Source organism: Schistocerca nitens, chromosome 1, assembly GCF_023898315.1.
Source record: "Schistocerca nitens isolate TAMUIC-IGC-003100 chromosome 1, iqSchNite1.1, whole genome shotgun sequence".
NCBI lineage: Eukaryota > Metazoa > Arthropoda > Insecta > Orthoptera > Acrididae > Schistocerca > Schistocerca nitens.
In genome coordinates, this window is record NC_064614.1 from 464,040,341 (window position 1) to 464,112,429 (window position 72,089).

Sequence of the window (72,089 nt, forward strand, 5' to 3'; positions counted from 1 at the left end):
CAGTAGGTACTGGGAGATGAAGAAGCTGGCACAGGATAGAGTAACATGGAGAGCTGCATCAAACCAGTCTCTGGACTGAAGACCACAACAACAACAACAACAACAACAAATTCACAACAAGCGTCTGATCTCGTTCCAACTGGGAAGGGAAAAACGAGAGATCTGTGGGAACTAGGCTCTCCTGTTGTACACCGTGACTCAAAAGACATTTTACAGCTTCAACTTATTATAGCGTAGGAAGCAAGTGACAGTTTCGAGTAAATGCATATTAGAAACCATTCCGAATACATTAAATACTTATAGAATGTCCATTTAAGTCTGGAGTTATCCTCAAGTGTACAGTTCTGTAATTATGTCAAGGTGCACGTCTTTTATGTGGACTGTGTTCAGGCAGACCCCTATTACAGTGATGTATGCTCTACATGTGGTCGAGTGTTGACGAAAATATATTTTTGATCCATTGGTGTAGACTGTGCGGCTGGTCCCGGCGGAGGTTCGAGTCCTCCCTCGGGCATGGGTGTGTGTTTTTGTCCTTAGGCTTAGGCTAATTTAGGTTAAGTAGTGTGTAAGCTTAGCGACTTATGACCTTAGCAGTTAACTCCCATAAGATTTTCACACACATTTGAACATTTCTTGGTGTACACTCTCTCCTGTTAAGATGGTTACAGTAACTGAAGATTGGAAAGTTGTGGTAAGGTGTTACGGGACCAAACAGGAGATGTCATCGGTACCTAAGCCTACACATTACTTAATCTAGCTTAAACCAACTTACACTATGGACAACACACACACCCGTGACGGAGGGTGTACAATAGCTGAAACCGGTTAAGATTACACATACACTGAGGGTGCAAAAGCGATAAGAATATGCCCAGATGGCAGTAGTATTGCATATACGAGTATAAAATGGCAGTGCTTTGGCGGAGCACTCATTTGTACTCAGATCATTCATGTGAAAAGGTTTCCGATTTCATTATGGGTGCATGACAGCAGTTAACAGATTTAAGAAGGGAGAAATAAGCTGAGACGTGAATTGAAAGTTGTAGTAAGGTAGGCAGTGCAGATCTGTTACTTCTGCTGCTACGGTGGTGTATTGGCTAGCACGCCTGCCAAGTAAGCAAAGAGACCTGGGTTTGAAGCCCCAGCCATAGCACAAATTTTAATTCGCTTTTCCGGCTTCTATCATTATCAGAATTAGCAGACTCTGAATGCGGAATTGTAGTTGGAGCTAGACTCATGGGTGCATTCCATTTCGGAAATCGTTAGTCAATTATGTATTCCGAGGTCCACAACGTTAAAATTTCAGGCACTGATAATGAAGTCGCCGGCGTCCTTCACTTAACGATCTAGAGCAGGCGCGTCAGAGTACAGTTGTCAGTGCTCACAGACAAGCAGCACAGCGTGAAACAACCGCAGAAAGCAAATGTGGGACGTGTGACGATCGTATCCTTAAGAACAGTGCGGCGAAATTTGGTGCTAATGGGCTCTGGCATCAGACGACGGATGTGAGTGCCTATCCTAAAAGCACGACATCGCCTTCAGCGCCGGTCCTAGGCTCGTGCCCACATCATTTGGACCCCACACGACCTGGAAACTGTGCTCTGGTCCTTCGAGGCCCGATTTCAGTTGGTAAGAGCTGATGGTAGGGTACGACAGTGGTGCAGACATCTCAAAGCAATGGACCAAAGTTGTTAACAAAGCATTGTGCAAGCTGATGGTGGCTCCATAATGGTGTGGGCTGCGTATGCATGGAATGGACTGCACCCTCTGGTGTAAGTGAAGCAACTGAGACCATTTGCAGCCATTCATGGACTTCATGTTCCCAGACAATGACAGAATGTGCCATCTCAATGGGTCACAGCTGTTCGCGACTGATTTGAAGAACATTATAGACAGTTAGAGCTAAAGATTTGGCCACCCTGATCGACCGACACGAATCCCATCGAAGATTTAGTGGACATAATCGAGGGGTCAGTTCGTGTACAACATCCTGCACCGGCAACACTTTCGCAATTACGGACGGCTGTAGAGGCAGCATGGCTCAACATTTCTGAAGAGGACTTCTAACAACTTGTTGAGCCCATGCCACGTCGAGTTACTGCATTACGCTGGGCTGAAAGGAGGTACAACACGACATTAGCAAGTTTTCCTTCTGAAATACCTTTCTCCATGTGATTAACTAACTCATAAAGGTTTTATTTTTAATTTTCCAATCTGTTTCAATGTGTTCGTTCAGTTACACGTACACCATGTGATCTCTATTCCAGCCCAAACTATACATGGTGCAGCATGCTTGCATAATCTGTACCGATGACAGTCTATATTCACGCAAGTGACGTCGCTCGCTGGCAACTGGAAAACTCCGATTAACTCCCACTAGTAAAAAGCTTAATGCCATAATTCCCAATGACTTGGAAGCAAAGGAATCGAGCAGTCTCTTCCAATTGAAACACCCCCGTTATGTCCTTTATTGGATTGTGTGTGATTTACCGAAGCCGCCAAACAGTTAATTATTATGATTATTACCGTGTGCTTAATGGATGAAAGGCTATCGGTTTTTCTGTGTGGTTTCGGGGGTATTTCACCCGAGTGAATCTGTTCTGAGACGGAATAGTTAATGATTGAAAGTTTGTCTATTATTAAAGACCACAAAGGCTGCAATTTGCAAAATGATACGTATTTTCTACTAACACACAAATTCTGAGGCAGTTGCTACCTTCGCCTTACACGTGTAATTTATTGGGTGCTCATTTTAAGTACTTCGTCACACGCAATGATGATGGTTAACATTCAAAACAATCCTCACTGCAATCCATGGTTGTTGCTGGCCGACGCGGTTGACGCGAAACACGTAATTCGGCACTTGTCACTTTAGGTTTCAAGTCACTCGCGAACCGGTATCGATGTGGGTCCACCCCACGACGATCAAGGGAACGCGCTCAGTTGTCACACTCAGGTGAATTTACCGTTTACTACTCACTCGACCTCCATTCTTGCCCGTATCTCCAGTACCACTTCTCACTCGCCACTAGTCTCACTGCCTCCTGCAGTGTCCGACAATCGACTACTGTCTGAAATCGACCTGGCTGTCGGATGCTAGCATCTATGTTCGTGGGACCACGGATCCCTTACACAATCCAACGTTGTGCAAAAGCATTGTCTACGAGTTTTCACGCAGTTTTTGGACAATGTCATGATGTCCCATCTTCTTGGAAAAGACTATTGGCCGACGTTGAGCTCATTTGGGATAAAACATGCAGATGTAACACTTTAAAATTAAAATAAACTGAAAATAAAGTGAATTTCCTGAATTAATGAACATTACAATCAACTATCAAACTTCAGTGAATATTCACTTTTGGCCTACAACGTACCACTTCCCTGACAGAAATCGAACGCCCCAGACGGGACAATGATGTTTTTCGTGATATAACGCGCATCAAATATGCATTCATCGAAAAGTACCGTGTCGGTTAGAAAAAACAGATTTTTTTAAAAAAAAAACAGCAAGAATGTCCACGGAAATTGCAATCGTTGTATCATCTAATAAGGTTTCAACTCTTGCAAGAATTGCAATCGGTAAGTTCACAACTGCACACTTTCTTGGATTGAGAACGCAGTCGTCCTAGGATTACGGGTACCGTCTGACAGTCTCCGAAAATACTCGTAAGATGAACGCTTGAAAGCTTCCCTTTTCTGTGCTGCGTCTGTTTCACTTGTCTCTAGTGGAGCGAATTAATACTCTACAGCACACTGCATATCTGCACGAGATTGCTGTAGAAATGACGTTTCGACTGCGATGTAGAATGCCAGACATACACCGTCTGAAACTGTACAAACGTACACTGAAGAGCCAAACAAACGGGTACACATGCTTAAATAGTGCAGGGTCCCCGCGAGCACGCAGCAGTGCCGGAGCACGACCTGGCATGGACTCGACTATTGTCTGAAGTAGTGCTGGAAGGAACCGACACCATGAATCGTGAAGAGTGCGAGGGGGTGGACATCTTTTCTGAACAGCACGTTCCAAGGCATCCCATATATGCTCAATAATTTTAATGTCTGGGGAATTTTGTAGCCAGCGGAGGTATTTAAACTTAAAAGAGCGTTCCTGGAGCCACTCTGTAGCAATTCTGGACGTGTGCGGTGTCGGATTGTCCTGATGGAGTTGCCCAAGTCCATCGGAATGCACAATTGACACGAATGGATGCAGGTGATCATACAGGTTGCTTACGTACATGTCACCTGTCACAGTCGTACCTAGACGCATCAGAGGTGCCGTATCAGTCCAATTGCACAGGTCGAACACCATTACAGAGACTCCTCCAGCTTGATCAATCCCATGAATTCATGAGGTTGTCTCCATATTCGTACACGTCCATCCGCTCGATACAATTTGAAACGAGATTCGTCCGACTAGGCAACATGTTTCCAGTCATCAACAGTCCCATGCCTGTGTTGACGGGCCCAGGCGAGGTGCAAGGCTTTGTGTCGTGCAGTCATCAAGGGTACACGAGTGGGCCTTCGGCTCCGAAAGCCCATATCGATTATGGTTCATCAACACTTGTTGATGGCCCAGCATTGAAAAATACAGCAATCTGGGGAAGGGTTGCACTTCTGTCACGTTGAACTATTCTCTTCAATCGCTGTTGATGCCGCTCTTGCAGGATCTTTTACTCGCTTCAGGTATGTCGGAGATTCCACGGATTCCTCATGTTCACGGAACACTCGTGAAATGGTGGTAAGGGAAAAATCCCCAGTTTATCGCTTCTCGGAGATGCTGTGTCCCATCGTTCGTGTGACGACTATAACACCACGTTCAAGCTCACTTAAATCTTGATAACCTGTCACTGTAGTAGCAGTAACCGATCTAACAACTGCGCCAGTCACGTGTTGTCATATTCAGGTGTAGCCGACAGCAGCGCCGTATTCTGCCTGTTAAATGTTTTACTTGAATAAGCACGCGTATACCAGTTTTTTTGGCGCTTCAGTGTTATTTAGATGTGACGGAGTGTTTCTTATACTTAATGTGCTTGATGTGACTATCAACATTACCTTCAATTCTGAACCTTTAATCTAACAAAACCGAGGTCAGATCTTTGTTGCACCATCCACATTTACTTTATCGTACGCTTCGTTAAAAACTTCAGTTGATTTTCAGTACATCTCAGTCGCCCAGTCCAGTCTACAATCCTACTATACACTCTCATCTGTAAATGATAAACAGAAGAAATACAGAAAGAGAGAGGATGGATTATTGTAGAGGAGGAGTTTCAGATAAAAAAAAGAACTAACCGAGAGAGAATAAGACGAAGAAAAGAAATAAAATAAATATGAAAAATCTTTCAGATGGCAGTATTGTTCGAGTCACAAGTTTTCCAGAGCTTTAGAAGGAGTCACACCTTTCCCTGATAAACAAGGCTATGTTATTCACATTCTTATGTTTGGTATTTTCTCTCGGTCTGTTCTATCATTCGAGGGGACTTGAAAGAGAAAATTATCGCCCCGATCCTAAGACGCTCGTGCAGCGAGAGTAGCGAGTGACAGAAACGAGCACATGTTCCAGGTTTCTGCAGACACAGTTCTACTACGGTACGAAGAACAGGCACATCATATTGTGGGACATGATGCGGCAAATGGAAAGGTACTCCGAGTTGAAGTACACGGGACAGTATGGTTCTCGTGGCAAAATGTCTAAGTTGCACACTGACTTACCTTGAAATTCTGGCGGTATGTAGACCAGATGCAGTGTCACGTCCGACCACAGTGAAATGGTGCCAATAATTTGACCAAGGCCACACGGGAGTGGGTGATGTTAATCGGGAAGAAAGGCCACCGACAATGATCACGAACGACAATCTCCAGGCAGTCGAGGATCTGATTTGCAGCAGTCTTAGGTTTTCCAGCGATGAAGATTTCTTTCTCCGCGTAACTGAACGATCGCCAGAACGTTCCGACTGTTCCTCGTAGAGACTTAATGACTATGTTGAAAAACAATTTGATGAATCTATCTCATTTCCCAATAAAAGTCACTTGGCTGTTCATAGTAATGTGTATAAAGTGCATCTTACTTTTTGAAATCCCCTCGTATTTAGTATGTACCGTCTCTTATGCGCCTACGATCTTCATATGCTAAGCGTACTTCGAATACTATACACTGAACAATCGGAATATAATGAAGCCCCGGTTAATGGGTTATTGATCCACCAATGGCACAAAAAATAAATGTATATCCTCGTGACAGGGATTCTGTGAGCTCCCGGAAAAGTCAACATAAAAAAATCCTCGATGTGCACAAACAGGCAAAAGCCTCTTTTTGGACTTTTGTTTCGGCTCAACTGTGTAATCATCAATGGATCGTTTGATTATGCATGTGGACTAGTAATTCAGATTTGCAGTAAAAAATAAGAACGCGCTTATGAAAGCAAGACATGATAAAATATGTATGAGCCAGAATAACGGTCTGTTATAATAATAATAATAATAATAATAATAATAATAACTGCATTAAATAAAGTTTATTCTGCGGAGTTCAGTTAGAGCAATAGCTGATAATAGTTCTCGGTACATGCATAGATAAGAAAAACACCGCACATGTGAAAATCTGGCTCAGTGTCTTGCAATTTTCCAAGAGTACTGCACCAGTGTTCCCTTTACAGAAAATACGTAAAGGTTGGGCAACATGTGAATAGTTTTCTTATTCATTCATTAAATACGAAACCAAGAAGTTCTCATCGCGACCACAACGAAACGAGTGCTTCTGAACGAAATTTTAGTGACACTGCGGTAACTACATGGGACAGATGGATTATTATCTACACACACAGCAACACGTGATCCACGGCGGCAGTTCATTACATACAGATATAACAAATCTATTCAACCTTTCTCATAACAACGTAAGCCACCAACTCTCGGCTTCTAAGAAACTTCCTGTCACTCCCTTTGATGCTCGGATTATTACAAGATGTCGGTTGAGAAACAAGATATGTTGAAAGTATTCCTAGTATCGAATATTATTACGTGAGAAACTTGCTGCAAGAAAGATCGCTAGACGCCCAAGTCTTTCGTGTTTTTTACCGGAACAACGAAGCGGAAGCACGTGCTTTGTACTCGCAGAACTTTTTTCATTTGGAAACTACTTCCGGTCAACTCATCCACATCGCACAATATCAAAGAGAGAAAGTGTAGCAAGTATAGTGTATACCCAGGGAAACGCATGCAGACATGCCCTCGTTAATAAGCAACGTATTAGCCCATAAACCGATTCTTCTATTACTCTTTCCTCGACGGCAGTGATAGTTCTGTAGATTCTGTTCATAACTCGGGCATTAGCATCATTCCGAAAATCATTATTTGCTGCTACGAAAGCTATGTTTCTTCTCCTAAACTGAAAATCACCAGAGTCACAGAAAAGATGCAAACTACACTGACAACATGCTAAAAGAATGAAAACTAATGTATTAGACGTGACGATTTAGTCAACTATAAACACAAATTCTATTGAAAATATCACAAACGTTCCTCTGCAGATTAGTTATTTGTTACTGGTAACAATTGTGGCTCACATCACAATGCTGACAGTAAGGAGATCGAAAGCTAGAGAACGTAATCGAAAACACCACTTCAGAACTGAAGAAATACTTTCTCTTCCTCGCGTAAAACAACCTAGATCTTCTTCATGGTGGCTGTTCTTGTTGCAACAGCGTCTTTCGAACTCGTAGACATAGCACTTGACTGCAATCAGCAAGCCGGGAACCAGAATTAACTTTCAAAAAAGCATAATCATTAACATAATCATAATGTAATGCTGAATAAGGGTCGCTACTAGATTTATGGTCGTCAGCATTACACATCAATGGTGCTGCTGCATTTTTATGATATCATCTACCTATACAGAATATTATTTTAGAGCAGGAGATAAAGGACGTGAGTTCTATTGATTTCGCATACACTAGCTGATCAAAAGGATGTGAACAGCGCTGTGTAATGCGGTACTAACCACTGGATGTTGTGAGAGATCACTCCATAAATAGAAAAACAAGCGGGGAGTGTTATGTAAGTCCGCAGCTCCTGGTCTTGTGGCTAGCGTTACTGCCTCTGGATCACGTGGTCCCGGGTTCGATTCCCAGCCGGGTTGAGGATTTTTCTCTGCCCAGGACTGGGTGTTTGTGCCGTCCTCATCATTTCGTCATCATCATCATCATTCGTGACATTGGCTAGATTGAACTGTGTAAAAAATTGGACTGTGTAAAAATTGGTACTTCGTACGTGCGCGGATTACCGCGCAGTTGAGGGCCCTACAAACCAAACATCATCATCTATATTCGATTCAGGAAAGGAGAAGAAACAGGAGACCCTATTGGATGGCTCAGGATGGTAGGTCAAAGAATACTACAAGTCGGCGGAGATACGTTGATCGGAAAAAAGGAGCTTGGAAAGGCCTTAACAGTTGTTGATATAAACGGAAAGGACAGAAAGTTACAAAAAACAGCAAGTGGTAGTAAGGATTGGGGATGAAGACCCGGATGAGACGGATATTGGAAATCGTGTTAGACGAAGGTGTGGGGTGTCACCGTGTCTCAGGTGTAATCCTAGAAGGAGAAACGGGTGAACAAAATTAATGACGGAGATATTTAGATAGTGTTGACTGAATCAGGGGAAGAACTAAAATACGACATGAGGAGCATAGTAAAAGTTGGAGAAGGGTATGGAATGACGAGAAACATACGGAAGATCAAAGTGATGAGAATCAGAAAATATGAAGGTTTCCACAAAATATCTTTTCGCCCCACAAACCAAACATCATCATCTTCTTCATCATCATCATCGTCAGAAGAGAAGCAGTAACAACAGAATGGGCGATCAGGAGAGATCAGTGACTTCGGACCTGGACTAGACATTGGATGTCACCTGAGTAAGAGATTCATAAAAGCTGCTCAAGTCGACACTTAGTGACGTGATACGCAAAGGTACAACCGCAACTAAACAAGACCAGCAAATTTCATATACTGACATCCACTGCCCGTTGACAATTGTGAAGAATAGTTGTAAAAAAATCTTAAATCGGCGAAATGAGTCACTCGTGTGCTCCAGAGCGCACCAGCAGTTCAACTATCGCAGTTACTGTGCACAGAGAGTTATAAAGAATAGGGTACAATGGTCGAGCAGCTCGTCATAAGCCACACATTTCTGTAGTACTGGCTATGCAACGGTGGGGGTGGTTTAAAAACGACACCATTGGACAGTGGATGATTCTGAACAAGTGTCTTGCAACGATGGATCGTGCTATATCCTGTGCTAAACCCCTGGCTGAGTTTGGGTGTGCCGAAGGCTTTGAGACCTTACCTGGCATTGCGTGTAGAGCCAACAGTGAAGTACAAAGGAGATGGTGGTACGATGTGGGTCTGTTGTTCGTAGTTTGTGTGTGGTCCACTTATTGCGTTTAAGAAAACGCTAAATGCGGAAATATATACTGCGTACAACAGAGGAACAGTTCAGAGACGATGACTGTATCAGCATGACAATGCACCCTGTCATTAAGCAGCGTCTATGAGAAAATGCTTTGTAGACTGTAACGTTCCCGAAGTGTACTGGCCCGTTCACAGTCTTTACCTGAACCCAGTGGAACACCTTTGGGATGAGACAGGTCAACTTAGTTCCAGAGCCCAGCGCCCAACATCGCTACCTTCTTTGGTTTCGGCTGCCATTTCTCCACAGACATTCCGACGCCTTACTAAAAGTGTCCACAGCAGAGTTGAAGCCGTCGTAAAGGCACCCCATACTAATGTCCACTAATAGATGTCCCGATTCTTTTGATCCAGATAATGCGTGTGACAAGTGCTTTTAGAGAATACGACGAGCTTATTCACTATGAACTGGATAGCAAACCATCCGAGAAATCAGGAACAACATCGGCACTGTCGCGTTAGAGCTAGTGAGCTACTGAGTTTAAGGAAGGTTTTTCCCATCCCCGTCGTGCGTTTAATTAACGGCACTCAGTTGCAAGGCGTGACAGTGTGAATTAAGAAAGTTACTCAGCAACAACCTGTTTACTTCAGCAGAAGCTGAATCATCTGCTTACAAGTGTGGAAGGCGTCAAAAGACTGTATGATGAAGTCTTTTGTTCCAAAGACTTTTTTTTTTTTTTTGGTCATAAGTCTACTGACTGGTTTGATGCGGCCCGCCACCAATTCCTTTCCTGTGCTAACCTCTTCATCTCAGAGTAGCACTTGCAACCTACGTCCCAATTATTTGCTTGACGTATTCCAATCTCTGTCTTCTTCTACAGTTTTTGCCCTCTACAGCTCCCTCTAGTACCATGGAAGTCATTCCCTCATGACTTAGCAGATGTCCTATGATCCTGTCCCTTCTCATTATCAGTGTTTTCCACATATTCCTTTCCTCTCCGATTCTGCGTAGAACCTCCTCATTCCTTACCTTATCAGTCCCCTAACTTTCAACATTCGTCTATAGCATCACATCTCAAATGCTTCGATTCTCTTCTGTTCCGGTTTTCCCACAGTCCATGTTTTACTACCATACAATGCTGTACTCCAGACGTACATCCTCAGAAATTTCTTCCTCAAATTAAGGCCGGTATTTGATATTAGTAGACTTCTCTTGGCCAGAAATGCCTTTTTTGCCATAGCGAGTCTGCTTTTGATGTCCTCCTTGCTCCGTCCGTCATTGGTTATTTTACTGCCTGGGTAGCAGAATTCCTTAACTTCATTGACTTCGTGACCATCAAACCTGATGTTAAGTTTCTCGCTGTTCTCATTTCTACTACTTCTCATTACCTTCGTCTTTCTCCGATTTACTCTCAAACCATACTGTGTACTCATTAGACCGTTCATTCCGTTCAACAGATCATTTAATTCTTCTTCACTTTCACTCAGGATAGCAATGTCATCAGCGAATCGTATCATTGATATCCTTTCACCTTGTATTTTAATTCCACTCCTGAACCTTTCTTTTATTTCCATCATTGCTTCCTCGATGTACAGATTGAAGAGTAGGGGCGAAAGGCTACAGCCTTGTCTTACACCCTTCTTAATACGAGCACTTCGTTCTTGATCGTCCACTCTTATTATTCCCTCTTGGTTGTTGTACATATTGTATATGACCCGTCTCTCCCTATAGCTTACCCCTACTTTTTTCATAATCTCGAACAGCTTGCACCATTTTATATTGTCGAACGCTTTTTCCAGGTCGACAAATCCTATGAAAGTGTCATGATTTTTCTTTAGCCTTGCTTCCATTATTGACCGTAACGTCAGAATTGCCTCTCTCGTCCCTTTACTTTTCCTAAAGTCAAACTGATCGTCACCTAGCGCATTCTCAATTTTCTTTTCCATTCTTCTGTATATTATTCTTGTAAGCAGCTTCGATGCATGAGCTGTTAAGCTGATTGTGCGATAATTCTCGCACTTGTCAGCTCTTGCCGTCTTCGGAATTGTGTGGATGATGCTTTTCCGAAAGTCAGATGGTATGTCGCCAGACTCATATATTCTACACACCAACGTGAATAGTTGTTTTGTTGCCACTTCCCCTAATGATTTTAGAAATTCTGATGGAATGTTATCTATCCCTTCTGCCTTATTTAACCGTAAGTCCTGCAAAGCTCTTTTAAATTCCGATTCTAATACTGGATCCCCTATCTCTTCTAAATCGACTCCTGTTTCTTCTTCTATCACATCAGACAAATCTTCACCCTCATAGAGGCTTTCAATGTATTCTTTCCACCTATCTGCTCTCTCCTTTGCATTTAACAGTGGAATACCCGTTGCACTCTTAATGTTACCACCGTTGCTTTTAATGTCACCAAAGGTTGTTTTGACTTTCCTGTATGCTGAGTCTGTCCTTCCGACAATCATATCTTTTTCGATGTCTTCACATTTTTCGTGCAGCCATTTCGTCTTAGCTTCCCTGCACTTCCTATTTATTTCATTCCTCATCGACTTTTATTTCTGTATTCTTGATTTTCCCGGAACATGTTTGTACTTCCTTCTTTCATCAATCAACTGAAGTATTTCTTCTGTTACCCATGGTTTCTTCGCAGCTACCTTCTTTGTACCTATGTTTTCCTTCCCAACTTCTGTGATGGCCCTTTTTAGAGATGTCCATTCCTCTTCAACTGTATTGCCTACTGCGCTATTCCTTATTGCTGTATCTATAGCGTTAGAGAACTTCAAACGTATCTCGTCATTCCTTAGTACTTCCATATCCCACTTCTTTGCGTATTGATTCTTCCGGACTAATGTCTTGAACTTCAGCCTACTCTTCATCACTACTATATTGTGATCTGAGTCTATATCTGCTCCTGGGTACGCCTTACAGTCCCGTATCTGATTTCGGAATCTCTCTCTGACCATGATGTAATCTAATTGAAATCTTCCCGTATCTCCCGACCTTTTCCAAGTATACCTCCTACTCTTGTGATTCTTGAACAGGGTATTCACTATTACTAGCTGAAACTAGTTACAGAACTCAATTAGTCTTTCTCCTCTTTCATTCCTTGTCCCAAGCCCATATTCTCCTGTAACCTGTTTTTCTACTCCTTCCCCTACAACTGCATTCCAGTCGCCCATGACTATTAGATTTTCGTCGCCCTTTACATACTGCATTACCCTTTCAATATCCTCATACACTTTCTCTATCTGTTCATCTTCAGCTTGCGACGTCGTCATGTATACCTGAACTATTGTTGTCGGAGTTGGTCTGCTGTCGATTCTGATTAGAACAACCCGGCCACTGAACTGTTCACAGTAACATACCCTCTGCCCTACCTTCCTATTCATAACGAATCCTACACCTGTTATACCATTTTCTGCTGCTGTTGATATTACCCGATACTCATCTGACCAGATATCCTTGTCTTCCTTCCACTTCACTTCACTGACCCCTACTATATCTAGATTGAGCCTTAGCATTTCCCTTTTCAGATTTTCTAGTTTCCCTACCACGTTCAAGCTTCTGACATTCCACGCCCCGACTCGTAGAACGTTATCCTTTCGTAAATTATTCAATCTTTTTCTCATGGTAACCTCCCCCTTGGCAGTCCCCTCCCGGAGATCCGAATGGGGGACTATTCCGGAATCTTTTGCCAATGGAGAGATCATCATGACACTTCTTCAATTACAGGCCACATGTCCTGTGGATACACGTTACGTGTCTTTAATGCAGTGGTTTCCATTGCCTTCTGCATCCTCATGTCGTTGATCACTGCTGATTCTTTCGCCTTTAGGGGCAATTTCCCACCCCTAGGACAAAAGAGTGCCCTGAACCTCTATCCGCTCCGCCGCCCTCTTTGACAAGGCCGTTGGCAGAATGAGGCTGACCTCTTATGCCGGAAGTCTTCGGCCGCCAATGCTGATTATTTATCAAAATTTTGGCAGTGGCGGGGATCGAACCCGGGACCGAAAACATGTCAGACTATGATTCAAAGACGCTACCCCTTTTTTTTTTTTTTTTTTTTTAATCTCATTTTGTTCGTTATTGTTCGTTTCAAATGTTCGTGGCGGACGTCACCTGACGCCCATTGAAGTTCGTTTTTGATCAATTCACTCAGTTTTTTTATTACAGAGGGCAGCTAACCCTCTCACCGAACACGCTGAGCTACCGTGCTGGCTAATACAATACTACAAAGTTATGTTCGAAAGACTACAATATGTTCGGCCTTCTCGTGATATTTACGGAACAATGTTCAACTTACCGCAGAATTCGAATTGTCTTCCCTCGGTTACATAAAGAACTTTTTCCTGAACGTAATACATCTGCTCATTCGCCCTGATGACAAAATTAAGAGGGAATGTTCGTGACAGCAAAGAAGTAGTTCTCTGTGGTGCCTATGAGAATGCTTACGTCACTTGGAGAAGAGTTAGTGTGAGTGACTTCGACAGATGATCAGGAGGTCCTGCTGCTGAGAGTGGGGATCAGCAAGGCTTTTCGATTTATTCACACCTTGCGTTCGTTGGTACCTCACAAATGCAAACTGTTAAATCATCAGAAAACGTAAAGGAATCAAATAGCGACGACTTGCTTGCTTGCTAGACCGTGTTCTGTGGTGTAAATAAGAGGTATATTAGAGTGGTTGTTTGGTTTGGAGAGAACGGGACCACACTGCAGGGTCATCAGCCACTTGGTATATTAAGAAATTCACATGTACACTGTAAGGAAAAAAAAAAAAGACGCACAACGAAGGAATTGTCCGAATCGAACAGAAATTGTTATGTACTTGTACAGAGACAAACAAATGATTACGATTTCAGAAAAATTTGATGATTTATTCAAGATAAAGATCTTTGCAAATTGAGCAAGTCGGTAAAGTGTTGGTCCACCTCTGGCTCTTATGCAGGCTGTTATTCGGCTTGGCATTCACTGATAGAGTTGTTGGGTGACTGCCTGAGGGATATCGTGCCAGATTTGGTCGAACTGGCACTTTAGATCGTCAAAATACCGAGCTTGTTGGACGGCCCTGCCCATAGTGATACAAACCTTCGACGACCTTGCTGGCCACGGTGAGGCTTGACAATCACGAAGATAGGCAGCAGAAACTCTCGCCGTATGCGGGCCAGCGTTATTGTGCTGTATACGAGGTGTGGCTAGAAAAATACCGGACTAGTACTGGTGAAACAATAAAACGAATGCAATAAGGCTGAAAGTCGCGTGGCCTGTCACGTGACTCTCGCTCCGCCTACTGCTCGAGTTTCATCTGCCTCCTGCACTCAGTCTGCCCGTGGCGTCTGTTTTAAGTAGTTGACGTTTTGTCTGTGCGTCGGAAAATGTTGAGTGTACAGAAAGAACAGCGTGTTAACATCAAATTTTGTTTCAAACTAGGAAAATCTGCAAGTGAAACGTTTGTAATGTTACAACAAGTGCACGGCGATGATTGTTTATTGCGAACACAAGTGTTTGAGTGGTTTAAACGATTTAAAGATGGCCGCGAAGACACCAGTGATGACACTCGCACTGGCAGACCATTGTCAGCAAAAACTGATGCAAACATTGAAAAAATCGGTAAACTTGTTCGACAAGATCGCCGTTTAACAATCAGAGCAGTGTCTGAGTTAACAGGAGTTGACAAGGAAAGTGTTAGGCAGATTCTTCATGAAAGTTTCAACATGAACAAAATGTGTTCAAAAATGGTTCCAAAGTGTCTCACAATTGAACAGAAGGAACGCCGTAGAATGATTTGTTCTGACATCCTGGAAAACATTGAAAGTGATCCCACCTTCTTACAAAATGTTATTACTTGCGATGAATCGTGGTTTTTTACTTACGATCCCGAAACTAAACGACAATCGATGCATTGGAAAACTCCTGGTTCTCCACGACAAAAAAAGCACGAATGTCAAAATCGAAATTCAAGGCAATGATGATTGTTTTTTTTTTGACATCAAAGGGATTGTGCACATTGATTGGGTACCAGAGGGACAAACACTAAATCAGCATTACTACATTAGCGTCCTGGCTACCCTACGTGAGCGAGTACGGAGAAAACGGAACGATTTGTGGAGAAAAGAGTCATGGATCCTTCACCAAGACAATGCCCCAGCTCGCAGTGCGTTGTCAGTGAAGACGTTCTTGGCAAAACACAACATTCCCATCTTAGATCATCCACCCTACTCACCTGATTTGGCCCCCTGTGACTTTTTTCTTTTCCCTAAAGTCAAGTCAGCTTTGAAAGGAACTAGATTTGAGACTGTTGAAGCAGTAAAAGAAAAAGCGGCGGAAGTAATGTATGGACTTACCGAAAATGATCTGCAGCATTGCTATGAACAGTGGAAAATTCGTATGGAGCGGTGTAGAGACCGAGGATGAGAGTACATTGAAGGATATAACATGAAATTGTAAATAATTGTAAATAAATGTTTTTTTCCAGCATCAGTCCGGTTTTTTTCTAGCCGCACCTCGTATACCCTCAGCATGGCTGCCATGAAAGGCAAAAAAATGGAGCCTAGAATGTTGCCGTCGTACCACTGTGCTCTAACGGTGTTACGTGTTACAACCAGAGGGGTCCTGCTCCAGACCCTCACTCCTGCTTGTCGGGCCTGGCAGGGCGACACTAAGATTGCTACCCCACCATTTTCCTGGTCGTATTCAGACACGTCTTCCCTGGTCATCGGAAGTCAGTTCGAAGCGGACTCATTACTGAAGAAAATCCTACTGCAGTCAATGAGACCCCAGAGCGTAGTAGTGTTGAATTATACGACAAGACACAAAAAAGAACCGCTTTCTATGTTCTTTGTTATTATCATGTTAATTACGCACGTGCCGGCCGTGTGGCCGAGCGGTTCTAGGCGCTTCAGTCTGGAACCGCGCGACCGCTACGGTCGCAGGTTTGAATCGTGCCTCGGGCAGGTTAGTTAGGTTTAAGTAGTTCTAAGTTCTAGGGGACTGATGACCTCAGACGTTAAGTCCCATAGTGCTCAGTGTCATTTGAACCATTTGAGCCAATTATGCACGTCAGTATTATAATGTAATGGTGGAAGTACCGTTGTGCATCGCTGTTTACTTAATACCGTTTTAACGTATTAATTCAGATATGTTGTGATGCAAATGATGACATTTCACACAGACTTATCATGATGCCATTTGCACGCGGCGTCAACTGGCAGTACGTGGCGGTTGAGTGCGAGCACGGCGCCGTGCCCAAAACCGCCAAGGCAGACCGCTCCAGGAATGTGCTGTCTACTACTGCGAAAAAGAAACAAGAATCAGCAGGCCAGCTCAGATTCAATGAAGTACCAGGCGAGAGTGGCAATTCCGACTGGCGAATGCCAGCACAGAGAAGCTACAATAATAACTGAAAGACGCAGGGATATCGTTATCCTGAAACTCTGGCGCTTGGATCCTGAAACTCTCACAAACTGAACTACACTGCTGCCACTCTCAGGGAAATGTAGCAGTTCCTCTGAAGGATGATGTCGTCATGTAATCGCCGTGACGCGTATAAGCACACTGAATTTCAACACAGCTTGTTTACTACAGCCTATTTGATAACTGATTATAGGACAACTTATTTATCTGTACTCCAAGCACTCAGTTTAATATGTAGTGGTGACAATGAGTCGAAACTACAGTATATTTCAAAATTCTCGTCAAAAGAAGTTTTCTTCAATTGCGAGGAAATTTAAAATTAAATGTAGACTACTTACAATGAATTATTCTAGAGTCACATATTACTGTCGAGGTGAGGCAATTGTTTAGTTTCTTTCGATGATACCTGTACAGATGCTAATAAAAACTGATCTCGAAAATAGGTTTTCGAAGGTACCGCAAATTCTGCCATTTATCGATATCCACAAATCGAAATTAACTTACTGTAATTGTTTGCCTGTATACTACCACAAAATTTCATAATTTTTCTTGTTACTATAGGCTAGTGGCGTATTTTACCCTCTTCGCCATTTGTAATACATTTTTGACACATTTTTAATGGTATTAAAACGACTGAAGAAAATTTACGAGGAGCAAAATGTGCTGTGTGAAGTTCTTACGCAAAGCTGAAGAAGGTTCTTCTCGCTAGCATGTCAAAAATGAAAGCAATAAATAAAACGTAGAAAGAGAAGACAAAAGAGGGTTTTCTTAGAATTTAATTTCCTCGGGAGAAGTTTTAGAATTTGTGTTTCTGGGGAATGAGCGTTCTTTATTCAATTTAAGCGGAGTCCACACGGGTGCTTCGAAATGAACGCAACTTGATTGTAAAAACCTCACTACTATATCGTGTTACATAGTTAGCGAAGAAGTTATTCACGAATTTATTACTTGATAGCATAGGTCACTCAAAAGAAGGGTGGTGTCCGTTCCACCCGCCGTTTGCTGCGAGGTGACATCAGAATGACGTTCCATAGTTTTCACCCGCTATCGAATTTTGTGGTAGCATGTCGCACCGAGATTCAGGTGAAACAATGTTTCCAGGGAATCTATCTTTCCCCCTTTATATTAATTGTGAAAAACAAGAATATTATTGTCATTGTTGCTCGTTTCCAACGCTGAACTTTAAATTGTGTTCGTAAGTTCCCGTCTAACAGTACCCTCGGAAGTTGCGATACATTCGGAAATAAACAGGCAAATGTTTTTGACAAGGAAGAATATAGATGTTAGTTTTGGTCGTTTCATTCCTAGCAAATTAAACTGTAGGGTTTAGTAGGGATCTAACCAGACTCTCTGAAATTGCAACGTATTCTGGAAAACCAGCCAAATATTTGTGGCAAGAAAGAAAACAAATATCTCGGGTGCTTGTTTTACCAGCAGACGTTTAAGTAGCCGTTAAAGAATACCGTTCCGCCAGAGAGTAACCAAACAATGAATTAGGGTCAGAATGGAGATATAGTCTCAATGACTGTCAGCTGCGATGTGTGAAACCTCTCTGACTTAATCCGAAATAACACATTCTCGATGAGATATGACTGCTCATTTACATATAGGTGGGTACTAAGTCAAGAAAAGAATGGTGAAAGTGGAATCCGGTAATGCATACAAACGTGCGCGCAGCATACGACTTCGTGGGTGAAAGCAGTAGCAGAGATTCATGTGAGTACTACGTTATTCAGTCTTTGTTGCCCATTGTATGTGTCATGAACCATCATGAAATTTATTTGTTTATTGAGATCTCAGGTCCGATCGTCAATATTTTCTGCCAAGAGTTGGTCAACTTACGGATTTTATTTGCTACCAATATATCTATACCGGGCATGTTTGAACTGGAATCTCTGATGACACAGTTCACATTTTTGATTATTAATACTTGTTTCTGATCCAACCCGTTCTACCCCACATCAGATTTTTTTAGGATTAAATGACGTTATGACAGATCAGTCTTCATAGCACTTCTATTATATAATCTCTTGAAATGTAGCTAGTTGGTGGTTTATAAGACCTAAGAAGCAGATAAATAAATAACACTTTGGTAATTGGATGCAGAGGTAATACGCAGATAAGGTCCCGTCTTATGTAAATTCGTGGTTATACATTTTACCCCGCATAAGTTCATAAGAGCATGATTAATTTTTCACAGATGTAAATAGTGAAGCACAGTACGGTGTTGTGATTTATCGACAGTTGTTCGAGAGCAGTTGTTTAAAGGTATAGTGATATACAAGAACGTACGTGAAATGTCATACGGAGTTTCCCGAGGAAGTAACTAAACTTATGAAGATGGAAGAAATAGATTTCGAATATGAGTTTACGGCCATAGTTTTTTTCACTTTGAGTTAAAGATTTCGGCTAGGTAGTATCAAGTTATTACGTATTAAGTGTTTCTGCTCTTCCATAAACAGATATAAATCAAGGAAAAATTTAAGTTTAACGTAACATCTTATATCACCAGAAGGATTAAAAAATAACCATTGTAGTTTGCTTTAACGACAACGGAAAGTTCTAAAATGACAACTTTTGTCTCTCTTTTGTCTCTGGATAACTATAAACGCTTGTTACGGCTCGGAAGGATATCATGTATGTGCAGCAATTCCTCAGCAAAGACATTTTCACGTCAAACAATAAAACAGAAATTAACATACGCGGCATTACAGTCTTAAAACTGAGTAATCTACAGCTACATCTACAAGCTACCTTACGGTAGGTGACGAGGTATACTTCTGGTACCATTGTCATTTTATCCATAAACACCAGGTCAAAACTGCAGAAAATATGGCCAAAATTGAAAAATTTATCAATGTGAACAGAATACGATGTAATGGATTTAATGTGCTGAACACGAATCTGATGAAGAATGGTGGACTCAATCGAAAATCATAAATTAATCATATTATGTTGACGAACAAGCATATCCTTAAATTTTTTATCGTAATAACTTCAATTTTAACATAATTTTAATATTCAAAGTAATAATTCCACTGTTGAGAATAATTTTTTTTTTTAATTTTTCGCTTGGATTAATTTCTTTGTTTTGATAATCCAGTGTAAAGAAGAAGTACACTTCATTGCAGTCACGTTTGGAAAGTGCCCAACTTAAGCCTTTTCTATCGTTTGTTGGCGTGGATGTGCTGGAGGACAAAAAGTCTTTTGTTGCGTTTGATGTACCCACTTTTCGTACACCTCAGAGATGTATTTGTGCAACGAATGATAGCTCGGATGGTCAGTAATTCTTCGATGATCCTCGGTATTCCTTTGTTTTTTATATGTCGAAAGATTCCTTCTTCTTTGGCGTCAACTTGGTCTCTTACTTCCAGATTTACCACATAAACAGGGGAATGGATACTTTACTATTAGCCCAGCGTGGCTAACATCTTAAACACGTAATCGTCTTGATTTGCTGCGTCCTCATATTGGCCCTCAGCTCGCTAAAAAAAGTTGATAGTAATTAGTCTGCTCTGTAATGGAACTTCCTCCTTTTTCTCAAGGAATTTTCCGCACTTCTAACAATCACTTACAATTTTATTCGTTCGAGAGTTTTTAGAAAACCGAAGATATCTCTGGTAGCAACGTCGCTTGCGCGACGAGGAGGATTGAAAATTAAAAGTACTGTACAGTACTTATTTCATAAAATATTACTATTAACTTTTGATTATTTTTCTAGTTATTTGTGCATTTCTTGTTTTCTATATATACATCAGAATACAAGGGGCGATCAAAAAGTTTCCATTCGGGTGCCGCACTAACCTCCTGCCTACATATTGGTGTTAATATCGGAGAGTTGCTCTGGGCTGCATGTACACTGCAGCAACTCCATCAAACGGTAACTTGTTGATCATCCCTTATGTATAGAAAAGACGTTAATGTTTATAGGGATTCCTAATACATATTTGCTGCAGCAGTAATTATTCCGAGTACACAGGACAAAAACACATTGCGCCAAAGAACTAAATAGTCTCTTATTTGAACCTCGTCATTTCCTCCATTGCGATGCAGAAGTTTGAAATTTGGCTTTAAGATGCCTACAAACTACCTCTGTAGCGGTGTAAAAGCGTGACACCCCACGAAGACGCCCTCAGCGTCGGCGACACTTCAAACAGCAAGATGTCGAAAAAAGCGAAAAAATATAAAAAAAGCGAAAAAATATCAAAATTCAGAAGTTCATGTGTGGTGTAAGGTGAGTTAATGAAGTCACATTGGCATTAAATTTCACCATAACGCCGCCTTTTCCACATCTCATCCCTTCGTTTGATGCTTCTGAGACAGAAGTCACAATCACGACCCCCAGCTTTGAAATCACGTGGATGTCTTGCAGGTGGCTGGGGAAAACATTTCAGTAAATCTGCCGCTCACAAAGGCTGGAGGTGACATAAAATGCGTCAATGAAATCACCCCTTGGACTGAGATCTTCATTTGTACACATTTCTCTGTCGAAAACGAAGCTTTGCAGTGCGATGTGCAACAGAACGATCTTCTTGACAACATTTGCCACTGCAGAAACGCTCTGGACGATTCAGTCCATCTCTAAGAGTATCGTGGCACTGGAACACCATCGAATAGGATGTGATCACTTTGGCGTGTCGTGTGACTGCATTTTTGTTCTGGTAGAACTGCTAGGGATCGTTTAAAACTATTCTACGAAATTCCATCTTGATCTGAACCTTTTCCAGCCCTCCTGTTCCATGCCCTTCTACAGCGAGCTCACTGAGGAGTGAGACAGTGACACATGCATGAGTGAAAGGGCAAATGATCTCTCTGGTATCTCCCCCAATCGCCAACATCCTCGGTGCCACATGGAAGCCTTTGTGAAGCACTTCAGAAATGTACTGTAGGGACTCAACCATTGACCATATCCTAGGCGCCTGTGGGAAGGCAACCCCTTCGACTCAACTCAGATTTTGCTTGCTCAGAGCTGCAGCGTTCTGCCGTAGTGCCACTCATCTGAAGGATGTCGAAGGGGTTGCCGATCTGGGCGATCTTGCATCCTTTGTCGTTTTATTTATACACATCTCAGTTTCAATGAATAGTGGAACGACTGCTATGTAAGATACCTCTCTCATGGGTAAATTTTATTTTCTAAAGATTCTTCCAACGAATTTCAGCCTGGCTTGGCTTTTTCTACTTGAATGTTGTCATTCCTTTTTATGTCACTGCTCATAGTTATTCCTGTGCGTTCTACAGTCTTTACTCTTCCTGTGATTCATTGCCATTGGTATAATAGAACACTAACGAATCTCTTCGCCAATTTGGTGGCAATACATCTCATTTATTTACGTTGGAGGACAACTGCCAGACCCTACACCAATCGTGAACCTAATGCAGGTCTTCGTTAATTCCCTGCAGCATTCTAACGTTGCAACCTTTACATGGAGAACAACATCGTCTGCGAACAGCTTGACGGAACTTTTGACTTTATCCAATAGAGCTTAAAGATGATATTGTAAACGAGAATAGCCTTATCACATTCCCTAGGGGTAATTCCAAGATCACTTTGATATCTTTAGATTTCGTCACGAACGACTAGTTAGGAATTCCTGAATACAGTCACAAATCTGGTCCTTCCGCTAATCAACGAACATGACATCAACCTCAGTGCCGTTGTCTATGGCACTTGGATCTCAGGGAGGAACAGAATGAGCCTAGTCATGTATGGTGTCTGTTCGTACCTGTTTATTTTTGTAGGGAAGGTTTGCATTCTCCAAAAAGGTTGTAATGCGTAATCATAGTTACCATAGTTCTGCGACAGATCGACGTCTCCTATGTGGGTCTACAATTACGATCATCAGTCCAATGAATATTTTAAAAAAACAGGAATTAGCTGACCTATTTTCTGATCCCTTGATGCAATTCGATCTTCCAGCGACTTAGGAAAAACAAAATTATTCTAAATAATCACTGAAGTGTCTTACGTGTACGTCATCTGGTCCAGATGTCTGTTAACTGTTAAACGATTTTAGTCGTTTCTCTACCCTTTACCTCAATATCTTGCATCTCCATGTAATATTATATATGGCGTCTTCTATACGTACTCTGCCCATTTTCAAATAGAATACATAATGCTTCAATGACACAGATTTTTAAAACTTATTTCATGACTTCCAGAACGTGCTCGTAGGCTCAAATTAGCATTCGTATTATTATTTACTCTGATTTCAATACACACAACCAAAAAAGTTGTGCATTGAAACGTCCTGGCAGATTAAAACTGCGTACCCGACCGAGACTCGAACTCGGGACATTTGCCTTTGGCGGGCAAGTGCTCTACCATCTGAGCTACCGAAGGCTGTGGCTAAGCCATGTATGTCTCCGCAATATCCATTCTTTCAGGAGTGCTACTTCTGCAAGGTTCGCAGGAGAGCTTCTGTAAAGTTTGGAAGGTAGGAGACGAGATACTGGCAGAAGTAAAGCTGTGAGGACGGGGCGTGAGTCGTGCTTCGGTAGCTCAGTTGGTAGAGCACTTGCCCGCGAAAGGCAAAGGTCCCGAGTTCGAGTCTCGGTCGAGCACACAGTTTTAGTCTGCCAGGAAGTTTCATATCAGCGCAGACTCTGCTGCAGAGTAAAAATCTCACTCTGGAAGTTTTGCATTACCCCGGTTCCCAGAATTCTTGAAGATTTACGTTAACTGTGGATATTGTATCACAAACACAGTCCCTTTGACTGTTCAGAGATTTCACTAAACCCGACCAAAGATGTAAACAGCCATACATGAGCAGCACCTATTAGACGGAGAGGTCCGACAGCCGATCAGTTCCAGTCATTCCACCAGGTAGGAGTTCTGTAGTTCAACCATGCCTAGATGGTCAATGCCGCTGTTTGATCGCGTCCGCATTGTTACTTTGTGCTAGGAAGGACTCTCAACAAGGGAAGCGTCCAGGCGTCTCGGATTGAACTAAAACGATGTTTTTCGGTCATGGAGGAGATACAGAGAGACAGAAACTGTTGATGACATGCCTCACTCAGTCCACCCAAGGGCTACTACTGCAGTGGATGACCGCTGCCTACGGATTATGGCTCGGAGGAATCCTGACAGCAACGCCACCATGTTGAATAATGCTTTTCGTGTAGCCACAGGACGTCGTGTCACAACTCAAACTGTGCACAATAGGCTGCATGATGCGCAACTTCACTTCCGACGTCCATGGAGAGGTCCATCTTTGCAACCACGACACCATACAGCGCGGTACAGACGGGCCCAACAACATGCCGAATGGACCGCTCAGGACTGGCACCACGTTCTCTTCACCGATGAGTGTCGCATATGCATTCAACCAGACAATCGTCGGAGACATGTTTGGAGGTACCCCGGTCAGGCTGAACGTTTGAGACACACGCCGTCCAACGAGTGCAGAAAGGTGGAGATACCCTGCTGTTTTGTTGTGGCATTATGTGGGGGCGACGTACGCCTTTGTTGGCCGTGGAAGGCGCCGTAACGGCTGAACGATACGTGAATGCCATCCTTCGACTGATAGTGCCACCACATTGGCAGCATGTTGGCGAGGAATTTGTCTTCAGGGACGACAATTGGCGCCCCCATCTTGCACGTCTTGTGAATAACTTCCTTCAGCATAATAACATCGCTCGACTAGAGTGGCCAGCATCCTCTCCAGACATGGACCCTGTCGAACATGCCTGGGATGGATTGTAAAGGGCTGTTTATGGACGACGTGATCCACTAATAACTCTGGGGGATCTACGCGGAATCGTCGTTGTGGAGTGGGACAGTCTGCGCCAACAGTGCCTTGATGAAATTGTGGATAGTATGCCACGACGAATGCAGGCATGCATCAATGCAAGAGGACGTGCTGCTGGGTATTAGAGGTACCGGTGTGTACAGCTATCTGGACCACTATCTTTGAAGTTCTAGCTGTATGGTGGTACAATATGCAATGTGTGGTTTTCACGAGCATTAGGAAGGTTAGAAATGTTTATGTTTATCTGTACTCCGATTTTCTGTAGGGTCCCGAAACTAACGGAATGAAGGTGATGCAAAACTTTTTTTGATGTGTGTACTTCAGTATCATACGGCATTATTCTTTGCTACAAAGATACATAAGCTAATCCAAATATTAATTGCAAGATCAAAAAAATTTCACATATGTTTCTCCAGAGATGGGCTACCGTTTAATTTCCCCGTGCTGTGATCGTGTTCAAAAAATGGTTCAAATGGCTCTGAGCACTATGGGACTTAACTTCTAAGGTCACCAGTCCCCTGTAACTTAGAATTACTTAAACCTAACTAACCGAAGGACATCACACACATCCATGCCCCAAGCAGGATTCGAACCTGCGACCGTAGCGGTCGCGCGGTTCCAGACTGTAGCGCCTAGAACCGCTCGGCCAGCCCGGCCGGCTGTGATCGTGTTCTTTGTGGTAGAATCGGAGATGAAGTTCTGATGCCTAGCACTCTCTACCAACGATTTCTTCGAGGAAAAGGAACCCCACTATATACCAGGAGAGTAGCGTTGCAGTACGTTGCAGGAAGCGTATTAAAAAATTTTATGGCACTAGATGGGAATGCCAGTTCATTCGGGAGTGCTCCTCTTTCCGTGGCGGTTATCAGCTGGAGCTTGCTTCCTGTATCACCCCAGCCTATTCCATAAACGTCCGCATGGGGATGGGGGCAAATTGATGTGACACGTGCACACCTCCGATCCCGCACAACTGCAATGTAGAGTACACACTTTCTATGCGTTATAGGATTGTCATTCGTTTCTAGAAATCCCTGTTTATTGCACCACAAAATTTCACAGCTAGACAATTATAGGGTGAAGTGTAGGACCTCAGTACAAAATACAATGTATTTAGCAATATTACGCGGAGACTCTGCCGTGGTGCGGTTTTATTCACTGTTTTTTTAGGTGGGCTGTGTTTTTAAATGTGGTTACCTGCTGACATCTGGCCTGAATTACCTGGTTCACGACATCGCCCATCTCTGGGAGGAATTGCACCGTAACCATAACCAAATGCTTGTTTTGAAAGGAGTGAAGAGACTAACCGTGGATCATCCTCATGTCTCGGTATGACTCTCACAATACAAAAATGACTGTCGACGCCGATGACAATATGTCAGTACTGTTTCCACAGAAGCACAAAACATGGGTGCAGCCCTGCTGTTTACACTCGGCGGGCGAATGTCACCTTAAAATGGTCGCACTATAGCTGCATAACTTATGGTTGTTTGGTTGTCGCACTGTTCGCGGCTAAATACGTTATTTCCCTCGGCCCAGTTGCGTTTTTGCGATGGTCTAAACTCAAGGCAGATGCCAACCTCTGCAGAACAATGCTCTGAAACAGAGCCACAAATTTTTTGTTCTGTCGATTCCCCGTACCCGTTACTGTTGTGCACATATCCAGCGCGTGGAGACTTAAGTTTTGCATGGCAGTTCTTATGGCTGCCCTACGAAGAACGCGATCATGTTACACAGCAGATGCACTTGTGTCAATCATACCAAGCGTTTGCTCAAAATCGTTAGTCATTTGAAAGGTAAGGTGTTTTATGAAGCATTAATACACATTTTTTACCTAGCTCATAGTCCTTAATATACGCGACATTCTCGATCTCTTGTAAAAGGTTTTCTTAATTTCCAGAAAATCCATCGTTTAAAAACTCCGGTAAATTGTTTATTACAATTTTTGATATGTTTTTTCTAGAGCACGTATTTTCAAGAGCATTACCAGTTTTTTTTATGTTTTATGCAGCCATTTATATAGGCTGGTGGGAGCCAGGACTGACCCCGGGCCCGTCGGAGTGGCCAAGCGGTTCTAGGCGCTACAGTCTGGAACCGCGCGACCGCTACGGTCGCAGGTTCGAATCCCGCCTCGGGCATGGATGTGTGTGATGTCCTTAAGTTGTTTAGGTTTAAGTAGTTCTACGTTCTAGGGGACTTATGACCTCCCATAGTGCTCAGAGCCATTTGAACTGACCCCGGGGTAGATCTCATCGTGCCCTCTGATTTGCTTGTAAAAAGTACTGCATATCGCCGATAATCTTTTTTTGCTTTTTTGGCACATAAATTTCGACGAAAGAAGTTCTGATTAATGTCTTTAAGTATCGTACGTGGGCAATCTAAGAATATCCTCGGCGAAGTGACTGATAAGTTTAGATGAGTGGATTTTAATCGAGTGCCAGCAATCGGTATTTAATCTTTTTCGATCGTCACCAACTTTAGACAGCAGACGACATTGTGCTTAATGGCATTAACACGTAAGGAAATAAGGTGGTTTCAAAGTCAGTTGCATGCAGCATTCCAGCGATGACTTGCGTATGACTTGCGCTCATGTTGATACAGCGACACTAAACAGTGTTGTCTGTTAGTCTGCTTTAGCAGCGGTGCAGTGGTCAGAAATCAGTCAGTAATGGTCTGCATCTGACTTCTATTGATTCAAGGAGCCGCATTAGCAAGGGCTCGTGAAGGCCTGTCAAAGGACGCCGAGAGGAAAGGGGGTGCCGCTAAACCTTCATCGACGCACATGTTTCCGGCAGACTTTGTCATATACAAAAATAGTTTAGCTGTTAACTTAAAACAAAAAAAAAAAAATGGAAAACAAGCCAGCAACACTGTCGCTGGCATAGCACTTGGTTTATTGAAACTTCCTGGCAGATTAAAACTGTGTGCCCGACAGAGACTCGAACTCGGGAGTTCGAGTCTTGGTCGGGCACATAGTTTTAGTCTGCCAGGAAGTTTCATATCAGCGCACACTCCGCTGCAGAGTGAAAATCTCATTCTGACTTGGTTTATTGTTTAGTTCAGGTTGGCGACGATTGTTAATGTCGCTGGTTACAACTATTATGTAGTTGTGTTTCACATCGATTCGTGTATAAATTGACATTTTATCACTGAGCGACTTCGCTACTGTTTTTCCTTTTTTAAGAGTAGTCTGTCAACTAACGAAGAAATGAAGATGCCGATGAATCTCACAGATATGGGGAATATATTTTTATGCATGAAAGTGCAAATGGTAACTTACCTATCGGTAGTAGTAACATTGAGTGTCTCATGAATGTCGAAAGCGGCCGGGGGAGGGGGGGACAGGGACGCCATTCTAAATTCGACCGTTGCCAGCAGTCACCATGCCGGGAGTCTTCTTACTGTGCGCATTCTAATACCCGATTAAAAACCTAGGCCCGGGCGGAAAGGGGGGGGGGGACTACTACGGTTCCAAGGAGCTCTTTCACCTCGAGAACGCAATGGCGTCGTTTTCACAGTGTCAGGGGACTATAATTCATCAATCTTCAGCCAGTTTCCAAGAATTATTTATAATCTATACACATAAACCTTCCTAGCTGTTATAAGATAATTGAGTGATGTAGTTCCGGGGCCATCGTGAGCGCTACCTGCGGTTCCCAACATTGAGATGATGTGCAAGTATTTGGTCTACCGTCTGTCACAGAGCATGTGTGTTGTACCAACTCTGCTTGAGGAAGGCGTCACTGGTTGCCTCCGCATAGAACCTCTACCTGCATCAATCAGTGTGTTTGATCGAGCTTGATTCTGAGCTGTCAAGAGGATATTCGACGTAAAGTATTTCAACTACACATCATCATACACTATCGCAAAAACGTCGCCCGTTAGCCACATGAGTTTTTCACTTACAAACACTTTACATGGGCCTTTTACTGTTAAGGCTCAGTAACGTTGTTTTCGTCCGGTATTTTTATCCTGTGGTTACAATAGACCGTGTTTTAATATATGTTTTTTCACAGCTTATGTTCGTATATGTAGAAACAACACCAGAACTTTTTACTATAAATTTCATTAATGGTACCTGTGGTTTTCAGACTGTAGTAGCATATATTGCCAAAATGACTTTCTAGAAAACTAAATGCTGCATTGATCGTTATTACGAAATCTCCTGAGAGCATAGCTCATAGAAATCAAGTTTTTTCTATCTTCTAAGCATTTCTTATAACAAATAATCTTTGTAAATATTACTGTTTTAATTGCTTATATTATTTGAACATTGATTCTTCAGTTGCACGTGGAACTGTCACAAGTCAAACGTAATAGACGGAGGTATGAATATAAAAGTATCTCAGTTTTTTTATTATGCCCCGTGGTCGTGTTAATTGCTGAGTACTGCGCCCATAAATGAACTTCGCAATTTCGATTTAAATGGATTAGGACTGTTGCAGATACGAAACATCCTGTAACCTTGATAAGTCAAGCCGCTTTCATATTCAGCATGCGACAAACACAGTGACGAAGTCTTTGTACGTCCCTGCGACACATTCCTCGTAGCTCTCTGTAGTGGGTGTCCTGGTCTAATCTACAAATGTATTTAGTTCCGAAGTGTTGTACATTAATCGCACATTAATCTCCTAGTACTGAATACAGTCTTTATTATGGAGTAATTCCGTCTGTTCCCCAACAATCTTCGCTCTTGAGTCATATAAGACTTTAATTTACTTTCCACTCACACATTGTCTAATACATACTAACGCCGAACTTCATGGTCATTTCATACATTGCATATGTGTGCTCAGGTTCTAATGTTCCATAAATAGGCTACGCAATGCGTGAGGGCGATTCGTTGGATTATGAAAAGGGTACTGTATGCCAGAGTGTGTATGTAACGTAATCTGCGCATAGATGGTTCTATTGAAATTAGAACAAGATTTCTTTCTGTTTGATGTCCAGAGCTACTTCTGTCTCGGTTCTCGCTTAACTTTTTACAATACAATTAAGAAGGCGCCCACGTAGAACTATTTGTTTATACTAACTATTACAAATTAGAGGGTCAAATTAGATTATTAACAACTGTATCATACAAACGCAATTGTTTCGGGGCTTATCGTCCAACCTAACTAACTAGTTTACCATCTACAATATTTTATATAGCTTTTACATACCTTCACATTATTATAAACAGTCATAGATGTAGCTGCGTATTTTTTTGTACATGTGTATTTCTCTGAGCGAGCATGCACCAGCGACAATAACGAATGCTTTGTTCAGGAAAACAATGACTCATATTTCAAGAGCACCGAATCATTATATTTGACAAAAGCAGAAGAAAATGGGGATAAAAGGAGAAAACAGTGTAAGGAAAGCATTTCGTTTACAGTAATTTAAGACACTAAAGTTGCATGAGACAATTTGAGACGGTAGGTAGGTGAAATTAGTGCTCTAATCCCAGTAACCAGCCGCTTGTTAGTAAGTCAGATATGGATCGATCTGTATCAGAAGATGAACTGTACGTGAATTCGACACGGGTGATTTGTGTAGAGTTCACTGACAATGAATTATTTATATATTCAGCGACTGAGAATGATGACATTGTGGGAATCCCAGTCTGCTTTGAAAGGGCGACGTTCTTGTGTTTCGCACATCGGATACGTGGCATTATTTTACATTTGGTTGGAGTGAGTTTAGTGAAATGTAATACAACTGTAGATTAATATGTAAATGACGAAGAATGAAACTTCAGCAACTTAACATGAAGCCTACTGCTACACTTAACGTTCAAAGGTCACTAGCACATATCCACTGAGCGTTCATTCCCAGGGACGGTGAGCAGATATCTGGAATTTATTCCAGGATCTTGGTACGCATATATGAAGTGTACGTCTCTTTCTTTCACGGACTTGAAATCTGGTGGAAATATTCGGTTCACCAATGACATTATAGCTACTTTTGAGCCACTTAGTTTTGAGTAGTCCTAAATATAGACAAACGGAAGATGCTTCAATCTGTTGTTCTAACGGCATGCTGGGTAGTACGACATGCCGAGTCACCATATATTTCTGTAACAGTAGAATCTCATACCTTCAGAATGCTTAATCATAATGACTGTGTCGCAAATTTTTAAAGGTCATATTTACCCTTCGTGCCATGCCCACTTGATGCCCACTGCTCATTATTTGAACATCCCGCTCTACCTGGAGGGATAGAGAATTACGAATACATTAAAGAAAAATAGAAAGTGTACTACACTCGAAACGTTCGTTAAACAAATTGAGAAATTATGGAGCTGTATTGTTTCTCCTCTTCAGAACCAAGAAACATTTTTGTATGCTTTAACATGCCAGTTTTATTTATTCATAAGTAAGTAACCTACGATTATCAAGGTAACAATTTGTAATGTCTTCGTTATCATTCGCTATTTGTTGTACATTTTTTTGCTTTATCTTTATTATTTGTTATTGGGAGGTACACAAGAAGGACTAAAGAACTGTAAAATCTTATCAGTCTTTTGTTTTAACAGTACATTCACAATAAAAATATTATAAAGTCATCTGTGTTATAGTTGTGGCCAGATTAAAGGGGGAGATAGCTTTTTTTACAAATGCGTAACGTTTTCGTTATCAAGCACCTCAGGACAAATTAGAGCCGGAGTACTAATTATACTATTATATAGCACATAATAGTACTCTGTTTCATGGAGATGGAGCACTAATGCAGTACAAACAAAACTGCCATAGATCCCAGCACTTTAGTCACTCGAGTACATACCTTGCCGCCGGCCTGTGTGGCCGTGCGGTTCTAGGCGCTTCAGTCTGGAACCGCGTGACCGCTATTGTCGCAAGATGGAATCCTGCCTCGGGCATGGATGTGTGTGATGTCCTTAGGTTAGTTAGGTTTAACTAGTTCTAAGTTCTAGGGGACGGATGTCCACAGATGTTAAGTCCCATAGTGCTCAGAGCCATTTAAACCAATTTTGAACATACCTTGTCCTTCCAGAAACACACTTCGCTTCGGCGAGCAGAAGCGTCATTTCGTCTGCACTGAATGGTGCAACGTCACCACAGGATTATGAAACTAATGTTTCAGTAACATACACACCTCAATACATAAAAGTTAATGTTTTCATTTGTAACTACTGGGAAAAATATACGTTCCTGTCAGGGAGCACGTTGCAACAATTTGCTCTGACGTCTTTACGATGATTACGAGGCCGGTGTTAGTGGGGCGCTGGTGTTCTGGTTTTTTGGAATCTGGAGGCGACGCCGTGAACGAGGCGATAAACGCGGCGAGCGGCCGTGGGAAGCCGCTCGCTGCCAGCGCGGAGTTTTATTGGGAGCGGAAGCGACGGCGTCGCCGGGGCAAGTCCACGTCGAAGAACGCGAACTTGCAGCGTTGCTGTTCCTGCTAATTTCCATATTTTGATTAAAAATACGGCCCTGTTGCACAACGGGGCGAGAAAAACGGTCTTCTTTCTTTTTTTTTCCCCCTCGTTCCCACAGCAGAGTCAACACTCACTTCATCTGAGTTAAGCACGTAGGGAGCCGACTTCATAACTAACTGTCCGCTTGCCGGACAGTAATCCGCTCTTAATGCCAGCGTGCGATATATGTGCGGCCATAAATTAATCGAGGGCTCTCCCCGGAACATTCTGCCTAGCTTAGAAAAGTGCTGCAGAAAGGGAACACTCCTTGGATAAAGTACGATACAGTTCCAATCCTTATTTTCTTCTTTTATGCACGTATTTATTGAGTTATCGTTTCATGAGAAAAGGTATGCATGAACTATGGGCTACTCTTCAATGGATTTAAGGGACGTATTTGCTGTTATTTAAAATAAAAATATCACTGGCGTGTGATTAATGATACCATGAAGAGGAATGTAGACTAAACGTGAATGATCAGAATAAAATATTACCTTATTGGTAGCTCTTCTGAAATATCTTAGGCAAATGTTGATCTCCCTCGCGTCTGAGCATTACCCTAAGGATTTAGATTAATGTGTTTGTAACAAACCCATGATTTAAAATTGTTTCAACGAAACAAGGTGGAATACATATTGCAATGCAGAGGCATACATCTCTACAGACGTTGTTTCATCATACTGCAAGATTGTTTTGCGTTTCACCCAAGAATGACGTGATATATCTGAAATGTTTTTTTTAGTAAAAGATGTGAAAATGAGGTTATTTGTTTTAACAAAATTGTATTATGATACTGTTGCCCTCTTGACACCAAGACTACAACTACAAAATCTAGGAAGGTTATAAGCTTAGATGCTACTGCTGGAATGACAACAAACCATGAGTGGAAACTTCTTCATGAATTTCTACTGCTTGGGGACAAGATAAATTATACAACAATTGTATTAATAAACTAAAGGAATACCTAAGTAAACGATAGTCAAAAAGCTGTGTGTACCATACATAACGAATTACATCTACATAATCTACATTTATACTCCGCAAGCCACCCAACGGTGTGTGGCGGATGGCACTTTACGTGCCACTGTCATTACCTCCCTTTCCTGTTCCAGTCGCGTATGGTTCGCGGGAAGAACGACTGCCGGAAAGCCTCCGTGCGCACTCGAATCTCTAATTTTACATTCGTGATCTCCTCGGGAGGTATAAGTAGGAGGAAGCAATATATGAGGTACCTCATCCAGAGCCGGCCGGTGTGGCCGTGCGGTTAAAGGCGCTTCAGTCTGGAACCGCGTGACCGCTACGGTCGCAGGTTCGAATCCTGCCTCGGGCATGGATGTGTGTGATGTCCTTAGGTTAGTTAGGTTTAATTAGTTCTAAGTTCTAGGCGACTGATGACCTCAGAAGTTAAGTCGCATAGTGCTCAGAGCCATTTGAACCATTTTGCCACCTCATCCAGAAACGCACCCTCTCGAAACCTGGACAGCAAGCTACACCGCGATGAGAGAACCTCCATTGCAGAGTCTGCCACTTGTGTTTGCTAAACATCTCCGTAACGCTATCACGCTTACCAAATAACCCTGTGACGAAACGCGCCGCTCTTCTTTGGATCTTCTTTATCTCCTCCGTCAACCCGATCTGGTACGGATCGCACACTGATGAGCAATACTCAAGTGTAGGTCGAACGAGTGTTTTGTAAGCCACCTCCTTTGTTGATGGACTACATTTTCTAAGGACTCTCCCAATGAATCTCAACCTGGTATCCGCCTTACCAACAATTAATTTTATATGATCATTCCACTTAAAATCGTTCCACACGCATACTCCCAGACATTTTACAGAATTAACTGCTACCAGTGTTTGTTGCGCTAATCATACAATAAAGGATCCTTCTTTCTATGTATTCGCAATGCATTACATTTGTCTATGTTAAGGTTCAGTTGCCACTCCCTGCACCAAGTGCCTATCCGCTGCAGATCTTCCTGCATTTCACTGCAATTTTCTAATGCTGCAACTTCTCTGTATACTACAGCATCATCCGCGAAAAGCCGATTGGAACTTCCGACACTATCTACTAGGTAATAACAGGGGTTCACTATAAAATAATTGTTTTCCCATATTTATATATATATATACGAGTATTTGATCTATTCAAAAAAATCTGGAACATTGTCCAAAAAATTTTTCCACGCTTACTTTTCACTGTCATATGGGCTTCTTCGAAATAATCTCCTCCACAACTGACATACCGCTCCCAACGCCGTTTCCACTTCCGGAAGCAGTCTTGGTATGCCTCTTGCTGCATCGGGCGCAGCGCCTTCTGCGAATTTTGACTTATCTCGTGTAGCGTTGCAAACACAATAAAGTCCGTAGGAGCCAGGTCTGGAGAGTACGGAGGATGAGGCAGCACAGTGATTTAGTTTTTTATACCATAGTAGCTAACGACTCATGAGCCATGGGACAAACATGGTGGCAACACGCTGCATTCCAGATACAGTGTCACGATTTCATGACATGATACAACTGAAATGTAACATTTTTCTGCAATCTCTCGGATAGTCAGTCTTCGATTGGCACGTACGGTTTCGTTGATGTTCCTGACCCGAGGGTCGTCTTTAACTTCCGTTCGGCCATTTTTAAGCTGTGTAGACCATTAGTAACACCGAGTATGGCTTAAGCACTCATCACTGTAGGCTTCCTGCATCATTTGCTGTGTCTCTGTAAAGGCTTTCGTGGGTTTCACGCCGAATTTAATGCAGACACGTTGCTCCTCTAACTCTGCCATCTTTTCGCAAACTGTGCGACACAACTTAGCACTGAACAATAACTAACAGACGTTCAACAATGAAACTTCTGGCAGGTACACATTAAACACAGGCAGGAATGCCAAACGCATTTCGCTCCAACACACCGTTGGCGTGATATTATGAATGCTTCGGAATTTTTTGAACAAACATCGGATAGATTTACCTATAGGTAAGACTGTATGTACTTATTTACGAGGCATATCCGAAAAGTAAGTACTGGTTTTTCTACTGCCACCGCGGCACTAATGTCGCAGTTCTGCACATTCGCACTCGTCTCTGTGGTTCACTGTATTTCCATTTACGACATTACAGCCAAACTGTATTGGGTTTATATTTGTCAATTATGGTTCAAAATGTTTAAGACAATCTGCGAGCCCGCCCACTGTGAGCATCGCTTTGTAATACAGTTTTTAACACAGAGTATGTTAACACAGCTGAAATTCATCGGCAAGTAGTATGGGGATTTATGGGTATAATGTAATGACTAATAAAATGGTGACAATGTGGGTGAGACGATTAAAATTAGGTACGAACCCGTGCTCATGACGAAGCAGAGAGATTTCAATTAAGGTTTCGTTGAGAAAGTGAAAGAGAAAATTCGCATAAGTAGATGGTTCATACAAAGAATGCTTTGTGATGAGTTTCCACAAATTTCGAAAATTGTTTTGCATGACTTTGTCACAAAACGCTTAACTTTTCGCCAATTTTGTTCCCACTCGGTTCCAAAAATGCTTATAGAAGCCCTCAATACGAAGCGACTTGGAAGTACGAGGGTAGTTCAATAAGTAATGCAACACATTTTTTTTCTCGGCCAATTTTGGTTGAAAAAACCGGAAATTTCTTGTGGAATATTTTCAAACATTCCCGCTTCGTCTCGTATAGTTTCATTGACTTCCGACAGGTGGCAGTGCTGTACGGAGCTGTTAAAATGGCGTCTGTAACGGATGTGCGTTGCAAACAACGGGCAGTGATCGAGTTTCTTTTGGCGGAAAACCAGGGCATCTCAGATATTCATAGGCGCTTGCAGAATGTCTACGGTGATCTGGCAGTGGACAAAAGCACGGTGAGTCGTTGGGCAAAGCGTGTGTCATCATCGCCGCAAGGTCAAGCAAGACTGTCTGATCTCCCGCGTGCGGGCCAGCCGTGCACAGCTGTGACTCCTGCAATGGCGGAGCGTGCGAACACACTCGTTCGAGATGATCGACGGATCACCATCAAACAACTCAGTGCTCAACTTGACATCTCTGTTGGTAGTGCTGTCACAATTGTTCACCAGTTGGGATATTCAAAGGTTTGTTCCCGCTGGGTCCCTCGTTGTCTAAGCGAACACCATAGAGAGCAAAGGAGAACCATCTGTGCGGAATTGCTTGCTCGTCATGTGGCTGAGGGTGACAATTTCTTGTCAAAGATTGTTACAGGCGATGAAACATGGGTTCATCACTTCGAACCTGAAACAAAACGGCAATCAATGGAGTGGCGCCACACCCACTCCCCTACCAAGAAAAAGTTTAAAGCCATACCCTCAGCCGGTAAAGTCATGGTTACAGTCTTCTGGGACGCTGAAGGGGTTATTCCGATGTCCTTCCCCATGGTCAAACGATCAACTCTGAAGTGTATTGTGCTACTCTTCAGAAATTGAAGAAACGACTTCAGCGTGTTCGTAGGCACAAAAATCTGAACGAACTTCTCCTTCTTCATGACAACGCAAGATCTCACACAAGTCTTCGCACCCGAGAGGAGCTCACAAAACTTCAGTGGACTGTTCTTCCTCATGCACCCTACAGCCCCGATCTCGCACCGTCGGATTTCCATATGTTTGGCCCAATGAAGGACGCAATCCGTGGGACGCACTACGCGGATGATGAAGAAGTTATTGATGCAGTACGACGTTGGCTCCGACATCGACCAGTGGAATGGTACCGTGCAGGCATACAGGCCCTCATTTCAAGGTGGCGTAAGGCCGTAGCATTGAATGGAGATTACGTTGAAAAATAGTGTTGTGTAGCTAAAAGATTGAGGAATAACCTGGTGTATTTCAATGCTGAATAAAACAACCCCTGTTTCAGAAAAAAAATGTGTTGCATTACTTATTGAACTGCCCTCGTACTTTGACGTTTTTACTCTATACAGTGAGAGAGAGATGAATTCTTAAAAGCAATGAGGGAGATGAATTCATAAAGGAGATTAATTCTTAAACAGAATCGTGACAGATGGATTGCAGGCACTTCCGATGCACCAGGAAACAAAGCTTCAAAACAACATTGACAGTGCACACAACCATGTGCACTGTATTCTGAGACAGGCAGTTCCTTCCCAGAGGTGAAACCATCGATGCAATATGATACTGTGATACACTGAGAAAACTTTGGAACGCAATTCAAACAAAATGCATGGAATTCTCACTCAGGGCATTGAGTTGTTTCATAGTAACACACGTCCCCATTCTGCTGGTGTCACTGAAAATCGTATTCAATAATTCAGGTGGGAGGAGTTCGATCACCTGCCATACAGCCCCAATATAGCACCTGGTGACAACACCTTATTCTTGAACTTGAAACGTGATTTTGGAGAAAGGCATTTTGACAGCGATGACGATGCAAAAAACTGTTTACAGCAGTGGCTGTCTTCACTGGCAACATCTTTCATGAAGAGGGCATAGAAATGTTGGTTTCCTGCTATGGCAAATGTCTGAACAGTGATGGTAACTACGTAGAAAAGTAACGCTCTCTCTTATAAAAATGAAATGGTTTTGAGTTTTCTTCCAAAATGGTACTTACTTTCTGGGCACGCCTCACATTTATGTCAGGGATCTTCTCCAGAACCCACAGATAGATTTCAAACAAATTTGACACAGAGGTAACAGCCCTCATGACTATCAGGGCTGTGGAGTTTATAATGTCCTACTCCAATGGGAGAGGAGATACAGGCAAAAACTTGTTTTTCCGGCCCTGGCATGTAGGCTTCTCTGCATGAGAGGAATGATGACTGGGAACAGTATCAGTCTGCTTTGTAGGGCAGGCTACATATGAAAGGGAAAAAAACAGCCTTCTTTATACAGGGTGTTCTAAAAGCCTCCTTAAAGGCTTCTAGCGCTTGTAGAGGAGTTAGAGCAGACAATATTTTGAACTGGAACCCATGTCCAGAGAGATACCGTTTCTGTTCTACAACCATTGGAAAACATGATGGTAACACGACCACTTTTGTAAGTAATTTATTAGGCATGATCCAGTACATCACATGCTTTGCAGTTTCAGTCATCAACAGCTAGAGAAACAAAAACGAAACTTAACCAGTCATCACAAACCCAATTGTTTATAGATAAAACGTTTTTATCGTTTTCACTCTGATCCACTATAAGTCAGGTTAGATGTGGCAACCACCAAGTTCGGTGTACACCTGTTGCTGTGATACACACGTTCTGTCATACTTGGTGTTTATGCTATATGTTCTGCAGCGAGCACGGTTTGTGCCCCCAGATCTTCTTCTGTGTCTACAGAAGTCTCATGAATCAAAATCTTCATTCGATCCAAGAGGAAAAAGTCAAATGGAATCTAATCCAGTGACTGTGGAGGCAATAATATTCACCTGTGTCCCAATCATTGGTTCAAATGTTCCCTAACACGACGTGTAAAATGAGTGGATACGTCGTCATGCTGAAACCACGTATCTTGACGGACATTCATTGGCACAGCATCAAACAACATGCCAAATGCTTGTTGGAGGAAGGTCGAGTAGATGGGACCCTTGTTGGTGGAAGCATTATGGTCTACTCACAAGACCATTCAGAATACATGTCCATACAGTGATACCAGATCTGTGTTGGAAGCTCTGGGCATTGGTGGGATATGGGTTTTGATCTCCCCAGACACGGCAGTTTCGAGAAATGAGAACACAACCCCTAGTAAATTTATGTTCATCTGAGAACAGAATGTGCTGAAGAACTACTAGGGGCTCGTTGAAGTGGTGACGTGGAAACTGCGTACAGAACCAAAAGCTTGGTGCAGAATTAGCTGGCATTGGTAACTGTATCTTATGGAGGTGATACGAAAGTAATTGTTGCTAGTGCAGAAAGTGTCAGATAGTCCTGCCACTGGTCTAGGGAAAAAAAGTGGTCAGAGCATCTTCCTATACAACAGGATTAATAATCAAAACGTCCTTGGTCCTGGGTTCTAACCTCATCATCTCTTAAAATTTTGGATAAAAATCATCAAAAATCATCAGCAATGGCCGCCAAATACTTGTGGCATAAGAAGCCACTCCCGTTCCGCCATCGGCCATGCCAAAGTGGGTGGAGGAGCGGACAGAGTTTGGAGGCACCACCTTGCCCCTGAGGTGGAAAACCACCCATAAAGGCGGGGGAATCAGCAATGATCAACGGCATAAACATAGAGAACGCAATAGAAACCAATGCTCTAAAGGCACATAATGTATATATACAGGACATGTGTCCTGTAATTAAAAAAGTATCATGATGATCTCTCCATTGGCAAGATTCCGGACTAGCCACTCATTCGGATCTCTGGAAGGTCACTGTCAGAAAAAGACTGAATATTCAACGAAAACTAACGTCTGAACGTGGTAGGGAAGCTAGAAACTCTGAAAAGGAGAATGCTAAGGATTAATCTAGATATAGCGGGGGTCAGTGAAGTGAAATGAAAAGAAGACAAGGATTTCTGACCAGATGATGTTATGGTAGTATTAACAACAGCAGAAAATGCTATAACAAAAGTAAGATTCGTTATGAACAGGAAGATAGGGCAGAGAGTGAGTTACTGTGAACAGTTCTGTGATAGGATTGTTCTGATCAGAATCGACACCAAACCATCTTCAACAACGATAGCTCAGTTATACATGCCGACGTCGCAAACAGAAAATGAAGAGACAGAGAAAGTATATGACCAAACTGAACAGGTAATTCAGTACATAAAGGGAGATGAAAATCTAAGTCAAGGTGAATTTCAATGCGGTTATAGGAGAAAGAGGAGAAGAAAAGGTTGAAGGAGAATACGGGCTAGGTACTAGGAATGAGCGAAGAGAAAGACGAGTTCTGTAATTAATTTCAGTTACTCTGTTCAAGAATCACTTGAGAAGGAGGTATGCCTGGAAAACGCCGGGATGTACGGAAAGATTCCAGTTAGATCACATCATGATCAGGCAGAAATTCCATAATCTGATACAGGATTGTAAGGCGTACCCAGGTGGAGCTATACACTCAGATCACAATTTAGCTGCGATGAAGAATAGGTTGAAGTTTAAGAGACTACTCAGGAAGAATCAATGCGCAAAGAAGTGGGATACATAAATGCTAAGGAATGAAGAGATACGCTTGAAGTTCTCTGAGGCTAGGTATAGAGCATTAAGGAAGAGCTCAGTAAGCAGTTCATTTGAAGAGGAATGGACATCTCTAAAAAGGGAAATCCCAGAAGTTGGAAAGAAGGACCATAGGTACAAAGAAGGTAACTGCGAAGAAACCTTGGTTAACAAAGCAATTACTTCAGTTGATAGATGAAGGAAGGAAGTACAAAAATGTTCAGGGAAGTTCAGGAATACAGAAATACAAATCACTTAGAAATTAAATAAATAGGAAGGACAGGGTAGCTAAGGTGAAATGACTGCATGAAAAAAGATAAGGAATCTAAATTGAAATGAATGTCGGAAGGACTGACTCAGGATACAGAAGAGTCAAAACAACCTTCGGTCGAATCAAAAGCAATGCAGAGGAGAAAGCGGATATGTGGAAAGAAAACATTGAAGACCTCTATAAGGGGAAGACTTGTCTGATGTGATAGAAGAAAAAGCAGTAGTCGATATAGAAGAGACAGGGGATGCAATATTAGAATCGGAATTTAAAACAGTTCTGGAAGACATAACGGATAGATAATATTCCACCAGCATATATAAAAATCATTGTGGGATTGGGGGCGGGGGGCGGAAAGTGACAAAAAAAAAACGAGTATTCACGTTGGTGTGTAGAATGTATGAGTCTGGCGGTATAACATCTGACTTTCGGAAAAATATCGTCCACACAATTCCGAAGATTGTAACAAAAGTCGACAAGTGCGAGAATTATCATACAGTCAGCTTAACAGCTCATGCATCCAAGTTGTTGACGAGAATAATATACAGAACAATGGAAAAGAAAATTGAGAATCAGTTACATGGCAATCAGTTTGGCTTTAGGAAAGTTAAACGCACCAGAGAGACAATTCTGACATTGCAATTGATAATGGAAGCAAGAGTAAAGAAAAATCAAGAAATGTTCGTAGAATTCGTCGAACTGGTAAAATCGTTCGACAGTGTAAAATTGTGCAAGGTATTCTAAATTCTGAGAAAAATAATGCTAAGCTGTAGGGAAAGACGGGTGATATACAGTACAGACAAGTAAGGGTGTAACACCAAGAACGAAGTGCTCGGATTAAAAAAGGTGTAAGACAGTGATGCAGTCTTTAGCCCCTGCAGTTCAATCTGTACGTCGAAGAAACAATGACGGAAATAAAAGAAAGGTTCAAGACTGGAATTAAAATTCAAGGTGAAAGGATATCAGCGATAAAATTCGCTGGTGACATTGCTAACCTCCGTGAAACTGAAGAAGAGTTACAGGATGTGTTGAATGTAATGAACAGTCTAATGAGTACAGAATATAGATTCAGAATAAATCGAAGAAAGACGAAAGCAATGAGAACTAATAGATATTATAACAGCGTGAAACCTAACATCAGACTGGTGATCATGAGGTTCACAAAGTTAAGGAATTTTGCTACCTAGGCAGCAAAATAACTTATGACGGACGAAGGAAGGAGGACGTAAAAAGGAGACTGGCAAAAAGGGAATTGTTGGCCAAGAGATGTGGTGCTACAGAAGAATGTTGAAAATTAGTGGACTGATAAGGTAAGTAATGTGGAGGTTCTCCGCAGAATAGGCGAGAAGGAAGACACGGAAAACACTGACAAGAAGAAGGAACAGAATGGTAGAACATCTGTTACATGAGGGAATACCTTTCATGTTATTAGAGGGTGATGCAGAATGTATAAACAGAGACTGGAATGCATCCAGCAACGAGCTGGGGACTTAGGTAGTAAGTGTTTCTCTGAGATGAAGAGATTGGCGCAGGAGAAGAATTCGTGGCAGGCCGCATCCAACCAGATAGTAGACTGATAACTAAAAAAGAAAAAGAAAAATATAAACGGACAGTGCTGGAAGCAACATCCATTGCGCGCACAACTGCTAGTGTACTCGTTCACGGGTTATCTTCTTCAGCGTGATGCAAGACGTTCTCTTCCATTTCGGGTGTGCGGCGTCTCCTTGGAGCACCAGTCATGCCTACTGATGATGAAGGTACCCCTTTCTCGAAACCATTGCGTAACTGTGGCGAAAAGTATATGCGATGGTGCTGGACGTAGTGGATAACAATCGTGATAAAGATGACGAGCACCTCTTCTGTTATTGTGAGCCTCGTCATGCAGAACTATCATGTCGGTGTATTCTGCTAACGTTTACTCAACCATGTTGCTCTAACACAGAGACATGAATGAGGTTCGAACCAAGTGACAGATGAAGGACAGACGTCAAATGGCATGAGCCAATCGAACGTAAACACCGTCCATCATGACTACCATGTTGCAAACCTACCTACAAAGGGTATTTTCAAATGGATGTAGCACGGAAATGTTACGCTTCCGGGCATAGCTTCCAGTTCAAAATATTACCCACTCAGTCCCCTCTAAAAGTCCCAGAAGTTTGTAAGGGGATTCAACAAAATGTTTCTGGGTTTGTGACCGCATTGTCAATATGTAAAAGTACCGGCATTTCGGTCCCTGTTGCAAGTGACCTCCTTCAGGGTGTTTTTTGTTTACGGGAAAACACCCCGAAGAAGGTCAATTGCAACAGGGACCGAAACGCCTGTAGCTTTACATGTGGACTATCCGGTCAAAAACCCAGAAAATTTTTTGTTGAATGTGATAATGGCCGCGAAGCCTGCTTTTATATGTGTAAGGGGAGTTTTAGAGCACTCTGTGTAAGAGGCGACCAAAGGGATTCTGTTTGAAAACTGTACAATCCAGAATCGGTGAGACCATCAGGCAACATCGCCATGAACGTTGAGGCAATCATCCCGCCCATGCACCAGGATGAGGATACCTGTCTGGAGAAACACCATGTCTATTACTGCCTACTCCAAATTCTCATCTGACTGAAACCTTCAACCCTTGAAGGCCTTTTCTAAGGAGACAAAGGCGTGATACTTGCGTGATGACAGATCAGGACTGTAGGGCGGGTGCTTGAGTGATCGTCACTTAAGTTAGCGTAACTTCTGCCTTACAACTTTTGGGATATGTGGACGCGCATTATCGTGAAGCAGTCGCAGCTTTCCGTGATGTTTCGCCTTAATTGCATGTCATGATTTCTCCATCGTTATCCAGTACTGTTTCCCAGTGATGAAGTCACCAAGTTCCTTGAAACCAATAAGTAGTGGGCTCCAATTACCGAAGAAGAGAGCGAGCATCACCTTTAAAGCAGACTGGCCTTGCGTCTTCTTGGGACGAGGGGAGATGGATGACACTACTGCACTGGCGACGCTTTCGACTCATTTCCTAGTGGTGGCATCACATTCGGCACCTGCAAAAATGTGGTCAAGGTGTGTTTCCTTCAACACTGAAACAAAACAGGTGCTTCAGGCAAACAGACATTCGATTTATTTTTTGTTCGGAATTCAATGCCCAGGTATCAACTGTCTGCAGATAAAGGTTGACCAGCTCCTGCCAGATAATGTGTTGGATACTACCAAAGCTAATGTCAAGATCCATTGCTAGCGCACAAATCGTTGTATGCTGGTCTGCCCTAATTACAATATCAGTCGCCTCCTTCTTGTTGTCCGTGATGGGTGAGGCTGGCCTCCCAGATCGACTGGCTCTTGTGTTGAATTGTGACTGCACGGAACTTAAGGCACGACTCCACAGTGGGGGTTTTCGACAGACATGCTGCCCAATGCAGTCCTCGGTCTCCAATGGATGTCTACTGGTGTTTGTCCTTCAAATATCAGCACATTTTTCTTGCTTGGATGCATTTGGTAAGAACGTCACTGTAGTCTCTGAGCACTATGGGACTTAACTTCTAACGTCATCAGTCCCCTAGAACTTAGAACTACTTAAATCTAACTAACCTAAGGACATCACACACATCCATGCCCGAGGCAGGATTCGAACCTGCGGCCGCAGCGGTCGCACGGTTCCAGACTGTAGTGCCTACAACCGCTCGGCCACTCCGGCCGGCGAACGTCACTGTAGTTCATGTTTCTTTACACAGACATCGGAATAACACAAATGCCACATTAATACATTTCCAACATGTTGGTGCTTATATACCCACATCAGTTTCACGTTATATTGCTTACATGCTGCAGCAACACTCTAAAATTGACATTTATTGATCGCTCCTTATATACTGGAGAGCCAAGGAATTGGTACACCTGCCAATTTTCGGTAGGGCCTCGGAGAGCACACGGAAGTGCCGCAGTACGACGTGGCATGGGCTCGACTAATCTCCGAAATAATGCTGGAGGGAATTGACACCATGAATCCTGCACGGCTGTCCATAAATCCGTAGGAGTACGAGCGGGTGGACATCTCTTCTGAAAAGCACGTCTCAAGGCATGCCAGATATGCTCAATAATATAAGAACGTAAGCCCGCATCTCGTGGTCGTGCGGTAGCGTTCTCGCTTCCCACGCCCGGGTTCCCGGGTTCGATTCCCGGCGGGGTCAGGGATTTTCTCTGCCTCGTGATGGCTGGGTGTTGTGTGATGTCCTTAGGTTAGTTAGGTTTAAGTAGTTCTAAGTTCTACGGGACTGATGACCATAGATGTTAAGTCCCATAGTGCTCAGAGCCATTTGAACCATTTTTTTTTATAAGAACATAGGCTTCCTCAGCCGGTGTCATAGTGATTAAAATTCAGCTTGGTATTATGCCGCGTCATTGCTAAAAACTAACTACAATAATAAACTAATTGCCGAATGGCAACGGCCTTCCTCAGGGCACGACTAGTTTTGCATGGGGATAGGTGCTTCTATTTATTACAGACTGTCGATGTCTGACGTCACTCTTGCAAAACTTTTAATTGGCCCTCTGATATGATTGGCTAGTCATGACGTAAGGTAAGATGGAAAGAAGGCGCTATTCGTGGATGTCCATGTCGTCAACGATTGGTAGCTGTCCGCAAATCAGCGTTCGACTTCTGGTCGGCAAGTTTTCCTCCTGGTGTGAGCGGAAGTGGACTGACAGTTGCTCTACAGCTGTTTGTGCAGATACATCCGTGTCCCGTGTAGCTTCTGCTCCGCGGCCGCTCGCGGCCCGTTGGACTGGGATGGCCGGCAGCCAGGAAGCCGGGAGTTTGTAGCCATCTTCTCTGTTGATGCTGTCAGGCTGCTTAATAATTTCGATCGCCTCCAGTATTTTGCGTTCTCGCATCCATGATTCTTCCGCCAGTACTTGGGCCTCCTGGAACCTGATAGGTTGTCCACAGTCACGGTGGTGTTCCGCTAACGCCGATTTGTTATGTTGTTGTAATCGTACATAGCGTTCGTGTTCTGCTACTCGTAAGCTGACAGGTCTCCCTGTTTCTCCTATGTAGGCAGCTCCGCTCTCACATCGTAGTTCGTAAACACCTGTAGGGTTAAGAATATTGACTACATCCTTTGTGGAACCTATGATTTCGTGGATCCTGCGATTGCTTCGAAAATCGGTTTGAAACCTCGTCGGCGGAGGACGTTGCCTAGCCGTTCACTGACGCCTTTTACATATGGTAAGTGTACCAGTGGAAGCTTCTCTTCTTTGCCTTCTTTTCGTGTTCTGCTCCGTTTGATTTTAGCTACCTTGCTTATGATATTGTCATCATAGCCGTTGGCAGGAAACGTGTGTTGTAGCTACTTTAATTCTTCTTTGATGTTATTTTCATCGCTTATCTGGTAGGCTCGGGCAGTTAACGTATGCAGGACAGAATACTTTTGAACTGGGTGGCGGTGGCTCTCCGCGTGCAGGTACCGATTAATTGCGTTGGTTTCCGGTACACTTTGTGTCCCAGTTTACCTTCGGCAGCTCTGTATACTGCCACATCCAGAAATGGCAAGGAACCATTGTTTTCGGTCTCATGTGTGAACTTTATATTTTTGTGCAGGTTATTTAAGTGAAGGAGGAAGTTTACCAATTCCGTTTCACCGTGAGGCCAGATAACGAATGTGTCGTCCACATATCGTAGCCAACAACTGGGACGTAACGGAGCAGAAGCTAGGGCCGTTTGCTCAAAGGCTTCCATGAAGATGTCCGCAGCTAGAGGGGAGAGTGGGGAACCCATTGCCACTCCATCTAACTGTTCGTAATATTTTCCCCGCCAGGTGAAGTACGTAGATGACAGGCATAAGCGCACTAGATCGCAGATATCTGGTGGGATCCGATCCTGTAGACTGCGCATAGCCTCCTCAATAGGAACGTTGGTGAAGAGAGACTTGATGTGAAAACTGACCATAGTGTCTGATGGCTTTATTCACTGTTCCCTAATCAGTTGTATGAAGTGGGAAGTCTTTCACGTAGGGCCGGCCGAAGTGGCCGCGCGGTTCTGACGCTGCAGTCTGGAACCGCGAGACCGCTACGGTCGCAGGTTCGAATCCTGCCTCGGGCATGGATGTGTGTGATGTCCTTAGGTTAGTTAGGTTTAACTAGTTCTAAGTTCTAGGGGACTAATGACCTCAGCAGTTGAGTCCCATAGTGCTCAGAGCCATTTGAACCTTTCACGTAGGAATCTGTTTGTCGCACAAGACGGCATAACTTAGTTGCCAGATGTTTCGCAACATAATACGTAGGTGAATGTATTCCGTTCACTATGGGCCTCAGCTGATAACCCTCCTTATGGAGCTTAGGAACTCCATAGATTCTAGGAGAAACAGGCACGATGGTGATTAGTCTCTTGGCTGTGTCAGGATCAATTCTCGAGTCCTTTACGAGGGCCTTCGTATTTCTGCCTATCCTCGCCGTCGGGTCACTCCTTAGTACTCTGTAAAAGGGATCGCTTAGCAGTTCGTCCATCTTCTTTTCATATTCAGAAGTGTCCATCAGAACCGTAGCGTTTCCTTTGTCCGCATGTAGAACCACAATATCCTTGTTATTCCTGAGCTCCTTTATGGCCTGTCTTTCTTCACGTGTGATATTGGCTCTGGGTGGTTTTGCTGTTTGTAAAATTCTCAAAGTTTCCTGCCTTATCTTTTCTGCTTCGACACGTGGTATTTGGTGGAGTGACGCCTCCACAGATTGAATGATCTCTTCTGTGGGAATCTTTGTGGGCGTAACTGCGAAGCTTAACCCTTTGGACAGAACTGACATCATTGCCTCACTGATGGTCTGTGTCGAGATGTTAACAACAGTACGAGCTGTATCCAGACTTAGCTGTGAATGGTGTTTGTTTCCCGTTAGCTCCTCAAATTTCTTTTTCTGTCGACTGCTGACCAAGTCCTCTTCCATGTAGGCCTGGTTGTGGGTTATTCAGTCGATGTTGGGTCCTTCACTGATAATGTAATTGACAGCCATGCTGTACAGTTGTCTGTTGTTGTAGTCTTTGATACTCCGGTGGTGTTGTATCCTCTCCATTAATAATGCAGTTCAGTCCCGCGTCCGGCCATCCTGATTTAGGTTTTCCGTGATTTCCCTAAATCACCCCAGGCAAATGCCGGGATGGTTCCTCTAGAAGGGCACGGCCGACTTCCTTCCCCATCCTTCCCGAATCCGATGAGACCGATGACCACGATGTATGGTCTCCTTCCCCAAAACCAACCAACCATTAATAATGCATGGCTGGCCCGATGGTAAATGGTTCTTCGTCTTCTCGTATCGACTTCAGGCCGTACCCTGATGAATTGCGGGATGACAATGATCTCGGCACCTTTTAAAGAACGCCAAATCATTCAGCAGTTTCACCTTCCTCATCCTTAGCAGCTCCAGCTTCCATATGTGTTGGTCGATTTCCTGCCTATACAGGTCACTGATATAAGAACGTAGGCTCTCGCGGCCGGTGTCATAGTGATTAAAATTCTTCTGGGTATTATGCCGCTTCATTGCTAAAAATTAACTAAAATAATAAACTAAAACCGACGTTTCGGCCGAATTGCAACGGCCTTCCTCAGAGCACGACTGGTTTTGCATGGGAATAGGTGCTTCTATTTATTACAGACTATCGATGTCTGACGTCACTGGTGTAAAACTTTTAATTTGCCCCCTGATATGAATAGCTAGTCATGACGTAAGGGAAGATGCAAAGAAGAGGCAACAACACACGTTTCGTGCCAGCGGCTAAGATGACAACATCATAAGCAAGGTAGCTAAACCAAAGGGAGCAGAACACGAGAAGAAGGCAAAGAAGAGAAGCTTCCACTGGTACACTTACCATATGTAAAAGGCGTCAGTGAACGGCTAGGCAACGTCCTCCGCCGACGAGGTTTCAAACCGATTTTCGAAGCAATCACAGGATCCACGAAATCATAGGTTCCACAAAGGATGTAGTCAACATTCTTAACACTACAGGTGTTTACGAACTACGGTGTGAGTGCGGAGCTGCGTACATATGAGAAACAGGGAGACCTGTCAGCTTACGAGTAGCAGAACACGAACGCTATGTACGATTACAACAACATAACAAATCGGCGTTAGCGGAATACCACCGTGACTGTGGACAACCTATCAGGTTCCAGGAGGCCCAAGTACTGGCGGAAGAATCGTGGATGCGAGAACGCAAAATACTGGAGGCGATAGAAATTATTAAGCAGCCTGACAGCATCAACAGAGAAGCTAGCTACAAACTCCCGGCGTCCTGGCTGCCGGCCATCCCAGTCCAACGGGCCGCGAGCGGCCGCGGAGCAGGAGCTACACGGGACACGGATGTATCTGCACAAACAGCTGTAGAGCAACTGTCAGTCCACTTCCGCTCACACCAGGAGGAAAACTTGCCGACCAGAAGCCGAACGCTGATTGGCGGACAGTTACCAATCGTTAACGACATGGACATCCACGAATAGGGCCTTCTTTCCATCTTCCCTTACGTCATGACTAGCCAATCATATCAGAGGGCCAATTAAAAGTTTTGCAAGAGTGACGTCAGACATCGACAGTCTGTAATAAATAGAAGCACCTATCTCCATGCAAAACCAGTCGTGCCCCGAGGAAGGCCGTTGCAATTCGGCCGAAACGTCGGTTTTAGTTTATTATTTTAGTTAGTTTTTAGTAATGACGCGGCATAATACCTAGAAGAATTTTAATCACTATGCTCAATAATGTTCATGTATGGGGAGTCTTGGCTAGCGGAAGTGTTAAACTCAGTTGAGTGTTCCTGCAACCACTCTGTAGCATTTCCGCACGTGTGGGGTCTCGTACATCTACATCTACATCATACCCTGCAAGCCACTTAAGGATGTGTGGCAGAGTGTACTCTCGGTACCACTATCAGATCCCTCCAACCCTGTTCCACTCGCGAATAGTGCGTGTGAAGAAGGATTGTCAGTAAGCTTCTGTATTAGCTCTAATTTATCGAATTTTCTCCTCGTGGTAAATACGCGAGATGTATGTGGGGGGAAGTAGTATGTTATCTAACTCCTCCTGAAAGGTGCTGTCCCGAAATTTCAGTAGTAATTATCTCCGTGATGCACAATGTCTCTCTTGCAACGTCTGTCAGTGGAGTTTGTTTAGCATCTCCGATACGCTCTCTCGCCAGCTAAACGATGCCGTGACGAAACGCGCCGCTCTTCAAAAAGTGGTTCAAATGTCTCTGAGCACTATGGGACTTAACTGCTGAGGTCATCAGTCCCCTAGAACTTAGAACTACTCAAACCTAACCTAAGGACATCACACACACCCATGCGCGAGGCAGGATTCGAACCTGCGACCGTAGCGGTCACGTGGTTCCAAACTGTAGCCCCTAGAACCGCTCGGCCACTCCGGCCGGCGCGCCGCTCTTCGTTGGATCTTCTCTAGCTCCTCTATCAGTCCCACCTGATGGGGATCTCCGATAGATAAACAATACTCAAGAATTTGGTGAACAAGCACCTTATAAGCCACTTCTTTCATGGATGAGTTACATTTCCTTAAGCCTCTTCCGATGAATGTGATTATTGTGTCTGCTTTCCCACTATCTCTTTTATAGGGTCATTTCACTTAAGGTGGCTCTGGATAGTTACGCCTAGATATTTTACGGCAGACGCTGTCTCCACCTGTTTGTCATGAATAGTGTAGCTGTACAGTAGTGGACTTCTTTTCCTATATATATATATATATATATATATATATATATATATATATATATATATGCAATATGTTACATTTATTTACGTTCAGGGTCAATTACCAGAGTCTGAACCATTCATCAATTCTCTGCAGGTCGTTCTGAAAATTCTTACTATCTTCTGGCGTTGCTACTTTGGTATAAACAACTGCATAATCTGTGAATGTCGGTGTTGACGGACCCAGGCGAGGCGTAGAACTGTGTCGTGGAGTCATCAAGGGTACACGAGTGGGTCTTCGGCTCCGAAAGTCCATATCGATGATGTTTCGTTGAATGGTTCGCACGATGACACTTGTTGATGGTCCAGCACTGAAATCAGTAGAAATGTGAGAAAGGGTTGCAATTGTGTCACGTTGAACGATTCTGTTCAGTCGCCGTTGGTGCTGTTCTTGCATGATCTTTTTCCGGCCGCAGTGATGTCGAAGGTTTGATGTTTTACCGGATTTCTGATATTCACAGTACACTCGTGAAATAGTCGTATGAGAAAATTCCCACTTCATCGCCACCTCGGAGATACTGTGACCAATCGCTCGTACGCCGACCACAACACCACTTTCACATTCATTTAAACTGCGCTAGACACTTGTTGCCGACCGCAGCGCCGTATTCTGCCTGTTTACATACCTTTGTATTTAAATACACATACCTATGCCAGTTTCTTTGGCGCTTCAGTGTATATACAGAAAATTGTATGTGGGATCGCCTCCCAAACCCCTGCATCGATTTTAGCCAAATCTGGCACACAAACATCAAACTTTCTGAGGATCAGAAATGTGGGGTTTATTACCTCCTGACTCCAGCAGGAGTAGTCAACGGGTAAAAACGTGATTTTCAGCAACTGCCATACGGTGTACCTTTCACGACATGTGTGCTTTATGGGAGCAATAGCGCTCAGCCTTATTGACGTGCTTTACAGGGCACGCTACATATCAGGGTCGACAAAACACTTGGCATGACATTTACGAATCTCCTGTGTCATTCTCACATCAGCTCAGACCGTTCTTCATCTCCAAATAATAGCTCACACTGTAAACTCCAAATCATCTTTGAATGACTACCAAATGTTTCGACTAATCGCTTCACCTATCTTCGGGAAACGAACGACACTCATTCCTCATTCTGCAATTGACTGTTCTCGTGGATTTCCTACATTGAGGGTTATCGTCACTATTCCTCATTCTGACCTTCGGGGTACTGAATTTCCTGTCATATCTTTTGTGTCAGTGGTGGACAAGATTTAGAATGCCATCCAATAAATGTTAGAATTGGCGTAACCAGACCTTCCAGTCTTCGTACAAGGTCTCAGACTTCCCAATTTTGCTTTGAGAAGTCCCTCGCAGGTGGCTGGTGTATAAAACTGTAACGCCCGCATTGCTCTCACACTGGTCTCTGTTGTGGTGCGTCCCACTGTTGGCTGACGATTCCTCAGCGGCTTATATGCCAGGTTTTCTTGCGAAAATCGTTGAGATTCTTCCAAACGTTCCTCTGAATTCCTTAGTATCGAGACGCTGTAACCAAACGCCACGCTTGCTTGAAACTAGAAGCTCGTAAGCCAAGTGCCAAGCCCCTTGGAAACAAACATTTCAATTAAACCATGCTTTGGCCGTCTCCTGTGGCTTTCGGGAAAGTCTCACTTATTCCAGACGTTGCTTAAATGGAGCCCTTTTGTCCTGAACGTCCGGCTACGAAGTGTTACATGTTGTTTGTGTACATATCATGTGGTACATAGTGCCAGTTGGTCTTTGAGGCTCTTCGTAGAGGACACGGTTGTGTACATGGGAGTAAATTCGAGAGGAAATTCTTACGAAATGCTGAGAATTTTGTTGCTCGTGCAAGACTTTGGTTCAAATGGCTCTGAGCACTATGGGACTTAACATCTGAGGTCATCAGTCCCCTAGAACGTAGAACTACTTAAACCTAACTAACCTAAGGACATCACACACATCCATGCCCGAGGCAGGATTCGAACCGGCGACTGTAGCGGTCACGCGGTTCCAGACTGAAGCGCCCAGAACCGCACGGCCACACCGGCCGGCGTGCAAGGCTTTGCAGCAGATCGGCGACATAAACAAACACAAATCAATGCTCATAAACAAATGAAGGACCCGATATCGTTTGACCATGCGATCAGAGATCGTCACTGAAATTTGGAACACTCGTCAACTGTCGTGAGAGTGACTTATCATAGAACGACCATATACAGGGATTGGACAAAAATATGGAAAATCTCCGAGAAGTGCATGCTTCAACATAAATGCAGATGCTAGACAAGCCTGCAGGCGTTATGTTGGAGTTAAATGAATTCGAGCGCGGGCAAGTTGTTGGTGCTCAATTGGTAGGTACTTTCGTAATTAAAGTAGCCGAAGCGGTTTGTGTTTCACAAGTCACCGTGTCAAAGACTTATACCGCTTACAGGGGAAGCGGAGAAACATCATGCGCTACGTCACAACTCGGACGAAACTGTGTATTGAGTAACGGCGAAGACGGTCATTGAAGAGGATTGTGACGAAAAATACGAAAGCTGCAAAAGTCACTCCAGACCTGAATGTCGCACTCGCGAATCCTGTCAGCATCTGAATAGCGGGAAGGGAATTCTGTAAGATAGAAATTGTTGGGCGATCTACAATTCCAAAACTACACATCAGTTATGGAAATACCCGTAACTGGAAAACGTGGTGTCGAAGCCATGAAAGCTGGGATATGGTGCAATAGAAGACAGTCATTTGGTCGGATGGGTCTCATTTCACGCTGTTTCCAGCTTCTGGTCGAGTTTACGTCTGGCGTACATCTTCCTAAGCCTACGATTGAGACCACGTGCAGCAAGGAGTGAAGCATGGAGGGGGTTCGGTGATGATTTGTGTAGCCTTATCGTGGTACTCCATGGGCCCCATGGTTACTCTGCAGGGCCGCACCACTGCCAATCATTACGTGACCATTTTGGCTGATCAGATCCATCTCATGGTACAATGTTTGTTCCCCAATGGTGATGTTGTGTTCAACGATGATCCCCAGTTCCAAAAGTTCGAATCGTCCATGACTGGTTTTTGAGCACAAGCATGAATCATCAGGTCTGCCCTGGGCACCACAATCATAAGGCCTGAATATTACTGAGCCTTTCTGGTCTGCTTTGGAGAGAAGTTGCGTCATCGCTCTCCACTTTTATCACAGTTCCCTGCACTTCCCACTATTTTGCAGGAAGATAGGTATTAGATACGCGAAGGAACCTGCCCCCCTTCTTGCAGCGGTGTACCGTAGGTCTCTAGAAGAGCGTAGCGTTCCAAAGGATTGGAAAAGGGCACAGGTCATCCCCGTTTTCAAGAAGGGAAGTCGAACAGATGTGCAGAACTATAGACCTGTATCTCTAACGTCGATCCGTTGTAGAATTTTGGAACACGTATTATGTTCGAGTATAATGACTTTCCTGGAGACTAGAAATCTACTCTGTAGGAATCAGCATGGGTTTCGAAAAAGACGGTCGTGTGAAACCCAGCTCGCGCTATTCGCCCACGAGACTCAGAGGGCCATAGACACGGGTTACCAGGTAGATGCCGTGATTCTTGACTTCCTCAAGGCGTTCGATTCAGTTCCCCACAGTCATTTAATGAACAAAGTAAGAGTATATGGACTATCAGACCAATTTTGTGATTGGATTGAAGAGTTCCTAGATAACAGAACGCAGCATGTCATTCTCAATGGAGAGAAGTCTTCCGAAGTAAGAGTGATTTCAGGTGTGCCGCAGGGGAGTGTCATGTGACCGTTGCTGTTGACAATATACGTAAATGACCTGGTGGATGACATCGGAAGTTCACTGAGACTTTTTGCAGATGATGCTGTGTGTATCGAGAGGAAAATTGTACTGAAATGCAGGAGGATCGGCAGCGAGTTGACGCACGGTGCAGAGAATGGCAATTCAATCTCAATGTAGACAAGTGTAATGTGCTGCGAATACATAGAAAGATAGATCCCTTATCATTTAGCTACAAAATAGCAGGTCAGCAACTGGAAGCAGTTAATTCCATAAATTATCTGGGAGTACCCATTAGGAGTGATTTAAAATGGAATGATCATATAAAGTTGATCGTCGGTAAAGCAGATGTCAGACAGATTCATTGGAAGAATCCTAAGGAAATGCAATCAGAAAACAAAGGAAGTAGGTTACAGTACGCTTGTTCGCCCACTGCTTGAATACTGCTCAGCAGTGTGGGATCCGTACCAGATAGGGTTGATAGAAGAGATAGAGAAGATCCAACGGAGAGCAGCGCGCTTCGTTACAGGATCATTTAGTAATCGCGAAAGCGTTACGGAGATGATAGATAAACTCCAGTGGAAGACTCTGCGGGAGAGACGGTCAGTAGCTCGGTACGGGCTTTTGTTAAAGTTTCGAGAACATACCTTCAGTCCAGCAGTATATTGCTCCCTCCTACGTATATCTCGCGAAGAGACCATGAGGATAAAATCAGAGAGATTAGAGCCCACACAGAAGCATACAGACAATCCTTCTTTCCACGAACAATACGAGACTAGAAGGGAGAGCCGATATAGGTACTCAGGGTACCCTCCGCCACATACCGTCAGGTGGCTTTCGAAGTATGGATGTAGATGTAGATTCCTTTGAAAACATAAAGGATCTATATAAAGGATCTATACTTATCCGTTCTGAAACGTCTGGAAGCTGTTTTGAACGCCAACGCGTTTCCTTAACCGTATTTGGTATGGTAACGTGTTGTGTTTATGTTGTTTCCATATTTTGCCCAGCCCCTGCAAATCTAGTCATTCGGTAAGACAACAAACTGCATCATGACACGTTAAAACAAAGAGCTTAAAAAATGTTCCACGTGTCAAGAATGGTGTACTTTCACTGACACACCCTGAGGAGCCAAAACATTATGATCAATAATTTTTTAGAACATTTGTCATGGAGAGCAGCGATCTGGCAAAAAGTGCTTTAAAAATGGACAGAAACATTCTCGACCGCAGAAACATTTGTTTTGATGGTAACCGGTTTCGCTCAGTTTTTTTACCATCCTCAGAACTTCATGATGAAATACGAACATAAAATGGATTTAGAGGGTTGTCTGATATTAGCAGTAACATACACAACATATACAAGAAATATTAAAGGAAGAAATTATATCAATGATAGTATGCGGTGGCGGTGAATGGAGGCTGACATGCAGAAATGCATGCCCAGTGTTGCAGATTGCTCCTAGATTGCAGTGCCTGTGAAAATACTGCTTGAGTGACGCCTTTATTTACCGCGGAAGCGGCATTGGGGTGTCGATGCGCACATGTCAACAGAGGACAAATTCACAGTTGTTACGGCGACTAGCTGTTACAAAATACTTGCATGCGAGTGAGACGACTGTCGTAATGTGGAATTTTTGTGACTGTAAACAACTATACTCACAGCACTTTAAACTTCTGACTGCTTATGCGTTTGTTTTACATTTATGACTACTTAGATAGGTCCGTGATGTATTATATCACGGTGATGTAACCTATATTTCCACACAGCTGACATTATGTACGCCTATTTTACGGAATTTCGTGGAATATTTATGACTGTTAACAACTATGCACAGTTCTTATGCTCGTTGTTTTATGTTTTTGACTACCTCGATGCGTCAATGTGATTTTGTGCCTGAATTCTTTTGATGGAACTTACTTTTCCATGCTTTGGGTATTATGCAACCTGCTTTACTTGTTGTCGTGTTGATTACTTGATCAATGTCATCTGTGTGATACGACACATATTACGACCGTCATCTTATACTCCAGTATTCTATAACAGCTACTCTCTGTCGCAACTTTAATTCTTCTTCTGTTGAAACTTGCACATCGATACTTCCACGCTGCTTTCATGGTAAATAACGGCGTCACTCAAACAGTATTTTCTGTGGCACTACGATCTAGGTGCAACCTGCAATACCTGGCATACATTTTGACATGTTGGCCTGCATGCCAGTACGTACTTAACATCTAGTCGCTATTGCACCACTGAAACCGTCTTCTGCTGCATACCGATTCCACAATGCCTTCTCCACAGGAACCATTGCCGTCAGTCAAACAGTATCTTTTCTGGCATACAATCTACTAGATTGCGATAAATCCTCACAGTTGGCTCACAACCTATTATTATTAGTTATCTGTTTGATATATATTTTACCATATATTGACGAAATGCTGTTTATAACAGTTCCCTTACACTATTCATCACCTATTTCTTCATATTTAATTAACTTTCGTGTAACCATTCTGTTTATACTTTATTGTAATAACTGTTTTACGTCCTGTATGCGTGATTGCTATCACTGACATAATTCGATATGTTGCGGGCGGAGCATCGTGTATTTAAGCAACAGCTGCGCTGCTCTCCCTAGCAGTCGACGTTCGTGGAGTAACAACACTCGCCCCATTCATTGCCACCACCTACCATCATGGGTATATTTTCTTCTTTTAATTTTTGTTATACGTGATGAATTTAGTATATTACTGCTATTATGAGGCAGTATGATGGCTGTAGGTGATAAAAAGCTGACCGAAACCTGTTACCATCAAAATAAATATTTTTGCGATCGAGAACGTTTGTGTCCATTTTCAAGTTACGACCATTACCCGTCGAAAGATTGAATGCCACTTTGTGGCACTGCGATCGCGTGACGCAGCAAGAGAACTGTATAAGCAGGTGAGTGACAAATAGGGAATAATTTTAGCGACGGTACGAACCGAAGATGGTAATGTCCACTTAAAGAAGCGTCTTTGACAAAGGGCAGTGTGTAACGGGCAAGCACTTGGGAAAGAGCATCTCGGAAACGCGTAGCTGATCGATTGCTCGCTTGGTACTGCCGTAACTATCTGTGGAGAGGACAGTGAAATCTTGAGCAAGCTACAAGGTGTTGAACGCCCTCGCATCGTGACAGAACGTGGAGGTCGGAGCTTGTCCGCTCTGTAAAGCAGAATTGGTGGCGGCTCGGAGCACACCAGGTTGCTGAACGTGAGGCTCCACAGCAGATGTACCTTACGTCTTCCGATACTGACCTGACAACGTCGCCAATTACGTTCGCAGAGGGCACGGTATCATCGACACTGGACCGTGGATGAATGGAAACGTGTCGTACGGTCAGATGACACACCAGATCGTGTTCCGATACGCCGTCACCCAGACGAACGGCTGATCGGAACATGTACCACGCCCCGGATGCAGGCCTTTGGGGACAGTGTTATGCTATGGGAGGACGTTCATTTGGGTTTCCACGGGACCTAATGTTATAATCGAAGGCACTACGACAGCTGTGGCCATATGAACATTACTGTGGATCACCTGCGTCCCTTAATTCTTGATGTCTTGCATGAGGGCGACTGGATCTTTCAACATGACAGAGGATGACACGCGTAAAGCTGAAATACTAAACACCTTTTTCCAAAGCTGTTTCACAGAGGAAGACCGCACTGCAGTTCCTTCTCTAAATCCTCGCACAAACGAAAAAATGGCTGACATCGAAATAAGTGTCCAAGGAATAGAAAAGCAACTGGAATCACTCAACAGAGGGAAGTCCACTGGACCTGACGGGATACCAGTTCGATTCTACACAGAGTACGCGAAAGAACTTGCCCCCCTTCTAACAGCCGTGTACCGCAAGTGTCTAGAGGAACGGAGGGTTCCAAATGATTGGAAAAGAGCACAGGTAGTCCCAGTCTTCAAGAAGGGTCGTCGAGCAGATGCGCAAAACTATAGACCTATATCTCTGACGTCGATCTGTTGTAGAATTTTAGAACATGTTTTTTGCTCGAGTATCGTGTCGTTTTTGGAAACCCAGAATCTGCTATGTAGGAATCAACATGGATTCCGGAAACAGCGATCGTGTGAGACCCAACTCGCGTTATTTGTTCATGAGACCCAGAAAATATTAGATACAGGCTCCCAGGTAGATGCTATTTTTCTTGACTTCCGGAAGGCGTTCGATACAGTTCCGCACTGTCGCCTCATAAAGTAAGAGCCTACGGAATATCAGACCAGCTGTGTGGCTGGATTGAAGAGTTTTTAGCAAACAGAACACAGCATGTTGTTATCAATGGAGAGACGTCTACAGACGTTAACGTAACCTCTGGCGTGCCACAGGGGAGTGTTATAGGACCATTGCTTTTCACAATATATATAAATGACCTAGTAGATAGTGTCGGAAGTTCCATGCGGCTTTCCGCGGATGATGCTGTAGTATACAGAGAAGTTGCAGCATTAGAAAATTGTAGCGAAATGCAGGAAGATCTGCAGCGGATAGGCACTTGGTGCAGGGAGTGGCAACTGTCCCTTAACATAGACAAATGTAATGTATTGCGAATACATAGAAAGAAGGATCCTTTATTGTATGATTATATGATAGCGCAACAAACACTGGTAGCAGTTACTTCTGTAAAATATCTGGTAGTATGCGTGCGGAACGATTTGAAGTGGAATCATCATATAAAATTAATTGTTGGTAGGGCGGGTACCAGGTTGAGATTCATTGGGAGAGTGCTTAGAAAATGTAGTCCATCAACAAAGGAGGTGGCTTACAAAACACTCGTTCGACCTATACTTGAGTATTGCTCTTCAGTGTGGGATCCGTACCAGATCGGGTTCACGGAGGAGATAGAGAAGATCCAAGGAAGAGCGGCGCGTTTCATCACAGGGTTATTTGGTAACCGTGATAGCGTTACGGAGATGTTTAATAAACTCAAGTGGCAGACTCTGCAAGAGAGGCGCTCTGCATCGCGGTGTAGCTTGCACGCCAGGTTTCGAGAGGGTGCGTTTCTGGATGAGGTATCGAATATATTGCTTCCCCCTACTTATACCTCCCGAGGGGAGCACGAATGTAAAATTAGAGAGATTAGAGCGCGCACGGAGGCTTTCAGACAGTCGTTCTTCCCGCGAACCATACGCGACTGGAACAGGAAAGGGAGGTAATGACAGTGGCACGTAAAGTGCCCTCCGCCACACACCGTTGGGTGGCTTGCGGAGTATAAATGTAGATGTAGATGATAACTGTCCGTGTGGCATGGCCGGAATCGTGCTACAGCGCTTCGAGGGGCACGACAGTGAACTCACGTTGATGTCTGAGCACTAAATACGACTGATCTGAACCCGATGTAATATGTCTGGGTCGCCACACGGTTCCAGCTGCGAGCGCATAAACCACAGGCCCGTAATTTACAGTAACTGCCTGAATTGTGCGTCGTCAAGATCTACCAAATCGTTCCAGAACCATACTGAGGACTTTTTAAAATCCATGCCACACATAATCGTTGACGTATTGGGGTTCCCAAAGTGGACCAACATGCTATTAAACAAGAGGTCATAAAGTTCTTGTTCTTCACGTTACATCTACTGCAACGGGAAATTGGGGTTTGTAAGAGGCCTACTGATAACCTTTCTTTCCGCGTACTTTCATTGAATGGAATAGAGGTAAATAATTCTGGTGCTGTATGTACCCGCCGCCGCGAAACTTAAGGTGACTTAATTTACATATTCAGTTAATAACTGAATTTTAATTTATCGTTGACAATATGGGAAGTAAATAAGAAGCAAGAGACGTTATGAATACAGTATTACATAAAATGAAAAGAATTGGAGCACCTAACGGCATCTGTGACTCTTGGATAAGCATGCCAAGTCCATGTAAGGCCATTACAAAACGAATTTGGATAAATGTTAGTAGAACTAGCGCACTGAGGGATCAGATCGAACTTAATTGCGTATATAGATAGTTTATTCATCCCAGGAATGGACGACTTCAATCTATTACTGACATCAATAATGGCAAGATTGTCAGGAGCGAATTGTGTAATTTCATCTGTTTGCTTTGATAGTTTAGTTTCTTGAGTTTCAGCGTGTTAATGTAATACCTAATAGACAAAGTCATCGCATTTTCGTTTGCTTCGGAAAGTAAACCGATATTGTGACATATTACAGGTTACAAATCAGTAGTCAATTATTTAGTGTCACCTGAGTGCTTCAGTTGTTCGTTTCTTGAGCCTCTGCATATTAATCTAATTTATTAGACACATTTCTTGCGTTTTCGTTGGGATCTACAGTAGAGCTCCGCAGCGAGTGTCAGTTTGTCTGAGTAGCGTTGTTTTCAACGGTCTTTAGAACGTATAGCGACATGATTATTGTTTGCGGATGCGAGCCGAGTTGGTGCCACTTTTCTCTCAGCTCCAGGTTGTGATGGCTTCAGTTACACAGTTTGAAACTTGTGTAGATGAGCACCGTTGTTGTGGGCTAGATGTTGGGATCCAATGGACGTCCAGCACGCAAGAGTCCTCCGATTGGTCCTCACCAGTAGCCAGCCCAGTTACTACCTGCACTGAGGTTGACCTCTCACCTGTGGTCAAATGGGGGGTCGCCTCAGGGCGTTTTAGGTGGTGAAAGATCTCCCAGGGGGCCGCACATAAGCAGTTAACAGGTTCCAGGTACACTGTCGCCCATCCAGATGCAGTTGCCTGTCCTCTGTCAGAGGAAACTTCTCACTCTGCAAGACCTGGGAAATCTCATAGGGTTGGACTATTGGTAGCTGGGAGCTCCAATGTTAGGTGCATTATGGGGCCCCTTAGAGACATGTCTGCCAAGAAGAAGAAAAAAGCCAATGCTCATTCCGTGTGCATACTAGATTGAGTCATTTCAGACCTGGTACAGGTGCTTCCAGATGCCATGAAGACCACAGGGTGCAACCAACTGCAGGTGGTGGCTCACATCGTTACCAATGACGTTTGTCGCTTTGGATTGGAAGAGATTCTATGTGGTTTCAAGTGGCTAACAGAAGTGGTAAACGCTGCCAGTCTTCCTTGCAAGATGAAAGAAGAGCTCACCATCTGCAGCGTAGTCGACAGATTCGACTGCGGATCTCTGGTACAGAGCCAACTGGACGGTCTGAATCAGAGGCTCAGACGGTTCTGCGACCGTGTAGATTGCAGATTCCTCGAATTGCGCTGTAGGGTAGTTGGGTTTAGGGTTCCGCTAAGTACGTCAGCAGTCCACTACACACAGGAGGCGGCTACACGGGGAGCAGGGCTGTGTGGCGTGGACTGGGCGGTGTTTTAGGTTAGAGGGTCTCGGCAAAACAAAAAACCGTCTACAGTCTCAAGAGGTGCAGGCCGAACACAGGAAGGACGTAGATAGAGGAACCATCGGTATAACAGTTGTAAATTGTCGTAGCTGTAGTGGGAAAGTACCAGTGCTTCAACTGCTAATAGAAAGCACTGATGCACAAATCGGTATAAGCACAGAAAGCTAACTAAAGTCGGATATAAGTTCAACCAAAATTTTTGCGAAGAACCTAACGGTGCTCAGACAGGATAGGCTAAACACGGTTGGCGGTGGCGTGTTTGTTGCTGTTAGAGGTAGTTTAGCTTATCGCGAAATTGAAGTAGATAGTTCCTGTGAATTAATATGGGCAGATGTAATTCTCGGCAACCGGAATAAAATAATAATTGGACCCTTTTTCCGACCTCCCAATTCACGCTATACAGTTACTGAAAGGTTCACAGATGAAAATTTATTTGATTTCAAGCATGAACACGACTCATAGAATTATAGTTGGTGGAGTCTTTAATTTACCTACCATATGTTGGCGAAAATACGTGTTTAAACCCCGAGCTACGCATAAAACATCATCCTACGTTATGCTAAACGCATTCTCTGAAAATTATTTTGAGCAGTTTGTTCATGAGCCCACGGGAATAGTAAATGGTTGTGAAAACGCACTTGATCTCTTAGCAACAAATAATTCTGAGTTAATAACGAGCTTCAAAACGGATACAGGGATTAGCGAACGCAGGGTTGTAGTAGCGAGGCTGAATACTGTAACACTCAAATCCTCCAAAAATAAATATGTATTCAAAGAAGCAGATAAAAATTCACTTGACGCTTTCCTAGGAGATAATCTCCACTCCTTCCAAACTAGCAACGTAAGTGTAGACCAGATGTGGTTTGAATTCAAAGAAATAGTATCGGCAGCAGTTCACAGATTTATACCAAATAAATTAACCACCGACGTAGATGATCCTCCTTGGCACACAAAACAGGTCAGGACACTTGGAGAAACAACGAAAAAGCCGGCCGGAGTGGCCGAGCTGTTCTAGGCGCTACAGTCTGGAACCGCACGACCGCTACGGTTGCAGGTTCGAATCCTGCCTCGGTATGGACGTGTGTGATGTCCTTAGGTTAGTTTGGTTTAAGTAGTTCTAAGTTCTAGGGGACTGATGACCTCTGAAGTTAAGTCCCATAGTGCTCAGAGCCATTTGAACCATTTGAACAACGAAAAATCATGCCAAATTTAAACAGACGCAAAATCTCCAAGATTGGGGATCTTTTACAGAAGCTCTACATTTAGCGCGGAGTTCAATGCGAGATGCTTATAACATTTTCCACAACGGAACTGCGCGATAGCAATGGAAACACTATACACGACAGTGCTGCCAAAGCAGAGTTACTAAACACAGCCTTCCGAAATTCGTTCAGCAAAGAAGACAAAGTAAATATTGCTGAATTTCAATCAAGAACAGCTGCCAAAATGACTAACTGAGGAGTAGACGTCCTCGGTGTAGTGAAGCAACTTAAAACACTTAACAAAAGCACGTCTTCCGGTCCAGACTGTATACCAGTCAAGTTCCTTTCAGGTTGTCCTGATACAATTGCTCCATACTTATAAATCATATACAACCGTTCGCTCGACGAAAGATCCGTACCCAAAGACAGGAAAGTTGCACAGGTCACACCAATTTTCAAGAGATGTAGTAGGAGTAATCCACTAAATTACGGACAGAATCATTAACGTCGATATGCAGCTGGCTTTTGGAACATATATTGTGTCCGAACACTATGAATTACCTCGAAGAAATGGTCTATTGACACACGGTCAAAATATCGTTCTTATGAAACACAACTAGCTCTTTAATCATACGATGTGTTGCGTGCTACTGACAAGGGATTTCAAATTGGTTCCGTATTTCTAGATTTTCAGAAGGCTTTTGACACTGCACCACAGAAGCGGCTTTTAGTGAAATTGTGTGCTTATGGATTATCCTCTCAGTTATGTTTCCTGTCAGAGAAGTCACAGTTCTTAGTCACTGGCGGAAAGTCATCGAGTAGTCTATCTATATATGTATCTATATATGTATCTATACAGCTATCTATATATCTATAGAAATGATTAGGAGATGATCTGAACAACCGTCTTAGGTTGTTTGCAGATGACGCTGTCGTTTATCGACTAGCAAAGTCGTCAGAAGATCAAAACAAATTGCAAAACGATTTAGATAATATATCCATATGGTGCAAAAATTGGCAATTGCCCTAAATAACGAAAAGAGTGAGGTCATCCATATGAGTGCTAAAAGAAATCCGTTAAACTTCGGTTACACAGTAAATAATCAGTCAAATCTAAAGGCCAAAATTTCAACTAAAGACCTAAGAATTACAATTAGAAACAACTTAAATTGAAAGGAACACAGAGAAAATGTTGTGGGGCGGGGCTAAGCAAAGACTGCGTTTTATTCGCAGGAAACGTAGAAAATATAACAGACCTATTAAAGAGAGTTCATATACTACACTTGTCCGTCCTCTTTTTAGAATACTGTTACGCGGTGTAGGATCCTTACCAGAGAGATTGGCCGAGTATATCGCGAAAGTTCAAAGCAGGGCAGCATGTTCTGTATTATCACGAAATAGGGGATAGAATGTCACTGAAATGATACAGGATTTTACTGAAATGATATAGGATTTGCGGTGGACATAATTAAAACAAAGACGTTTTTCCGGAATCTTCTTATGAAATTTCAATCACCAACTTTCTCCTCTGCAGCCGAAAATGTTTTGTTGATACCGACTTTCATCGGAGAAACGATCGCCATAATAAACTAAGGGAAATCAGAGCTCACACGGAAAGATATAGGTGTTCGTATTTTCCGAGCACTGTATGAGATTGGAATAATGGAGAATTATTGTGAAGGTGGTTCGATGGACCCTCTGCGAGGAACGTAAATGTGATTTTCAGAGTATCCATGTACATGTAGATGTAGAAGATATCACAATATGTGACATAAGTGGCCGTATCTTTTCATTGCATTGACATAGAAACTTAAATGTTTCACAACGGATAGGGAGGGTGGATCTTAGAATGTGACGTGAGTTTAAACTTCATACACGAGAAGTCTGCATTTTTGAGAAAAAAGTGTCTTACGGTCACATTGACGGATAATAAATGACAGAAAACATTTTTTTCGTGTGATATAATTACTAATTAATAAGTGCTGAATGGGGGGCTCCATATGGTTCCCAAATTGTGCAGCGACCGTAGATCATAAAATTACCAGATTACCAGCAACCAGTCGCAAGATCATGTTTTCTTTAATTTTGCATATCGATTTCGACTGATTAACAGCCATCATTGGTGCTTTCAACGTGTATGTTCCCTGAGTAGTTACACTGTCTTAAACAGACGTCATACATAAAGACATGTTTGACGTCTGTTTAAGACAGTGTTATTATTCAGGGAACATACACGCTGAAAGCACCGATGATGGCTGTTAATCAGTCGAAATCGATATGCAAAATTAAATAAAGAAAACATGATCTTGCGACTGGTTGCTGGTAATCTGGTAATTTTATTTAATAAGTTCAGAATGATTCCGTTACTTGTAATGTGAAACTTCGCTTCTTGTATACGTCTACCGGAGAACCTTATTGGTATTTAAGAGGAGTTTACGAGTATCAAAATATGTGACATAAATAACCGTGTATTTTGATTGCATTTACTTACAAGCTTAAATTTTCTACAGCGCCAAGAGACCACAGACCTTAGTATGTGACATAAATTTCACCTTGATTCGTCTACTCATTCCCGAGAAAAAGGGTTCTTAACAGTCGACAGACAGACAGATGGACGGACGGACAACAAAGTCATCCTATAAGAGTTCCTTTTTTACCGATTGAGGCACTGAACTCTAAAAATTAAGCAAGAATGTGGGAAATTTACGAAGGCATCAACAGTAATTAAATAACTGATGGAAAGAATGCACAGAAAAAAGTAGCTGGTAACGTCATGACTGGGCGTACTGATGACTACCTATTTCATATGATTTTTTTGGCACATAAGTTAAAACCCATTAGTCGCAAAATAAATACTATTGAAGTAAAAAATATTGGAGCGCTTTCCACCCTGTCTCATGAAAATTTTGAAGATCGGTGGGACGGAAGATATCCCTGTATGGTGCGTGATGTTATACAGTTAGCTGGTGGCAATTTATTTTATGGTATTATGAACTAGTAAGTTGAAATTTGTAAGTAGCAAAATAAATACTGGTAGAATAAAAGGGTGGTAGACTTTCAATTCTACAACATGATGTTTTTCTAGAGCGACGCGATGACGAACTCATTAACATAACGTAAAGTGTGTTGGTGATGTTGACGAATTAGTTACTTCATGGTAACCTGCACGACATGGACACAAAATTACAAAAAACCTACAGTACTTTCAGCTAATAATTTTAGTGGTGGAAGCGAATGTGAACCAGCTTTTCAACATATGCAACGGCATCTACCGTTATTATTATTACTGGATAAGTTAAATTAATTAAGAATAATCTCTTGAAGTACCATTTGGTACTTCACCGTCAGGGATCACTGTTCGAGGCTTTAATCATCGTATGTAATCGAAAAACTAATGTCCCCTGTGGTTGGTGTTTACTTTGTAATCAGCTGAGAATAACTAAAGTGCAGCTGTTAATGAAAGCAGGTTCAAAAATGGTTCAAATGGCTCTGAGCACTATGGGACTCAACTGCTGAGGTCATTATTCCCCTAGAACCTAGAACTAGTTAAACCTAACTAACCTAAGGACATCACACACATCCATGCCCGAGGCAGGATTCGAACCTGCGACCGTAGCGGTCTCGCGGTTCCAGACTGCAGCGCCAGAACCGCGCGGCCACTTCGGCCGGCAATGAAAGCAGGAACTAAAACAAAGATTATATCTTTCTGTGTCTGCTTTCTGAAAAACAGATCTGTTGCAGTGTTGATTTTTACGTGGAATTGTTATGAGTGACAGATAATTTAGTTATCACTGTTTAGGGGCATTGTATGATGCCGTGTATGTAAAAAAAAATTACAGTCAGTAATACCACAATTTTGATTTATTCTTGTTATTTATACATGGCGCGCGAAACTGTCAAAATTATCGGCCTATCATTTGATATCCCTGTGGCTCTGCTGTGCGAAAATACCTCTGTTACGTGTGATAAACATTGGATGGGTAATAATTACAGCTTCAATGATGAAATACGGCCATGCCCTCCGGATGGTTAAAGCGCAGCTATTATCCGGGAACTATAAACTGCTATCTCGCTCACGATATTCTGAAGACTGCTGATGTTATGTCTGTTTTCGGTAATAATTAATTTCCTGATGCGGTATCACTGTTTATGAGGCAAAATGTGTGCCTGTATCGAAAAGACAGTCGTAATTACGTGTCAATAAACTGTTTACAGTACATCGGTTTCCGTTGTCGGTTACATTAAACATCCGTAACATTGGGTAGTATAAGTAGGAAGATCTAGTGAGCTCTAATGCTGCAAACGGAAACAATTTTTTTCATAGAAATGGACTGAGAATCGGAACGTTTCGACTCGTTTCGTGCCACCCTCCCGCATTTCGTCTCGTATTGTTTTTTCACATTTTGTACACATAGTACCACCGATTATTTATGTCAGAAATTCTCGACCTAATTTGTCTGCTTTGCGCCTACGGTATTTTACTTCACTCCCCGCCGAAATAATTTATAAATACCAATTGATTACGACTTTTTTGTGTATTTGTGTGTATGTCTTAATTTCAGTAACTTCTTTGTTATGTTGGTAATCAGAACTATTAACATTTTACCTGTTATAACGATATCTGTCTTATAATACGAGGTGCGTAGACCTCGCTCTAATGCACCTAGTCAAATTTGCTGTTGTGGTCTTCAGACCAAAGGCTCGCGTGATGCAGCTCTCCACGCTACTCTGTGTTGCATAGCCTGTTAATCTCTGCACAACTACCACAATCTACAGCTATTTGAATCTGCTTGCTGTATTCAAGATATGGTCCCCCTCCCCAATAACAAACTGATAATTACTTGATGCCTCAAGATGTATCCATACCGCTCTCCCCATTTTAGTCAAATTTGCCATAAATTTCTTTTTCCATCATTTCGATTCAGTACCGCCTCATTTTTTATTCTATCTGCCCATCTAATCTTCAGTATGCTTCTACAGCACCACATTTCAAAATTTTATATTATCTTCTTGTCGGAATAACCTATCGCCCGAGTTTCACTTCCGTACGACTCACGAATGTTTGTTCACCAGATCTATTCATAGTATCTGAAGATGGTCAGTATGGGCCATAACTGGCTAAGATAGTGTTAGAAATAAACAGAACTACCAGAGACGAATTCCAAACACTTAAATTGATGTTAGATGTTAACAAATCCTCTAGTTTATAAATGCTTTTCTTGCTATTCCCAGTCTGCATTTTATGCCCTCTCTACATTGGTCGTCATCAGTCAATTTGCTGTCCCAGTAGCAAACCTCATCTACAAATTCAGTGTCTCTTTCCTAATCTAATTCTTTCGCCTGCTTAATTCGACTAAATCACATTTATCTTCTTGTAATTTGATTGATGTTCATCATATAATCTCTTTTCAAGACTATCCATTCCGTTCAACTGCTCTTCCAAAGTCGTATTCGCTTCTGACAGAATTTCTATGCCACAGGCAAACCTCCAAGTTTATAAATATTCTCACCGATTTTTAATTCCGTTTCCAAATTTCTCCTTGGTTTTCTCCACAGTTTGCTCAACGTATAGACTTGAATAACACCGAGAATAGCGCACAACCCTATCTCACTGCCTCTTCAAGTACGACTTCCTTTTTATGTTTTTCGACACCTATGGCTCCAGCCGGGTTTCTGCACAAGTGTAAATAAGGTTTTGTTTCTTGTAATTCACCTTTGTTGCCGTCACAATTTCGTAAAGTGTATTCCAGACAACATTGTCAAAAGCTTTTTCTAAATTTACAAATGCTTTAAACGTAGAATTGCCTATCTTCTAGGGTAAGCCGTAGAATCAGTACCGTCCGGCGTGTTTTTGCATTTATGCGGAACCCGAACTCATCTTCTCCGAAGTCTGAGTCTACCAATTTTTCCATTCTTCTGTAAATAATTCCTGTCAATATTTTGCAACCACGGCCTACTAAACTGATGGTTCGGTAGTATGCACACCCGTCAACACCTGCCTACTTGGGAATTAGAATTACTACAGTCTTCCTTAATTCTAAGGGTATTTCATATGTCTCATGTATATTGCACGTAAGGCAAAATAATAATTGACTCATAGCTGGATCTCGCAAGGATGTCAATAATTCTGAGAAAAAGTATGCTCCATAGGCTTTGTTTCCTCTTAGATATTTCAGCACTGCGTCAAACTCTTCTCACAATATCGTATCTCCCATCTCATCTCCACTTGCTGCCTCTTCTCTTTGTAAAAATTTGTCCTCAAGTTCGTTTCCCTTATTATACTTTCTATGTTTCTTCCCCCTTTCAGTATTCTCTTCTTTGCTTCGTACTGGCTTGTTATCTGAGCTCTTGATGATCATAAAAGTTTTTCTTTTCTCCAAATGTCTTAAGTTTTTCTGTATGTGGAATCTCTTTCTTCTTTCGTAAACATACTTCCACGGCCGTGAATTTGTTCTCTACCCATTCCTGATTAGCCAGTTTGTGGTTTCTGTCAGCCTCATTTTGTAGACTTCTACATTACATTTCACCTCCGTCGTTTGCTGAAATTTTACATTTTATCCTTTCATCAATTACAATCAATACCCTCCGTGTTATCCAAGGATTTCTACAAAAACTTTTCCTTCTACTTTTTTTTTGCTTTAGTATATCTCCCAGAGCTAACCATTTCCTATTGTGTTCCTTTTCGTTGTTTTAGTCCAACGTTTTCTAATGCTACATCCGAAACTTCCAACAACCTTTGGTTTCTTCAATTCATCCAGGTCTTACTCCTTAACTTCCTACCTTCCTGCAATTTCTTTAGTTTGAATGTGCAGTTAATAACCAATCAATAATGGTCAGTGTCTCTGCCGCTGGAAACATCTTGCAGTTTAAAATCTGGCTTAGAAGTCTCTGCCTTACTATTACATAATCAATCTGAAATACAGTATTATAGTGCCCAATTCACTTCTACGTATACGCTCTTCTTCCATTACCCTTACACCAAATAATGATTAACTTATGGTCTGTGCAATTTCTATCAGGTGGCTTCCTGTCATTCTCTTTCCCCAGTCCATGTTTTCACATTAATGTTCCTTGTCTTCCTTTCCCTACTACTTAATTCCAGTCACTCATCACAATTAAATTTTCAAATTCCTTAACTACCGAATAATTTTCTTTATTTCACCATACATTTTTCTTCAACCTCTTCAACACCTGTATGCTGCCTGACATAAAACTTGTATTATTGAGGAGGGCGATGGCCTCATTCCTGTCAAGGCTACTATAGTGCCTTCATTGTGCTGTTCATAGCAGACTACCTCAGTCCTATTTTCTCATTCATTATGTAGCCTACTCCCGCGTTACCCTTATTTGATTTTCTGTTAATAACCACCAGTTGATCAGAAACCGATGTATTTCACTAATTCTCACTACAACCTCTCCTTTTTTTTAAAAAAAAATTGTCTAACCTATCTACCCGATTAATGGATTTAACAATCCACCCTCCGATCCGGAGAATGCCAGTTTTGTTTTTCCTGATGACAACATCCTTCTGTTGTCATCATTGTACAAAATGTCTGTCTGAGTTTTCATTCCAGTGTCAGGTTGATTGTTCCTGAATGCCTTGGTATATATCAGGAACATTTTTTCTAGTTCCAAGTAAGATATTTGATGCCAAAGCTTTCTTCTTTAGTATCAGTTTGCTTCTGCTTTGAGCTGTGTCTTTTAATTCTAACACGTCATGTAATCTGTATTTCAGTGCAGAAATAATATTTTTCTTATTCGACAGTGCCGTTCCTTGTTTGAATGTTGGGCAAGCCGCTAGTCCCCTATGTAGTATTCGTAAGTATTGTCGTCTTTAAACAACATAAAACAAGGAAATTCGTTATTCTTCTTGAATATGAGACTTCGCCGTCGCAGCAAGGAGCCATTCCATACCTTACGTATTTAATAATAATAAAAAAGAATGCATATGTCAGCAATTATTTAGTACTGATTGTATTACTCTAAACATTGTAAACGTTCCTACTTCAGGGGTCAAATTTTGAACCTGTCTTCAAGATAACTGCCAGTCCATATTTCTTGATGTACTGAACTGATATTAAGTGAGCTGAAACAGTTTTCTACTTGATACTTAATCATTCATGATTTAGTTTCTTCCTAAAGATTTAGTAAAGATGTGTAAATTTCTCCAAATAAAATTCATTAATATCCGTCAAAACAAAATAATTATGTTCTGATGTTTAGCTGAAACTCAATACGTGGCATACTATTTAGATCAGCATCCATCAGGCGAGCACACATAATGAATTTTGAATTTTTATTTTGGACGTTGGCTATCCTCCTTGACACTGTGTCAAATTTACTGTGATATGCACTCTGTAGAACTATCAACAACGACTGTTAGCTTCACCCTAGGCACTGAAGAGAGTACAGTATCGATGTAGGCACTGAATGGAACATAAAACTACCAAAATTATTCAGGTGAAACTTTGCAGTGAGAAAGAGGCATTGATAGGAAAAAACACGATGTGTTTCAGCATAGCTTTCAACGTTAGTTTATTGCAGGTTTGTAGCTCATACGGTGTTTTCTGAAGTTATTGATCAGGCAGAACTGAAGTAAATTGAGATAAGATGAAAGGAAACCCAGGTTTACCCATAATGACATACAGTGTGTAAAATGCTGGATGAGAAGGATAAAACAGAGAGTAGTTCTTTGTAACTGTACAATTGTACATATATCTGTATCTGTGTTCTCCAAACAATCATATTCTGTGTAACGCAGAATACTTGCCGTAACAATCGTTTTCTCCATCTCGTCCCCACTACCTTTGCTCACAACTTCGAAAAAGAAATTGTCCGTACCCTAGAGCCTGCCTGAATTTCTTTACTTTTTCGGTCGATGTAATAGACTTCACGATACGTGTCGAAATCGAATTATGTGCTGGGAAGTTTGAAGTCCAGGTTGAGATGGACGTCATCTCTGTTGTACAGTTTTCTCGTCTCCCAAGAAAGTTTCTTTGTGCATTGTTGTGATGCTCGAGTACTGAATACGCAGGCGCGCGACGAAATGAACTACTCTTCTGTGAATCTGCTTCAGCTCTGTCGTTAATCTTCAGACCGACAATCATTATTCACTTACCTGTCTTAGCAGGGTGTTTTAAGCTGCCCTAGTCGTGGGTGTTTTAAACTTCCTTGGAGCTATTTTGAAAAATCTCAATGTGGCGTTAACATTCCCAGTGTTATTGATCATTCCATCTTAAATCTCTCTGGACAGACACTCCTAGATTCTTGGCGATTGCGAATCATTTCAGTGACCGACCACCTATTGGGTCATTGGTTTAATTATGTATATCGCTGTACTTTTATTGATGTTAAATTCCAGTTGCCAGCCTTTCCACGAGGCCCTAAACATATTGGAGTCATCTGCATATGGAAATAATTTTCTTTCGCTGGGGCTTCTCTGTATATAACTATTCTTCGAACATCGCCAGAGAGCTAGGAATCGTTATTTGGCAGGTCTTTTATATGCTCGTAAGCAAATTATTTATCTGCTGCGTTGGAGAGTACTGCTGAACCAACAACGATGGGAGTGTTCGAAGTGCTGCATTACTGTGATGTTATTAGACTGATGGTAGGATGAACAAGTCACACGATACAAGCCCGTTTTATGTACATCTTTGTCCACTTCTATTGTTCTCAAACCACTTACGA